The sequence below is a fragment of the Pinus tabuliformis genome, chromosome 8 (genome assembly GCF_031772625.1).
Source record: "Pinus tabuliformis cultivar Carrire ecotype Pingquan chromosome 8, CPIR1, whole genome shotgun sequence".
Lineage (NCBI taxonomy): Eukaryota > Viridiplantae > Streptophyta > Pinopsida > Pinales > Pinaceae > Pinus > Pinus tabuliformis.
Genome location: NC_142294.1, coordinates 1,764,132,760 through 1,764,204,848, shown reverse-complemented (window position 1 = coordinate 1,764,204,848; position 72,089 = coordinate 1,764,132,760). Strand labels below are relative to the sequence as shown.

The following is a 72,089-nucleotide window of genomic DNA, read 5'->3' as shown; positions in this document are numbered from 1 at the left end:
AAGTTGTTTTAGCTATGTCTTCTTCCTTGATTCTGATCTGATGGTATCCCGAACATAGATCAATCTTTGAAAACATTGTCGCACCCTTCACTTGATCAAACAGCTCATCTATGCGGGGTAAAGGGTATTTATTTTTAATAGTCAGCTTATTTAGCTAGCGGTAATCCATACACATACACAGGGTTCCATCCTTCTTTTTAACAAAAAGTATTGGGGCTCCCCAAGGTGATACGCTTGGGCGGATATAATTTTTATCCAACAGTTCTTGTAACTACATTTTTAATTCTGTCAACTCAGGTATACTCATGTGATAAGGGGCTCGAGATACCGAAGTTGCTCCCAGTATCAATTCAATGGTGAATTCTATATCTCTTTTCGGAGGAAGTCCCGAAATCTCTTCAGGAAATACGTCTACAGGTATGCTTTCCAAGGAGGCATATTTTTCTTTTGTGTTGGCATAACCCACCTAAATTGCATAAATGTGGCACCCTTTTCTGATACACTTTGCTAACTGAGAGGTAGTCACTGGTCTTAATTTTAGAGGCCTCAAAATGCCTTGAATTTCCTGCCTCTTTCCCTCCTCATCCATGTAGCAAATAGCTTTTGTTTTACAGTTTATGAGGGACCAATGCTTTTCCAACCAGTCCATGCCTATTAGAACATCATATGACCCTAGGGGTAATATATTTAGGTCTGCCACCAAGGACTGACCTGCTATTTCTAATGGGCAGTTGCTGACCTTGGCCAACACACGTCTTTTTTCCCCTGTGGCTAGCTATACTAACCAGGAATTTTGGAACTTGATAGCTTTTAAACAGCACTGATCAACTATCTTAGGACCAACATAACTTAATGTAGCTCATGAGTCAATTAAAACAGATATAGTTTGGTCAAAAAATTTACCTTCGAATTCCACCATGGTTGGTTAGTATTATGCCTAATGTTCTTCAAGGTCAACATTGATTTTTAGGATGCTCCTGACCACCTCTCCTACAGTGGATGCCTCCTAAATCTCTGAAATATGTTCGATGCCTTTGTGGTTGGGACAGTTCTTGATGTAATGTTGTCCTCCACATCCATAGCATTGTACTGGGGGTCTTGATGTTGTTTCAATTTCAGTTCTGTGTGACTTCTCATTGGTTTTGGATTTATTAGGATGTCTAAATCGATTGATTTCTATTCAGATTTTTGTTTACCTATCCTCTGTGAGGTCCTTTATTGATGATAGTCTTGTTTCCTTTGCTGCCAACAGGGAACTTAATTCCCTTTTTGTCAATCCTTTTTTTTCCCACATCTCCCTTCTATCTGCTTTGCTGATAACATATCCAAGCTTTCTGTATAACCTCATCCATGGTTTTTGGGTTATCGAATTCAAGATGCTCCTTCATGAATAGCAGAAAACTACTGATAAATTGATGCACCTTCGCCTTCTCCTCCCATATGTAGGGAACATACCGAAGTAAGGATGTAAATTTTGTAATGAACTCATCCATTGTCAGTTGTCCCAGCCTTAGATCGTGAAATTTTCTTTTCTTTTCGTCATAAAATCATTCAGTTAAATATCTCTCCTTAAAATACCTTTGAAAATTTTCCCATGTTATGTTTTGTTCATTCACCCCACACACAATGTTCACTTCTTCCCACCATAAGGTGGCTTTCCCTTGCAGCTGGAAAATGGCCAAGCGAGCTTTTAAATTGTGATCATATTCACACAGCTGAAAATACTTATTCATATTAATAAGCCAAGCTTCAGCCTGTTCCTGCTTGCCATCAAAGAGGGACGGTTTTATTTTCCGAAATTCTTCTTGCAGTTCTATCCTCTACCTTTTTTTTGTTTTTGATTTTCTTCCCTTCCTTCCGTCTCCATGTACTCTGTCCGATATTCTTGATCTCCGGTCATGTGCTCGTGTTCTAGGCTAGGAATTGGTTGACGTTGATTTTGTTTATCTGACAAACTCTTTATAATCTTCTCCTATTCCTCCATAAATCTTTCATTATTTGCCCGCAACCGGGCCATCTCGCTCTTCAACTCTTGTACAGTTTTTAGTATTATAGTGTTGGTGTTGCGAGTTCTTCTCCCAGTTGTACCCATACCTCAGGGTTGGTTTCTTGAAGAGTTGTAGGTCCTAAACCTGTCATGGATCTATGAGGTGTGTTATCTTTCCTTCTCATGTTAACTGCTCCAGCTTCTTTACTGTATTAACCACAAACATTGTTAATCATTAGTTTCCAGAGGCTTTATCTTTGTAACCTGAGAGCTCTAATACCACTTGTCATGTCTCCATGTTAATCCAAAAAAAAATGTATTTATCGCAGTAATAAACTATATACAAATAGCTTGCATATATATATTTACACATGTAAAGACAGGGCTTTCGCTTACAAATTCATTAACTTCAAATTTATAAGTTAATCCTTGTATTTAATACATAGCACAGTGTTATGGATTTCTTTTAATGTAAAACCTACGGACTTCATTTAACACCTGTACTCCTCTGTCCTCCCGAGCTATGGCAAAGTGGGCATCGAGACATTCGTCGACTATCCTCCAGCTGTCCTTCCCGCCTCGACATGCTTGCTCCATCGACGGTCTTCAACACTCGATCTCATCCGACGGCAGAAGGGTCCCCTAATAACTCTGGTAGCTCGATGGTGAGTCTTAGAAGGTTTTGTTGTGCATTTTTCAGTTCTTTCCTTGGCTCTCTAGTCATTTTGGCTAGCTCCATGATTTCCTCCATAGATGGTCATATGCATTGTTTTCATGGCTGGGGCATGGCACGATGGCTCTTATTCCGCTACAATCACCAACCCTCGCATGGCCCTAACAGTTTTAAATTGATTTCTTTGATATATCTCCCTCTGTGCATATTTTTGTTTCAGGTTTTCGTTATTCTGTTATCAAGTAATCTTTCTTGCCATGTTGTGTTGCAGGTTTTCCCGGAGATGTCCTAGCGCTCCAGAGACCTTCACTAGGTGCCTATTCTGGGGTTCTGGCGCGGCCTCATTCTCTGGTCACCTATAATTCTTCGGGTATGTTAACGAATTCGGTTTCCTTCTAGTAGCCTTTAAGCAGTCATAGTCTTTAATGGCTTGAATAAGGATGCGATATGATTCCAACTCTTCTAGAATTTCTACAGTTGGGTTTTGTATAGCTTTCCTAGCTCTCAGATTTTAATATAGTTAACACTCTGTGTATCTTTTCTGGTGAGCGGAATGGCTACGCCTTCAGAGGCACGCTATTGTTGATGTATTATATATCTATTTGGACAGGATATAGGTAGTTGGTTTACATTTTGGTGCTTGTTTGTTAAACCCTTGAGGTTATTTAAAGGAGGGTACCAAACCCTATCCGAATGCGTTATTTGTTTGTATGCCATGGAGTTCCAATTTTCTTACTTTTAATGTGAAGTTTCCTATACTCTATTATTAAGAGGTCATTCCATCTTTTGATTTAAAAATATATTGGCTCGGGATAGGGTATTCAACTTTCAGACTGCTAATGTATTTATACGAGCTTTTCACTCATTAATTGTTAGCTCTATTATTGTTTCTGATTTTTCAATCTTCTTCGAATTTCATTTTAATTATATGCCAGAAGTTACTATGGTCTTAGCTTAATCTGGTCCTTAAATTTATAATTTCAGTCGGAAATCGTCTTTTGATTTAATGTATGAGGTCTCTTCGAATTTACATTTGGCAATATAAATTTACATTTCTGGAGTTAAGGTCCAATGGTTCGGTTCTTGCTCTGGCTATATAGAAGCATTGTTTACCCTAATTCAACATTCCATTCTTTAGCGTTCTCTACTTTCAGTTCTACAGGTTCCTTACAGCTATTTGGCATTTCGTTAATTTAAGCGGCGAACTGTCGTAAGTCTATACAGATTCTTAATGTTATGTTTGGTCATTTGGGTTGCATTCAGTGCTTCCATAGTTTTAGGATACTGAACTTGGTCCAAATGTTTACTTTTCTTGATTGACACAATGATTTTCTAGTTTACAACAATTACTTAAATTTATTTCCTATTTAAACTATATACGACCATTTCCGAAATATTATTGTTTTAAGAGTGCTTTCTTCTAAATAACATATAACTGAAAAGACCTTCCTTTCTAGTTTCATATGCTACTTATTAGTCCCTGCCATCTGGCATCCGACAGGGACTATAGTAACCGTTCGGAGCCCAGTTAGCATTAATTTGCAAACTTTTCGTATGTTATTTGCATTTATATTGTAAAGTTTGGAGTTGACTTGAGTTGACTTTACCTTCGCCATCTTATTTGGCCTCTTCCCGAGGCGGAAGAGGCCCGACCATAGCCTAAATTGCTATTTAGGCACAATGAACAGGGCCTGACCGTTAGCGGTTTGCTCTTAATGCTAAGATTAATTGGCTAATGTTTAATGTTATTTCGTATGATATCCGAACGGCATACATATGGTAAGGTTTGGTTGCTGTTGTGCAGGTGTCCGCCATATGGTAAAGGGTTGCATGGCGGGAGGTGTCCGCCTACCGGCTCAGCAGAGGCCCCAATATCAACACCTCTGTGCGCAAAACCCCTCGACAGTTTCATTCTTCTGGTTTTTCTTGGTTCTTTATCATGACCATGCGGCCCTTATGGCATATGAATTTCAGACAGTGCGGTAGATTTTGCAGGACGGAGAGAACGAAAAATTCAAGGACGAAAGGTTTGTCATGAAACTGCGCTCGTGCTTTGCAATTTTTCCTTATCATTTCAAAGGCTTTAAAATTTGCTTATTAGCTTTCGGGGTACATACTTGCCTGGGATATCACCATTGAAACCCCGCTGAAGCTTTTCATTAAACCCTTTTCTTCTCGGTTTCAGGTATCTCAACTATGTCATGAACTCGCAAATTTCAGATATTCGACTGTGCTCATTCTTAAATTTTTTGCCGTTTAGGTTTTTTTGTTTTGTTAATCCTGGGTTGCTAGAGTGGCATCAGCGCCGCGAGTAAAAAAATTAGAATTGTCAAATGTGCAAGGCACCACAATGAGCCTGTTTACACAGCTGAGTTCCTTTTGCAGGACGGAGAGAACGAAAAATTCAAGGACGAAAGGTTTGTCATGAAACTGCGCTCGTGCTTTGCAATTTTTCCTTATCATTTCAAAGGCTTTAAAATTTGCTTATTAGCTTTCGGGGTACATACTTGCCTGGGATATCACCATTGAAACCCCGCTGAAGCTTTTCATTAAACCCTTTTCTTCTCGGTTTCAGGTATCTCAACTATGTCATGAACTCGCAAATTTCAGATATTCGACCGTGCTTATTCTTAAATTTTTTGCCGTTTAGGTTTTTTTGTTTTGTTAATCCTGGGTTGCTAGAGTGGCATCAGCTCCGCGAGTAAAAAAATTAGAATTGTCAAATGTGCAAGGCACCACAAGCAGCCTGTTTACACAGCTGAGTTCCTGCGGCATGTGGGTACTCTTCCGTCAAACAATTTACTTCAATTACTTGAAGCAGAACAAGCCTCTTAACAGATTATAATACCTAAGATGCAGATGGGGTTTTGGTTGGTGGTCATGACAGAATCAACAACACACTTTGTGCTCATATTCACAATCTTTTTTCATCCGTTATTTGGGATGGCAATGGTCGTGCTGCCAAGAAGTTCCCAGTAGCAGTACCCGTACAGAAGTACCTAATTATGACCAGTCCATTTTGTCTGGGCCTTTGGACTAAGACTAGCTATTCCAAGCTTTAGGAGACATGACTAAAATGTGAATCATCTTTGCCTAGGTAGGTTTCCTTCCGAGATCTATTTCTGTATTTGACCCATGAGTGGGGATGATCTTTTTCAAATTTATCACGAGGCTTAGGAATTAGGTTACACAGGGTAGCAAGATAATGCATCCCTTATTAAGTTGATTCCTAGCAAATCTGAAATAATCTGAAATTATTTTTCCGAAATTCAGAATAGTCTTAAAATGATTTTATTTGAGCTTACCTAATTATTCTTCGTAAAATATTCTTCGTAAAATCTTTCTGCCAATACGCAATCTTTGAAATGAGGGAGCGACCTATAGAACAGACCGATTATTGATGTTAATATTTCCTACTGCAACTTATAACTATGAATATCCAAGTGTTTCCGAAAGAAAAACCGAATCTCCTCTCTCAAATAGACATACAAATCCTGTATTTCCCCTGAAGGAGACGGAAGAAGATTCGTTAACCTGCCCATATTTTGGTTAAGCAACAGGTAACTCATGATCTGATAAGCTGATGCAGAAGCATCTTGAGTCACTGGAACCCCATTCAACTCACGAAGGCTATTGATAGCACCCACTCTTCTGTTACACAGAGTCAGCGCCATGAACTGAAATGGGTCACTCGCGGACTTTGCGAAGGCAATAAAATCCTTGTCTGATGATTCAAACAGATCTTTCTTGTTCTCGATATACCAAGAAAGAGATTGCTCTGTAGAGAGAAATTTTTGATACTTGAATGCAGCAGCACTGGCTACTCGCTTTCTGAGTAAATCCTCCATCCCTTCTGGTACTGAAGCATCAGATACAAATACTATGCTGAAACAACCGTTGTTGCTGCGGTTGAGATTTTTATAAGCTGGTGTTTTTACAGTGTTTATTTTCTCTTACCACATGGTCGTATTCTTCAGAAACATGAAGACAGGTTTCATTTTCATGCAACATGTTTCATTTTCGTTTTCTATGAGAATGCCACGTTTCATTTTCAGTGGCTTTCGTGTGATCCTGCTAGGCCGTCGGTTCAACGTATTGCATACGATGTGTAATCACAATAAGGTTCAACATCTTGCATAAGATGTGTAACCCGTTATCGTGGAAGACTCACATTGGCGGGCTAAGCGGGTTGTTTACACCTGTGATGGCACCACCACTTGCAGTGGTCGTAAGCCCACTATAAACATGTGCTCTTATCACTTCCAGAAACTCCTAATAGAAATAGCAATACAAGCTGGGGTTTATATTCTTTTGCATGACAAAGGTCCTTTTCTACAGTGAACAAAACCGTGCGTGAGAGCGCACTATAAATATAACAAATTATTGCCAACGTTCCGATATGATGTAACGGGTTACGTTTGGAAATAATGAACGCGGCGGGCATCTTCCAGTGCAGGCCCCTCATCATCGTGGAGTATCATTCGAGTTTTAAAATTGCCGAAAATTTGGATGACTCTAGGCCTCAACGGTCGGAATTGAGAAGCGTGACGACGAAAGTTTTGGTCTATGAGATTCCTTCAGAGTGGAGACATCATTGGTAACATGAAATTGCCTTTTCTTGACGAGTACGTAAATCGCAGAATTGCATGTGGCAAGAACAGGTATTTTGTACAAATATTCCACGAGCTGAATAGATATCTATACGGGCAGGTCGGATCTTCTTAATGCGGTTCCAGTGGTTGATGGATGATGCATCCTGGTCAGATCTTCTTAATAGATTACATCGGTGAGTTGTAGTCAGCAAAGATACAGTCACAATACCAAGGTTCTTGCCAGGCGCCATCTGAATCTCTGAGCATTTGTCGTTTTGGAGTTTGTATTGTATCGCACATTGGCGATTAATAAAATTTCGCTGACTTGCTTATTATTAGTTTGCTCTAGTAATCTCGTCATCCTTCCAATCCTTTAACTACCGCTACGGGCAGCGACTACCCTATGAACGGTTGGACTACGGGAACTACGGTATTCACTACGATATATTTTTATTGGCTGAAATTGGGATATGTGCTTAATCTACAAACATGAAAAAAATTAATCAAAAAGTTATTCATCGGCTACAGGTTACTTGAATACTAGCATGTGCTATGCAAGCGCAACTTGTTTCTTAAAAACTCAGTTCATTGTTTTATGCCATTGACTATATATTGATATGTGTTTTCCTCTACTTTGTAGTGCGTAATAGACAGGCTCAACTTCACGCAGGGACTCGCTGCCTCGCAGCTCCCCTTGTTCTCGTTTAGTTTCCAGGTTGACTTCTTGCTACAAAACCACAAAGTTTAATCTTTGTTTTCCTTTTTTTTTTCTTTTCTGTAAATACAAATATGTGTGTAAAACTACAGTCCACACTATTGTCTATAAATTACATATTTAACACATTTCAAGAACTACCAATTCTCCCATCCTCTGTCATTTTCTATACAGACTCATAACTAAAATAATTACAGTGATTTATTATACTTACGTGTGTTTAGTCTTTTATGACAATCAACTATTGAAGTCACGATTATTATTCAACAGACTCTATCCTTCTAACCATGAGACTTGCCTTCAGGTCCAAGCCTCCCCCCGAGCTTTTGCTCACAAGACAGAGGTCTTCTAAGCCTCCCCCCAAGCTTTTGCTCACAAGACAGAGGTCTTCTTGCAAGACTCACAGTCACAGCGTCCACAGCTACGCCCATAGCTATCTGGTCATCACCAAACTTAGCTTCCATCTTTCTGACCTTCCAGCACTGCAAACATTCTCCCCTTTCTCCTCTTGGTCCTCTCACGTACTTCAAAAATTACCCTCTTGATTCTTTCTTGGAGAATTCATAATCAAGGAAGTAGTTAGGGTTAGGTAACTACCTATCCCAACTTCTTGATATGAAAGAGTTACAAGATTTGTTAACACTCCATACTTGTTTCATTCATAATTATCAATTTTAAATACATAAACTCAAATATAATAACAATAATATATTGTTTTTGTTTTACTGCACTAAATAAAATAATTACAATTTTCTGGGGACATTACAGATACACACTTTATAATTCATTACAAAATTACAAAAGAAAAAAAAATCATAAAAATTAACTAAATTATGAATAATTATTATTATTATAAAAATAATTAACATATGACTTATGCATAAATCATTTTAAATAAAACATGTAACAAGAAAAACATAATAAAACAAACTCGCTACATAATAGCTAGTCCTGTCACTTAGTTTAAATATGGTTTAGGTTTAGAATTCCATCAATTGTCCAAACAATGTTGTCTCTCCAAGTCAAGAATTATATATTTTATTTCTTAAAATTTGAACTAAAATATTCAATAAAAAAATCTTTTAATATAATTATTAGTTTATAAATATACATATATTTTATTTTTAAAATTTGAATTTATATTTGAAAAAAATAATAATAATATTGATTTATTATTTAGTTTATAAAAATATCTATGTTTTATTTTATTAAAATTTTAATTTTAATTTTAACCCCAAAAAATAATATATATATATATATATAATATTCACTTAATTTTTTTTAATATAATTATAAACTCCCATACATATATATAAATATAAAATTTAAATTCAAATATTTATTTTTTTATATAATTATACTATATATATATATATATATAATTTGAATTAAAATATTCAATTACTTTTTTTAATATATATATAAAATTTGAATTAAAATCTTTAATTAATTTGTTTTAATATAATTATTAATTTATAAAAAATATTGATATGACAAGAATTTACATTGCATTAATAGAAGATAATGATTGTAAAATCGCAATTTACCATATGGGTCTCACGTTTATAGGTTTGACTTGGGGTCAGCCTGCCTACAGGATAATAACAAGAGTAAAGTATATACACCTTAATAAACTTTAATAATTAAATCTTTATACCCATGTGGGTCCCACAAACAAAGGAGTCTTATACACCAATTTGGTGTGTGGCTTCGTTGTGACCTATATATAGAGAGAGAAATTTTGAATGCAATAAATACAAGATACATGGAAACTTGTGGACATGACATTTTTTAATTAAATTGAAAAGCAAAAAAATCATAACTACATATGAAATAAATCTCAACCCTCTATCTTGATTATTATTAAGAATATTCAATAGATATTCGGTGGAGGTTATATCTTTACCATCCACATAAATTAAATTAAAATTCTCTAAATTGTATATCTAAATATATACCTATCAATGTGATGATGATAAAAATAATAATAGATCTGTTTAGACAAATCAATATTTTGATTGATAAATCAATTTAAATAATATTAACAGCCAAGGAATTCAACATATAAATATAAATCCAACTAACAAAATAACTTTTTTTAGAAAGTAGGAAAACCTATCATAACTAAGTTGTCAAACCAACGAGGACAACCATCATTGGCTCCTATTGGCTCCTATCATCCAATGCAAGTTGATTCATCACCTTAATTTAAGGAAAACCAAGCAAGGCTTTTAGTCAAGCAAAAATAATTTAAAGCATCTTTCAAGCCCGTGAACAAAAAACATATTTACTATATCCCTATAATAATTAAATCCCTATCCATGTGGTACCACAAACAAAAGAGTCTTATTCACTAATTTGTTGTGTGGCTTGGCTATGACCTATATATATATATATATATATAAATGGAAACTTGTGTACATGATTATTCTTTGAATTAAATTGAAAAGCAAAAAAGTCAAAACTACATATAAGATAAATCTCAATCCTCTATCTTGATTATTATTAAGAATATCCAATAGATATTCCTTGGAAGTTATCTTGGTACCATCCACCTAAATTAAATTAAAATTATAGAAGCAATATTTTTAAATATACACCTATCAATGTGATAAAATAATAATAATAACTACAAATTAGATCATTTTTCAAGACAAATGATAATATTTTGTTTGATAAATCAATTTAAATAATATTAATAAAGAAGAAATTCAACCTATTAATATAAATCCAACAAATCACAAGAACAAAATAACCTTTTTTTAGATAGCAGGAAAAACTATCATAATGCAGTGGCTAAATTAATACTTGAGACAGCCATCATTGGCTCCTATTAGTAATACTTGAGACAACCATCATTGGCTCCTATTAGTGAATACAAGTTGACTCATCATCATTTTTCAAGGAAAATCAAGCCACTTAAATTAATACTTGAGACAGCCATCATTGGCTTCTATTAGTAATACTTACAACCATCATTGGCTCCTATTAGTAATACTTACAACCATCATTGGCTCCTATTAGTGAATATAAGTTGACTCATCATCATTTTTCAAGGGCAATCAAGCCACTTGAGAATTACCAATGGTCTTTAAGGAAGCAGATTTTCACTCTTCCCATAAAGAAGAACTCTTAACCAAACAAAAATAATTTTAAAGTATACTCCAAACTAACATATTTACAATATTGTATATCTTAATATATATTGAAAACAAAAAGTTTGACTGGATATTTTTTCCATTTAATTTCTTTGAAAAATAACAATATTTTGAAAAATAAATCAATTTCAATAATGAAAATATGCAATATATAAACATAAATCCAACCCATAACAATAATAGAATAACCTATTTACAATATCTTGAAGTATATTGAAAAAATAACAAAAATATTTTATTTTTTTAAAATTATAAAATAAAAATAATTTCATCCTTTCATAATAATAAAATGAACGGACTGCATATCTTTTCATTTTGTCTCCGCAATTTTTTATCCAATTTAATAGACCAGATTCACAAGATTCACAATTTAGGTAGAGGGCAAATTTTTGGGTAGAAATTTTTCAAAAAAAAATTGATTTTCAATATTTTTTTTTATAATAAAAATAGATTCAGCATCGTCAGTAACCAGAAACAATCCAAAATCTTGAAACTTAAACTACTCTAATGCTTGATATTTACCAAAATTAGTGTGCGACCGACTCTGTACAGATCCATATTGCAACGGATTATATAAAGAATTCCCAAAATATCACAAATTTACAGAAACTCAATTTTATTGGATCAAGTGGCCAGCCTAATACAAGAATTGTAGTTATAGCTAGAATTGGGATCTTTCTTCTTGGGGTATTGGGGTATTTGAAGAAGATTACCAGATCAACCGCCATCTAAATCCTACAGATCCTGCCAGAAATATATTGACAGCGAAAGGACAGAAGCAGCTCCATCTCAATCCTATCAATTCTGCCACGATTATAATTACATTCAATATAGAGCAGGTTGCATATTCAACCAATCATTTAAATCAAAAATACTTTTACACTGAACAATCACCATGCAGTATACACAGTGAATATATACTTATTGACTGTTGCCATCCCATGTCCAGACGATGTCTTTGAGGCCGGGCTTTAGATCCTGACTGTAGAACTTACTGTATTCCAGCGAATCCCCTCCGGTCTTCCGAAGCTCCACCACGAAGAGCGAGGGCGTGACTTCGAAAATCTCGGCATCAATAGCCAAATGCCCCTTCCGCCCCTGTTCCGATCCCTGCAACTTCACCTTACAGTCCTTCGACTTCTTGAAGCTGAACCGGAAAAGACTGGCAATCTCCTCCAGCTTCGACATTATGCTCGACGCCGACTGAGTCGAAGTGAACCTCGACTCCTCCTGCTTCACCACATCATCCTTGAACAGGCCAGAGAGATTGAACCCTGGCGAGAGGGAAATTATGTCGAAGGCGTTCAGGCAGGTCGGCTTGGGGTCGGGGAAGGCCGAATCAACATCTTCGAGCTGACCGACATCGACATCGTTATCGGCCTGCGGTCGCTTGAAACCCCGGCGGAACCAAGAAACCTCCATGAGCTGCGCAACGGTGATCCTCGTCCGGGGGTTAGGATCCAGCAGCCGGAAAACCAGACGCCGGACTTCAGGGGAAAACCAGGGCGGGCACTTGAAATCCCCCTTGTAGATCTTCTTATACATCACCATCACATTCGCGTCCTGGAACGGAAGGTAGCCCGCCAGGAGCACGAACAGTATGACCCCGCAGGACCAGATGTCCGCCTTGGCTCCGTCATAGCCCTTCTTGGTAATCACCTCCGGCGAAACGTACGCCGGCGTGCCGCACGCCGTGTGGAGAAGGCCGTCCTGTCTGAACTGCTCCGGCAGCGCGCTGAGGCCGAAGTCGGTGACCTTCATATCGCCATTTTCGTCTAATAACAGATTCTCCGGCTTCAAATCCCGGTGATACACACCCCGGCTGTGGCAGAAATCCACCGCGCTAATCAGCTGCTGAAAATACTTTCTTGCTTCCTCTTCCTTCAGTTTCCCCTTTTCAACAACCCGATTGAAAAGCTCGCCGCCCTTCACATACTCCATGATGAAGTAAATCTTGGACTTGCTCGCCATGACTTCGTAGAGCCGAACGATGTTGGGGTGCCGAACCAGTCTCATAACCGAGATTTCCCGTTTAATCTGCTCGATCATGCCGACCTTGAGGATCTTTTCTTTATCCATGACTTTAATGGCGACGCTCTCGCCGGTCTTCAGGTTCTTGGCGCAGTAGACCTTGGCGAACGTGCCTTGCCCCAGCAGGCGCCCTAATTCGTACCTCCCCATCAAAATATTGGGCTTTATCTCCATGGTCTGTGTTGACGAGCTCAAATCCAAAAAAATACCAAAATCTGGGTGCCTTTTAGCTGCCCTTAAGCCCTCCTCTATTTATTGGGTCTGTGCAATTTCTGAACCCAGACCTTGCTCTCCGACATGCACTCCATTCCACGAGTACAGAGTGCTTCTGCAAATGCTCTGCCTCTGCTCTTTGCACGAGATTTGTGCTACAGCTGGGCGATCCACGGCCTGCACAATCTGCAAGCTCATCTTACAGCATTCTCTGTATATACCCAATATTTCTGTGAATATATACACAGCAGAAAGAATACAAAATTGACTGCAACTAAAATGTAGCGGAGCTTCTACCACTACTTCTACGAAAGACAGAACTATCATGAAAGGGGGGGTTTCCAAACCACAGAACTAAGGAGGAAGAGAAATTTCCTTTCATTAAATAAAGGGAGAGGCTATCATTTTATAGAAGATCAGTGCCTTACCTCTCAATTGGTTGGCCGGAATAGTGGTGCTCATGAAATTTCAGAATAGTGGTAAGCAATGCATTGCATCTTGATTGGTTCGTGGCCGGAATAGTGGTGCTCGTGAAATTTCGAATTAGTGGTGCTCATGAAAATTAGAAAATAAGCAATGTGTTGCACCTGGATTCGTTCGTTAGAGTATGGGTGATTATAATTTTTAGTTATTTAAATAAAAATCCAATGTGTTATTTTTCAATTGGTTAATTAAATCATCAGTGATAAGTAAAATTAATATAAAATTTGCAAACCACACGGCAATTACGTGTCATTATAAAATTTAAATAGAGGAACAAATGTGTTATTTTTCAATTGGTTAATTAAATCATAGGTGATAAGTGAAATTAATATAAAATTTGCAAACCACATAGCAATAGCAATTACGCGTGGCTATTATGTATTTGTGAAAATTTCTGCTAACAATATTGAATAATATTTTCAAGTTGAAATTTTGCTAAAGAGCGGAGGTTCGACCAACGCTTCCACTCCTCGAAAGGTATTTTTAATAACATAAAATGCACAAATTTCAGGTTATTGTTTGAAGAATTTTTTGATTTTTTTTTTTTTTTAATCAAATAAGGATTAATATTTTGTTCCACATTTCGAGTGAACTCTTTACTCATTATTAGAAGAATATTGAATGGTAAAATAGGACTATCATGTTTTTTTCAGGGCAGAAAAAGCATAATATTATTTATATGAGAAATATAAAAAGTCTGAAATGTACATTCAATGTTTCAAAGATAATGAAACTGTAACATCAGTGAAACCATATCCTGATATAGTTAGATCAGGCCTGAGAAACCTTGACGATTGAGCAAAAAAAGAAAAAACGACAAACGTCGAAATTAGGACTATCATGTTTATCATTCAATATTCTATGATTTGTGATGATGAGTTGAGGGTCCACTTGAAATGTTGGATAAGATATTAATGTTATAAACTGTTTTATCCAGAAATTTTCTTCAAATATAAATCACTGTGGAAATCTTTATTTTATCATTTTATTGTTTTTTGTTTTTTATATAGTGTAATTTAAATCATGTTTATTTTTGTTTTTTAGCATTTTGTTAGAGATTTATTTAAAATTTGGTTAAAAATTAATTACTTGAGTTATTTTTTTTAATATCGTAATTTAAATAATATATATTTTTGTTTTTCCTGAACATAATTTTTAGATTTATTTAAGATTTTGTTTTTTTTAATATCGTAATTTAAATAATATATATTTTTGTTTTTCTTGAACATAATTTTTAGATTTATTTAAGATTTTGTTTTTTCTTGAAAAAAAATTAAAATTTATATAAATTAAATGTTTGAAAATGTTTAGAATTTTAAAACTATGTATATATTTAAAAATGTATTTGAAATAAAAAAAATAAACATAATTTCATCAAAAATATTGTATGATTTCAAAAAGACAAAAACATAAAACAGTTATACTGAATTTTTATAAATTAAATATGTTTTTTAATACATTTAAAATTAAAACCATTTACTATTTTATATATTTTAATTAAAAATAATGTTTTTAATGTACATGGATTCAATATTTTTAAATACCATTATTTGAGTTTTTATGATACAATATTAATATTTAATATAATATATGGAAAAAAATTTAAAATTCAATTTTAAATAATAATAAAAATATTATTATTCGTTATATTTTAAATTTATTAAACAATATTTTCTTTAACCTACAATATTAGTATATTTTTTAAAAATAAATTTAATAATTTAAAATAAAAAGTTATGATTTTGTTTTAAGATTTTTAATTATTATTTATTTTAACTTATATTATTATCAATAATGATTTCTAGCATGCATCCTAACATTTTTTTTCGAAGGTGGCAAAACCTATCAAACTCAGGTGTCAAACCAACAGTGAGGACAGCTATCTCTGGCTGCTATCCGCGAATGTCGGTTTGACTCATCACCGTTATCAAGGAAAACCACGCCACCTGTAATAACCCTGGTCCGTAATTATATGTATTATTAATAATAATTTTTTATGGATATTTATATTACTTAATATAAGTTGCTTTACTTTATAAGTTTAGGATTTTTATTTATTTTATAAGTTATATATATATATATATATATGTTTTTTAAGATAGATTTTAATTGGAATGATGAAAAGTTATGAAGTTTTTTTTAAATAATGAAATTTAATATTTGTAAATTTGTAAATGTGTTAATTATTATTGTTCTTTAAAGAATTTTAAGTAATTTGAGATGATTTATTGGTGATTTTTTATAGGGAATAGATTTATATTAATTTGGAAGATTTTTTTTTGTGTGTGTATGTGTGAGAGATATTAACTAACCAAAAACAATTTTATATTAAATTTAAATTTTAATCAAAATAAAAAGTATGATGGAAGTTGTGAAGATAAAACCTTAGTAAATGTATATTTTTTTTGAAAAATTAACAATCATAAATTTTCATAAAAATATCTTTATATATTTTGTTGTCAAAAATATATTAAAATATTAATGACATGTTTTTAAAAATATTTATAAAAAAAAAAAAAAAATTGCTTGATGTTTTCAAATATTTTAATTCTCTTTTAAATAACAACCACTTAATTAGGCCGATAGGCCTTCCCTTTGAAAGAGACTTTCGTCGTCCCTTTCATTCTAAGGTTGACACCTGGCGTCGACATCTGGCGGGCATACAGCAGGCAAATTGTTAATGTTGAGGCAATTTCTGTTTATTCTCAGTGATTGAGAACTTCCGGCAAAACTTCAATGGAAAACTATTACGCCAACGCTATGGCGGTCTCGAATCTTCACCCACTACATGAAGCAGGCAGAAATATCCGCAAATTTGTTACAGCTCCCTGTAATCCGTGAATAAAACGCAAATTTGTTACAGCTCCCTGTAATCCGTGAATAAAACGTTACAAATCACTGAGAAGGCAGTGTAGAGTTAACAGCGATGGGGTTCCTTCTTTTATTTCGCAGGCAGAAATATCTGCAAATTTGTTACAGCTCCCTGTAATCCGTGAATAAAACGTTACAAATTACTGAGAAGGCAGTGTAGAGTTAGCAGCGATGGGGTTCCTTCTTTTAATTCTCACAATATGACAGAGTAGGTGAAATGCCTGGACTGGAGTGATTTTTGTTTAATACTTGGACGAGGAACAGGCACTTGGTATCATGGAAAGGCCAGAGGGGGGTAGCGTTGAGGAACTAACATCCGCTAATTTGTTCGTATTTTGCGCAGCTAGGGCTTTATCCTCCGACTTCCAGCGGTCTTTGACGCGGTTTTATATTTATTACTTAATATTTTTAATTTCTCGTTATGCAGTCAATAGTCGAAGTCAGGGTTTGATTCATCCGCATGATCCTTTTAACGGAGGCCAAGGATCTTCATAAATACCGCGCTTTTGAAAGAGAAAATGAGATTTGGTGCTGTTGTTTTCTTCATCGGTATCCTTGAAGGACAAGGAAGAAGCTTGCGGTGACGGGAGCGACCGTGGATAAGAATTGGGGGAGCAGGTGCTCGGCTTTCCTTGCACATATATGTTGCCTCGAATTGTTATCATTATCAGTATTATTATCTTCTCCCAACAGCGACAGAATGACAGATATATCCTCGGCGCTGTTCTTTCCAGAAATTCGTCGTTGTTTGGTAGGGTTTGACGAAGTCCCTAAGTTGATGTGTGGATTTTCCCTCTGGGGTTACTTCTGTATATTTTGATGATTAAGGGCATTGACCCTTCCACGAACTCCGTATTTTTTTGCTACTGAGTTCGTCTAAACTCTGGCGGTTGCTGGAAATGAATGGAATCCCTCCGGTTTGATTCACTGCCGTCAAACCTTAAATTCTTCTTCTGCTATTGTCTTTTGAAATTATTTTTTCTTTCTTTTAAATAAATCTATGGAAACATAGGTTGCTTAAATTTTTACTCACGCCGGATGTCTCTGCGTCTAAAGATTAACCTATCTTCTAAATTTGAGTTAAATGCCCTCTTCCTTTTGCTTGTAGGGCAACTGCAAGTTTGCTACAGTCAATCCCAATATAAATTTGTGATCATATCCATTGTTGCAAGCAACTACAAGCTTCTGCAATATACTAGTGCACTGCAGAATGATTATTGCATTAAGGGCACTGGTTTTGTTACTGGTAAGCTCAGTATTGTTATCCCAGCATAGGATTAATGGTGTGTATATTCACTACAATACAACAGCTGGGCCTGTGGAAGGCAAGCTTAATGTGTATTTGGTCCCCCATACTCACGACGGCGTGGGGTGGGTTAAGACCGTTGATCAGTACTACGTAGGCTCCAATGACAGTCTTCAGGTCTTATTAATTCCTCTATTCAAATATCAAGCCTTATTCTACATTAATCGGTTTGTTGTAATGCATCTGAATGAAATGTATTTACCATAGACTGTGAATCATATCTGCAACCGGCACAACCTACCTGTGTGAGGAACATATTGGATTCTTTGGTCTACTCATTGCAAGAAGATCCGAACCGTAAATTCGTTTATGTAGAACAAGTATGTTTTCTTACCAAATAAATCATTAACGTCCTCATGAATAATGGAGGGTATATATGTATACTGAAATGATTTATAACTGAGTTTACAGTACCCAGTCTCTTCAAGTTGATATATCTGACCTGTAGTGCTTTGAATTCAAAAGAGGGAAAATTGAACAGCTAAAACTTCTCTCAAGCTGAATGGACCAATTGTTTCTCTTGGTTTTCAGAAGAAAAATATGCCAATCAATCTTATCACGTTTCACCCACTACTATTTGTCAAATCATTCATTTGATCTCCGAAAAAAAATCCTTTTCCTATGTGAAGGAGAGAAAAAGACACCCCTGTACTGAGCGGCAATCCAGACCCAAAATGTTTTGGCAAGTTTGCAAATCCACATAACATGCCTAACCGTTATGCATCCCCCAGCAAACTACACAACGTGCATTTGTAAGGTCAGTGCTATATAGTCTATCTTTTGTTGCTGAACCCATACGAAGATTGAACCACCCAAACATTCTAATCTCAAAATAGTTGGATGGCTAGATACCTTGAGGCTTGAGGCCTCCTCATCCACCTTGTTTTGGTATCCTGAATGTTCCATTCTTGTCAAGGTGATCTGCAATGGGATAAATTGGCCAACACCCCCATGTTCGTCCGGAGATTGAATGTTATCAGAAATATTCTCTATCCAATAATGAAGGGAAATATTTACTGCCAAGAACCCAGTGGGTTAGCTCAATTGGTTTGATTTGTCATGAGGCCTCCAACTAGTCTGGCTGAGTCATGAGGTGTCCAATTCTAGCCTAGCTGAGCCGTGAAGTCTCTGGTTCTGGTCTGGCTCGGCTTCAAGTCCTTTTAAATTCTACCGGGATTGTGCAATATTCAGTCAGACCCGGACACCACATGAGACAGTTTTTATCCCCATAGTTGGCTCACACCCTCAACCACTCCCCATGAAATTTGAACTAGTGACAGACAGGACTAAACCCCACACAAATTAACTACTCTACACCTCGTGAATACCCAACATATGACTTATCTAAAAAAAATTAACATCTGTTATCACATCATCAACAGTCCACTAATGGTGTTCAAAAGGACATACCAGTAACCATAAGGTTTTTTTGAGCCTTTTGTATCATCATTTATCCTTTGGAATAATCCAGATCTCCCCTTACCAATTCATCTTCTACAAAATACGATAATGAGAGTTTTGGGTTTCTTTTTAGAAATATAAAACTAACCCATTCTGTAATACTAATTATAATATCAGTTAAACACAATTTTATCTCTTTTCTAGATATCAACGACAATATTCACAAACCATTACATTCAGCGAAGCTTCTTCTTTAATATGGTAAGTGGAAGAGGTTAATTATAGAATGTTAACAGTATCCATAAACACTGCGTTTCATTTGGTTTTTGTGTTAGTTTCCAAGCATCTGTTAATGCTCCTTGTCATCCATTGCAGCTTGAGATCACTCTACTAACATAGAATTTTGAACCCGCTTAGATTTAATATGACCAAGAAGTACTGAGAAATAATACAGCATAAAACTAGAGTGTATAGGGAATATGTTTCTGCTGCTTGTAGGAATGTATCCCGTATAAAATTGCTAGAATGAGCTCGTGTTATAAGTGTGCAGCAATGAACCCCAACGCTAATTGCCAAGTGCAACTTTTGTTATAAGTGTGCAGCAATGAATCCAACGCTAATTGCCAAGTGAAACTTTTGTTATAAGTGTGCAGCAATGAATGCTAATTGCCAAGTGCAACTTTTGGGCTATGAAAATTCCTCCGAAGATAGAATTTTAATAACAGAAAAACAAGTTTGCAATAAGGTGGTAGGCAAACTGCCTAGGACTCTAGAAGCAGTTACACTAAAAATTAACTCACAGGTGTGTGTGTGTGTATTGCATAAAGCAAGGTAGACTGACAAGTGAACTATAATAATATGAGACTGATAACCAGAGTCTGCTTGCCACCCTTTCCTCTCAGTCCAGATTCCAGAACTCTGCATCAACGAAGGCTTGTTGCAGACAGAATGTATATAATTGGTGGAAGTGCCACCTCTGTAGCACGTTCAGGTTGAGAAGTTGGATGAGACCACCTTCTGGGCTATGAAAGTTGTTTGAACTTTCTCCTTAATGATAAATTGATTTCCCTACAACCACCTTCCATTTCCAACATCAAAACAGTAACCTATCCGTGTTCAGAACACCGATCCTTTGCAAACAATTGGCAGGAAAGACTCAACTGGAAATTATTTCATAACTGAATAAAATACAGTGGTAATCTATCTTTGAAATGGCATTCAACTGCTAGAGCAAAATAAACCTGTTGCAATTCTTTGAATTGAAAGAGAAAATTGATAGACATAAAAGAGTCTCGAGCAAGACATTAATGCCATACTTTCTTTTATCTTTAACCCATGTATTTCAAAGAACAAACAAAGCAAACACATCTGCAATCCTAAGACCATTACAAAGTTGAAAGAAACATGTCTTTGCATAACTTTGCAAACTTTTCTGCTTGTATGTATTCAGACCAACAGACCTTAAAAAATATAGTAACCTCCTATGAACCTTCACCCAAACATCAACCAACTGAATCTACTAGACATACAATGTACTGATCATTTGCAACAACCATCCCTTGTAATTTTTTCTACATTTCTTCCAATAAGAATATTAAACATCTCAAAATACCGTGCCCTACTCGGAGAGGATAACAAGAAACAGACTAAACATAGCACTAGAACTAAAGGTTATCAGCCAGTATTATATATATTATATATGTGTTTGTTTGTGTCATTGGCAGATATACTTAAATTATCAGCTTGGTATGTTTAAGTCTTTGAAGAGAATACAATAGCAGACTATTAAGATGACAGAGGATTCACATTATCAGCTTCTAACAGCAGCCAGCCTGATTTTGGATATGGACTATGACTAGGACTGTTGACAATGAAAGAGATAAAAATAATAAAATCCATTCTTGTCGAGCAAGAGTTACAACAGGCATTTGAGTACTAAAAGCATGCTTGGTTACTAGTAGATGCTTCATATATATATTCAATAATAACAATTCATTTTCTTTAGCATTCAGACGCTTCATATATATTCAACAATAACAACACAAAGCTTGTTCGTCAATAGACCTATTACTCGCGGAAGTTCTCAATGACAACAACATATTTTTTGGACAAACAGAATGCTTGCTTATTGAGGCATTAAAATCAAAATACTGTAAAAAGTTTTCTTCAAAGCCTGTCAATGTTTCCAGCATTGAAGAAGATTGGACTATGTAAATGAAACAAGTTCAGCTCAATTAGGCACCTATGCCAGAGACTGCTTCATATGAATGAATACGACAATGTTAACAAAGAATCATCATCATGTTCAAATTCAGACAGAATAGACAGATTATGGAAGGATCCAGCAATCTACCACTGAAACAGAAACATCTGAAAATGACTTTTTGTGGATACCAAGACTCCAATACATGTAAAATTGATTTTCACCGGCAAACATTTTGGCGAGGTGCCAGATGCAACAAGGCTAACAACATTGGCACAAGGCCTCGTGTTCTGTATTAAACATTAACAAAAATTACAGAAAATTCATATCCTTGCCATTGCATAATCGAAAAATATAACGATTTAAAGCAATCGGCCTAAAAATTGCCGAGTACAATGATATAGCCCAAGGCCTTCCATGGGGCTGGGCTATTTGCCCCTCCTTTCGTTGCGGGATTGAATTCTCTATAACATGAGCTGCTGCTTGAAATTATGAATGAAATTTTCAGCCATTGCATTCAGTTTGTCCATGGATAGGCCATCTGGGTTTGTGCCATCTTTAGTCCTAACACAGTTGGTCATATCTTCATTATGAGGAACTTCCAAGACGTTGGATGCGGCCGTGGCCACTTTAGATTTGTTCATTCCCACATGAGAAAAGCTTTGGGTTGGCTCAACCAGAGAAGAAAAATCATGGGTTTTTCTTGAAAACTGAGGCGGAAATGGAGGATCAATTGGAGGAGAAAATTGATGGGTTTTTCTCAGAAACTCTGGAGGATTTGAAGACTCAAGCTGGGGAGACAAACGATGGGTTTTTGGTGAAAAAACGGGTGGGTTTGGAGCCTTACCCTTAGGAAATTTATGTTTTTTCGGCCTTGAAGGCTCAACCGGTGGAGGCCTAAATTGCAGCTCCTTTTCTTCTTCAAAATTCTGTCCATGTTTATCAAATGTAGTCCTACGCATATTGCCAGCTTTCTTCTTATTATTATTGCCATTGGTGGGACCTCTGCTAGAGGTGACTGCAATAGTCCCAATGACCAGATTTAATTTGTATAATTTTGATTAAGGATTTATTTTATTTTGGTTAATTTATTGACTAGGTTTAGTTTGGATGATTGAATTATTATAATATTTATTATTTTGAACCAAAATACAATTCTTCAATTTAACATTTCTATCGGCCTTTATTTGCACCTTTTGGGGCAATTGCTAGTATAAAGTATAGTGATCACTAGTGTGCTTAATTATCAAGCATTGCTTTATGTTTTAAAATGAGTTAATTTAGATATGTTGGAACTCCATCAACCGTTTGAATTCTCTTTTAATTCACAGCCACTTAATATAAAGTATATCGATCACTAGTGTACTTAATTATCAACCATTGCTTTATGTTTTAAAATGAGTTAATTTAGATATGTTGGAACTCCATCAACCACTAGTGTACTTAATTGTCCACCATTCCTTTATGATTTAAAATGAATTATTTTGGACACTTCTGAAATTTCATAATCACTAATTACTTAATTGTCTACTATTGTTTTAGAGTCTAAAATGACACTTTGAAACTTCATTTTTTATTACACCGTTTTGTATAGGTCATATACAAAACAAAATAGGGCTATAAAGAATAGTTCAATGTATATATTGTAAAAATTTGGAAGTTTAAAATAGTTGTATCTAAATGTGACATATCATTAAAGTTGAGGGTTAAATACTTCTCCACCATTACCATGTTTAAAGAGTGATATTCTTGATAATTAAAGTATTGAATTATGAGAATTTTTAATTATATTTGTTGATACCTATTTTTTGGATTAGGTAAATCCATGTAAATATTGTGAATAGGAAAATAAAGAGAGAATTGGAAGACGAAGAGACATTGGGAGATGATACCCAATAGTCTCCCTCACCATGTATATATTCATGTTCCATCTTAATGCAAAACACAATACAAATCGTGGAGTTACCTCCTAGTTTGACATGGTATCAGAGCTAGCCCCATTTTTTGCATTTCCTTCCCTATAACTCCTGTAGAACTCTGCCAAAATTCCCTATTTCCTCTGCTCTCTGCCATATTCTCTATAAGATTGCTTCATAGATGTTGATTGCTTGCAAATCCAAATATTTGGGCATTGGTTTTAGATGAGTGTTTCTCTGTATTTTCGATGAGAGTTTCTCTGTTTTTTCCAACTCATGTTCGCTGCTCCTTCTCCATGAAAACTAGTCAACGTCTTTGTCAAGCTCACTCCTAATCAAGGCACCATCTTCAATATTTTTTAAGTTGAGCTTATGTCACATTTTTGCGCTCTTATACATTTATCAAACTCTCTGTTGAGCATGGAATCCCCCCGAGGCATGTTTTGGGGCTCAAAGCCCAAGGTTTGACCCAATATTGTTGTAAAGACTCCGCGAATTACGGGCATGGAGCGTGAAATGTATGATAGAGTCACAGGTTTGTCCGCCTGTTGTGGCCAGCAACAACCCCCCCCTTCTTATTTAGTGTTATTCCTAATACTAAATAAGTGGGGACCCTAAATTTAATTAGTGCTTGTATTTCCTTTTTAATAAAACTTACCATCATAAACTTAGGAAAATACCCTTGAAAAATAAAATAAAAACCTAAGTTTTATGATAAAGTAGAATTATGCCTTAGGAAATATCGCATCGCAAAAAGGATAACGAGATACCTCCTTATAAACAAGAGTATAATATTGCGAGATCGCGATGCGAAACTACACAAAAAGAAAACATTTATCGCATCGCATGTCTAAAGAATGACTTACACTGAAAAACTCTAAAGACTGCCGATATGCGATGGCGCATATCGCAAATCGCATTTCGCAGAAAACAGATTAACAAAAATTGTCATATGCCACGCTCCTGCGATATTGCGATATTGCGATAGAGCAGTAAAGCGATAATGCAATAATGCGATAAAGGGACATAGCGATATAGCGAGCAAGCAATAAAGCGATGTTGTGATTATGCGATGTTCGCAAAATCGCTTCGTCGCAGATCTTTCGGGCTCATTGTTCAAAAAAGTGTTTTCCATAAACCGAGACCTAGTTATGCGCTTTAATGCTAATTAATGAGTTAGTTGCCAGTCATTAATGGAATATGGTTTTGTGCTTATCGAAAAGTCATTTCACGTAAGGTGGTGTATTTTATATGTCTTCGGCATTTAAGACTTTCCCGTCACCTTTCCTTATCATTATTCTCACTTCACTTGTAAATTGCAGGAACGGAGAACAGAGAACGATACAAAGCAGTACGCAAGATACTATGGGAAAGAAAGGCAAAGCCCCGAGCTCTGAAGAGAAAGAAATGGCGCCCTTGTATACAGACACCGCCTGTAACATAGACGCTGGTATTGCTACTTGGGAAGGCATGTATAATCTACTTGAGGAAGAGAATCCGAGAGTAATGGAGGTTGAGGCTATTGCAGGCTCACATAGTTCTTCTGAGGCATCCATTACAGAGCTAGCTTGTTTGTTCTTACACAGGATAGCGGCGAGGCCCAAAATTCTTCCATACACGGACATGATTAAATGGATACTGGACAGCGCTGATATCAGAAACAGACAGTTTAAAACTCAGGGTCAAGAGCCTACGAAATCATTATTTTTACAAAATTTGAGCTTTATATTTGCTAAAAGAAAACGCGCAAAAGGCAAAAAATCGCACCAGGGAAGCCCAGATCAAGAAACGGAGGCAATTTCCGATGTGCTGAGCAAAACCTCTTGAAAGGGAAAACCTCTAATTGCTCAGTCACCTGTAAGCCCAAAAATTTGTAAAAAGAACGCTAGGGGTAAAAAGTAAAACTCGAACCCTAAAACCAGTGGTATTTGTCATAAATATCTTCAAAATGGTATGTATTTAAGTACAGCAACTGTAGACAGAAGGCTCAAGAAAAGGCAGAATCAATCCTAAGGTTAACCAAGTTGAATTGGGATTATTACTGGGCATACTTGGTAAAACCACACAGCCAGTGCATGACTTTCAAGTGTATCACCAATTCTGCCGAGAAGATGGCGCCAACTCTTGCCGATTCTCTTTTCTCAGCACAGCTAGAATTGGAAGTCGGCCAGATGACTCTTCTCAAACAAATGCTGAACGCGTGCGATTTCAAGGAACAGATACAGAAATAATTAGTTAGTAGTTTTAATTTTAGTTTCAGTTTTAGTTTTAATTTTGCTTTATTTTTGCCTGAAATGAGGACGGTCATTTAAACCGCATCCTACATTTTTGTAATAAGTTATTTTTAGATTTAGTTAGTAGTATTTAAACCCTTCTCATGCATTTAGAGAAGGGTCCTGAAATTTATCAAAAACTTATCCCCAGAACATGCACTTTTGTACCCTCTGAGGAGGTTTTGATGAATGAATGGAACAGGATTTATTGATATCTGCATTTAATATCTGCTACTGATGTTGCACTTTTGTACTCTTGGTGGATGTTGGATTAAGAAGAGATAAATCATTATTGCTTGAATCACATGAGTAGAACTAGTTATAAATGGTACTTTTATCTCTTAACTATTTCTACCTTTGTGTTAAAAGTGATATTCATGTTCAGTTGTTTATATATTGATGCGTGAATGCTTGAGTTATCATTTGGCACTTTTGTACGGTGATAGCTATTTATTTATGCTTAATGTATGAGTAGCTTATTATGCGATATGCCTTTCACAACTGTTTCATCTAACTTTTTATATGAAGTGGTTCATCTTTATTGAATTCTTTTCTCATAACAGTTGAATGATCTTTATTACCAATTGTTATCTAAAATCATTTTAGATCACATAACAGAAGGATTACACCCTGGGTTAGTGTAGATTTAGATATTTCTGCTTATTAGAATACAATTTGCATGTTATTATATTAGAGTTAGAATTAGAGCATCTCACTTAGGAACTTTTAGAAAGGGAAATATCAATTCTTCACACACACACATATAAATTGGGAAACTAGTCCCATATCCCCAGTCAGACCCACTATACCAAATGGAAAAGGAGCTGCTAACCAAGGTCTGGACCAGGTGGGTATCCCCCTTGTTGTAGACCTGATTTTCAGGGCTTCAACACCGCCCTAGTCTTGTAATGTAATGTCGGCCTACCCATGGTCCGCAGACCATGGGATTGTATAAATAGAGTGAGGCTCTAAGTGTAAAAGAAAAAACGAAGGAAGGAAGTAGAAGCGAAGAGCAAGAGTCTAAGTGTCTAAGTGTGTCTTGGGTCATAGAGTAGGAGAAGGCTCTGCAGCTGAGTGCGCAGAGGCCTAGTAGTCCGCAGCTGAGTGCGCAGAGGCCTAGTAGTCCACAGCTGAGTGCGTGGACCCCTACAGCTGAGTGCATAGGGCGGAGTCGAGTCTGTAACTGAAGAAGAGATTAATAAAGAAAGGTTTTGTTACCAATTCATGTATATGTTCTTGGATTAATGCATGGTTAATGTAAATCACAAATATACTGTTTATTTACTGCACGCACATGTATGAATGGTTTATATTGCTAAGTATAACTTAACGCATACAAATAAGCTAAGTTAATCAACTAACAGTGGGATACTAGTAAAGACTTGGGAATTAACAGCGTTCGAGCCTCGAGTAGGGTTGCGCGAAGGGAGCATCTCAGGCTGCAAGGTGCGGGTAAGTGCACGTAGTGACGTGCGCGCAGGGTTGAACCGTGGACTACTTGAACTCATCAGACATCTCCAGGGTGCGGAAACCTAGTTCTAGCACCCTCCCATACTACTTCGAGTGAGACCTCAGTCCGTGCTCCACGGACTGTTGTCGAAAGGGTCAGTAGTACTGAGATTTGTTTGGCTAAATCACCTCTGAACCTGGGTCAAGCCCCAACAAGCCAACAAATGGTTCTGTTGTTGGGACCAGGATCTGCATAAGAGATGTCTGATGTCATGTCACTGGAATCCGACAAAGAAAGAAATTGAAGGGTGGTTGGACAGAAAAATTCACGAGTTCACGGCGCAGGAAAACAGGAATCCGCGAGTATTAAAGGAACAATGGTTAGAGCGCTACTTATATATGGAAATCCATGAAATTTTCTTTGCATCCTTCCCCTTTGAGTTGTACGAGTGGATCGCGAAGCTAGCAAACAGTCAGGGAAGGTGTAGGCTCGACAAACCTATTGTGTGGAATCCAAAGTTGGTGCGTAGACTAGAAGCATCGGAAGATAAGATCGCACGCGTTGTGGACCATTGGCTCGATCGAATTATAGGAGGGTTTATCACCGAATTTGCGGTGGACACATCAGTGAGCTACAGTGAGGCAAAACGATGCTTCCTCAAAGAACCGCGAGGTAAGTACATTAAATCTTTGAACACTTGGATTAAAATGCTACTATGTGAAAAGCAAGCTATGTGAATAAATTGATGTTTGGGGCTACGCGAAGTGGGAGGATCTATAGAAACAAAGGTAGGGCAGAGATAGAAACTAGCCCCTTGATTTCACCTCGGTGAGAAAGCGAGGAAGAGCTTGTGAAGGTTTCACCAAGGAGTGCGATCAGTCTGATAAGGCGGCGAATTCCGCGCATACCACCTCCACCTACACCACCACCAGTTTCACCATCTTCACCCCCATCTTCGCCCACACCACCTCCGCCATCACCACGGTTCAATATGGCGAGCGCAATAAAGTTGTTGGTATTCAAAGGAGTAAGGAACGAAGATCCTGACCAATTTTGGTTCATGGTAAAGGCTGTATGGGAAGCACAAGGAGTCACGGATGATAATATCAAGAAGGAAACACTGGTTAGCATCTTGCAGGATAGTGCACTGACGTGGTACATCAAGCATTCCAATGAAAATCCAAATGCAGGGATCGCAGATATCCAAGCTGCGCTAAACAGGGAATTTAGCAAACCAAAATCAGAAACACAATCAATTATCAGGTTTAAGGAAATCGATTGCTTCCAAGCGACACCCCCTGGGAGCTGGATCAGAGACTGAAGGGTATGATTCGCAAAGCCAACATGACCTTGACTTATGGGTAGCACCGCGCATGGTTTGTAGCGTCACTAACGCCGCATCTAAGGACCATGCTGCCACAGTAGAAGCTATCCACTCAGGTCGAAGCTTTAGAGATTGCAATGAGACTGCATGAGACCCCAATACAAGATCGTAGCCTGAGAGTCCAATAGATCCATGCACAGTTGAAAAACCTGTGTCTGGAGATGTAGAGTTTGAAACAGGACAGGACAACTCGCCCAGAGGCGCGCGAGGAGGTATGGTGCATAAAGTGAAAAGGCCAGGGACATGACAAGGACCATTGTCCAGTCTTCATGAATTACTTAGCAGGAGGAGGGCCGATGCCATTGAGACCAGAGGCACAAGCAGGACTGAGTGCGGTGCCTGCATTATGGTGCGCGATTTGTTAGATAGGAGGGAAGTGTGCTACAAATAACTGCCACCTATTACAGAAGTATACGCAGACGTCCCAGCAGTTGTTCTGTAATTTCTGTAGATCAGTAGGCCATGATGAGTGCACCTGTAGAAGTTATGAACTGATGATGGATCAGACTCCTACCTACAGAGTTCAGACCAAAACAGGAGCCCTCGATCAAAACACGGGGATGGCGCGCACTAGATTACAGGGGCACGGACAAGGTCGAGGTGGAATGGGACCGGGAAGGGGTTGTGGACAGCTAATCTATTACAATTCCGGAGGGCCAGGGCATTATGCCCGCAATTGTACAAATCCGACAAGAGCCTCATGTTTATATTGTACCCAATTTGATCATGAGATTGAGGACCGCCCCACACTGATAGCGAGGTTGCGTGATAAAGGAACACTGCAACCTCCCCCGAATCAGAACCTACAAATGATGAGGTCTGAGTCATGCAAAGAGGACCTGAATGTAAACATCATGCTCCAAAGCAGTATCACAACAGGAGATGACAAGGGCAAGTAGCCCAAAGAGAGTGCTTGGGTTCGCAAGGCTCCAACAAAGGAACCAGAGTTCGATTTGGAGCGTGCGAAGGAGACATTCATGGAAGCTAAGAAGAGCTTCACGAAGGCCTCCACTTTAGGTAGTAAAGACAAACTAGAACCAGAGATGGACCCGTCAATGCTTACTACCTTTCTGGAGACATGCATGAAGTTGTTGCGTGACAACAAGGCTATGAAGGGACTGCAAGAACTCATCACTAGATGTGTTAGATCAGGGGAATCGCGCATGGTCTTGAAGCTTGGGAAGCACACAACGCGAACAGGAAGGGAGATGAGATTGACTGCGCAAATTGGGGAATATGAAATGGATCAAGTGATTTTGGACCTAGGATCGGAAGCGAACGTTCTGCCCAAGTAGACATGGGAACGCATGGGCAGGCCCGCGTTGCAATGGTCTCCTATTCAATTGAGAATGGCGAACCAGCAAAAGATCCTACCGATGGGAAGATTGAGGGGAATAATGGTAGATATCGAAGGTGTGAGCGCGCTTGCAGATTTTGAAGTGATAGAGATTGTTGATGACAGCAATCCTTATCTCGCGCTACTAGGAATAGATTGGGCCACTGATATGAATGCAGTGATAAATCTAAAGAAGCACAAAATGATTTTTGAGAAAAATTCACTACGCGTAGTGGTACCTTTAGACCCTGCAGAAGGATCGCGCTACACAGAGCCAGTGCGCGACGACGATCTAGACTGTATCTACAAGATAACTGCTCCGGAACATGATTGGGTGAATCCTATAGCCGATGACAGGATTTCATGGGAGAGTGAAATCTCCTGAACATCAGATTCGGAGGAGGAAATAGAACAATGGTAGAACTGGTTACACAAGGTAACCACCCTCAATTGCAACATGATGGTAAGATCACTGCGTTGCGTGACCACAGAAGTAAGGGATCTACCTATGTATGACGGGTTGACAGTGGTGGATGATTTCCTGAATAAATTTGAAAGAGAGGTGCCAGAACAACAGCGGTTCGATGCTCTGAAATGGGTACTGCGTGCTACGCCCACAAGGTGGTGGGGTACGCACCAACGGAATTTTAAGGACTGGTGGGGATGCAAAAGGATGATGCGCCTACGATTTGGGAAATCACAGATATAGATAACAGACAAGTATGATGGATAGGATGATCCACGTACACACCTCGCGAGATGGACCAAGGTCTACGAGGAAGAGCCACAACTTGAATGGGTGCATTTGTTCTGTCATTCCCTAAATGTCATACCCATGAATTGGTATACTGAGACGGAGCTCCGCCATGGCACGAGCGAATGGGATATCTTGTGCGAAGGATTCCTGTTAACCTTCACGTTTGAAGATTGTTGGTGGGATACTATTGATGATGTGCTACAAGCAGTAAAAGCAGCTATCTTCAAAATACCCTAGGAGCCAATGGAAGTGCTTCAGCTAGAATTGGCAACACAGCTGAGCTACACGCTGGAGTGTTACAATGTAAATATTCAGGAGGATGATGAGGATCCATAGAAAATTAACATCCCAGAAACTGAAGGTTGTCGCGAGGTTCAAGGACCATTGATTGAAGACCCTAACATCACCGCGCCGCTAAAAATGAAGCAGGTAAACATTGGTACGAAGGTTGAACCAAAGTATGCAATGCTCGGTGGCTATTAGGATTGTGCCACGGTGGATAAGGTCGCTGAGTTACTCCGCGAGTACCAAGGCTTCTTCCCGACCAAAATTACAGACTTAAAAGGGATTGTTGGCAACTTGGGGATGATGAAGATCACCCTAAAACCTGACGTGAAGCCGGTTAAACAGAGGCCTTACCGCTTGAATCCGAAGTATAAGAAAAAGGTCCGCGTAGAACCAGATAAAATGCTCGCAGCCGGAATTATTGAGCCAGTGGAAGAATCTGACTGGGTGAGCCCTATGGTGGTGTAGGAGAAAAAGTAGAAGGGAAAAATACGAATATGCGTGGACCTCAGGAAGCTGAATGACGCCTGTGTACACGACCCATTCCCGACATCGTTCACAGATGAAGTATTGGAAAATATTGGCGGATAAGAAGCGTACTCATTCACAAATGGGTTCTCAGGGTACCACCAAATCCAAATCGCGCCAGAAGATAGGAGCAAGATGACCTTCGCAACGAAATGGGGCTGCTTTCAATACACCATTATGCTGTTTGGATTGAAGAACACGTCAGCCATACTTTCGTGCATTGTTGTTGCCACATTCAAAGACTACATCCACAAGTTCCTGGAGGTCTATCTAGATGACTGGACTGTCTTCAGATTGGTTAAGCACCACGTAGCAAGCTTATTCTTGATGTTGGATACTTTCCAACAACACCAGGTTGCGCTGAACCTCAAGAAGTGCACATTCCTCCTTCCCTTTGGAAACTTGTTGGGACATGTGGTCTGCAAACAGGGACTGATGGTGGACCCTGCGAAGATTGTAGTGATTCTAAATTTGGAAGCACCACAAAGTGTTAAACAGCTGCGTGCTACCTTGGGACACACAGGGTACTACAGGAAGTTCATAAAAAGCTATGCCCAAATCACCGCGCCGATGGAGAAACTATTGAAAAAAGATGTCACATTCTGCTGGAATGATGATTGCATGAAGAGCCTGGATGTCCTAAAGGGGAAGTTGGCCTCCACTCCAATCCTGGTCTTCCCAAAATGGGATGTGGAGTTTCATGTCCATGTTGATGCGTCGTGTATCACGCTGGGAGCAGTGCTCACACAAGAGGGCGGAGAAGAAGTCGTAGATTGTCCAAAGCCAAGAAGAACTATTCCACAACCGAGTGCGAGGGGTTGGCGATGGTGTACGCACTCCAAAAATACCGGCACTATTTGCTAGGAGGACATTTCAAGATGTATACAGACTATTCCACGCTAAAGTACTTGGTCAATAAGCCTATGTTGGGGGGGCGCATATGTAGGTGGCTCTTATTGTTCCTGTTAGCTTTGCTGTGCAAAAGAATAAAAAATGGATTCAAACACTCTCAAAGGCTGCAATTACACTTATAATGGTGCCAAAGGATCCATGGTTGCTGTTGAAATCCTCAAATTATGGCTAAAAGCTTTCCACCAATAAAAAAATTGCAAGGGGAAAGCCCTTGGGAGGGCGGAAATACACTATCGGGAGGCGGAAATACCCCAAAAACCATGTAAAAATCAAAAGCGCAGGCTTAAGGATCCGCATTAATCTTAGCCGTTGGATCTGGCCGATCAACGGTCCAGATCGCGTCGGCATATCGCAAGTGGGGGGAGGCAGTGGCAGCGACATGATACATCGCCGATGAGCGATCGCCGATATCGCTATCAGCGTATCGCAATGGAGGTTTACCAAAGGGGCTTTATTATTGTGCGATGAGCGATCGCCGATATCGCTATCGGCGTTTCCAATGGAGAATGGCCTTTCGTATATATATGAGCGATCGCCAATGGGCCGGACCCGACGGCAGTATTAATCCCTTTTGATAGATGTTGGGGTCCACAGTATTATCGCATCGGCAATATCAAAGAAATCGGGGCTTTTATGTTTTGCGATTTGTGATCGCCGATATCGCTATCGGCGTATCGCTATCGACAATTACAAAGGGGCGAGGCCTTTACCATGAGTTATGTTGCGATGCGATGGGCCGGACCTGACGGCAATACAGCACTCCATTGCATAATATTTCAAATCCGCGCCCGTCGCTTTTTCGTTGTTTTTTATGTATTTTCTTTGTATAAAGAAAATACAAAGGAGGCCTGGTGGGTGCCGATAGCGACGAGGGTTTGGACCCAATGGCATTATGAATGATTTCTCATAAATTTTCAGGTCCGCACTAAGGCCTTTTCAATGATTTTGGGCGCATTTTCGTTATATAACGAAATATAAGGAAATATAAAGGAAGCCTTGGAGGATGTCAATAGCGATGAAGCCTGGACCCGATGGGGTCCGGGAAGTAAAATATATATGTTTTTAAGTCTGCCAAAGCAAATTTCCCATGTCTTGCAGCAGTTGTATGTGTTTTCAAATATAAAGGAAACCGCCAACCTTATCGGACCGCTTTTGCTCAGCAAGTGGTTTTCGTACAAGCGAGCCCGATGCAATAGAACTATGCCACGCGTCCTCTGTACGTTTCCAAAATAGCCGTTCTATCGGGACTTAAAGGACAGTCAGGAAAGGGCTTCCAATATTCACCTCAACCATTCGATTTCTTGAGCACAGATCAATGATTGACGGACACGTTTTAAAGCCAAAGATGAAACAGTGATGGTGGGAATGAGTAGTGTGGCAGCGTTTCACTGTTTTAAAGCCAAACAGTCATGACTGAGCCGTTCAATGATTCAGCAGCTGCATTTAATCAGCAGTATGGCTGAGGAGGAAGCAGGACACCATTTATCAGATCAATGCATTCAATGGTTATGGTTCCATTGGTCTTTCACGCCACTTGCTCAAAGGAGGACTGCAGAGCAACAGAGGGGTCAAATCCATTTACAGCATAGCCAGATTGGTATCAGAGGCCCATTCCTGAATGTAAATGTGGTTGGTGACCATTTATGGGCTCCTCCACGCATAGCTAACAGAGAGATTGTGTAATGAGACACCATATATACTGAAAAAAGAGATGTAGTGAGGTTGATGAGTGTTAGATGAAAGTTACCTTGCTGTAAGGTTCAACTTCTGGAGATTGTAACTACCTTGTAACCTGCAGCATCTGGTCTTCATTTCCAGCTAATACAAGCTTCTTTTGCTGTTAATTGCTCACTTTCCACTTCTCTTTCTTGTTCCAGGCTGTGCCTGTTTGCATTGATTCATGTTCTGTTAATGTTTAGCATTAGAGGGGCTATCATCCCACCTCTGTGTTAGGATTTAGCTGTATCATTGAATGTGCATGCAAGTTTCTGTTTTTCTAATACCAGAGAGCTGTCATCCTGTCTGGGTATTAGATAATAGATTTACAGACCTCCTAACTGGTTGCAGCCGGCCATCACAGGGTCCTGTGCATCTGCTGGTGTGGTCAGTTTTCTCCATTATCACCTTATCCTCAAACTGTGAGTAATTGGTGGTTAAAAGCCTTGTAGTCTGGGGGTTTTCACCCATGTCTAGGGTCAATCATAGTAGAAGTGGTTATCTGGCTTGAATATGCAACATTTGTTTCATTCATCCACCATTTATCCAACTATTTTGTTGAATTTGTAATGTTCCCGAGCATCACCGATATGCAACCTAGGTGAGTTTCTTGGGGTGATAACAGTTCCAAGAATATAACTTTGAGGTCGTGCTCAAACTTGGATGCCTGAACGCGGGACCGGATCACTTGTCGCATATTGAGATGGGCGAGGAACCTAGTAGTTTAGAGGAAGGATTACCTGACGCACATCTCTTTGTGGTGCGCGCCACGGACGGGCACTTCGAAGATATAATCCACTTTCTAACAATAGGGATTGCGCCGAAGGAATACTCCGTCCAACATAAGAAAGAATTGGTGGTGCGTGCGGTGGATTTTTCTGTCATCGCGGGGCACCTATACAAAATGGGAAATGATGAGATATTGCGAAGATACGTACATGAATTTGAACGAAGTCAGATCCTCGCAGAAGCACATGGGGGCACTGCAGGAGGACACTATGCAGGACGAGTGACTGCACAAAAGATTCTTCGCGCAGGGTTGTGGTGGCCAATCCTTCACCAGGATTCAAAAGCACACTATAAGGCCTGTGATATATGTCAAAGGACCGGAAAACCATGGCGGAGGGACAAGATGCTGTTGAATCCACAAATCACACTACAATTGTTCGAGAAATGGGAAATTGACTTCGTGGGACCTATCAAACCTCAAGGAAAAACGGGCGTGTGCTACATCATCACCACGACGGAGTACCTGACACGATGGGAGGAAGCGCAGCTAGTCAAAGACTGCACGGCTGCTATGGATGCGAAGTTTTTGTTTGAAAACGTGTTGACCCGATTTGGCTATCCGAAAATCTTAATGAGTGATCGCAGAACACATTTCCTGAACGAAACCATCAACGCACTCACAGAAGAGTTCTAGGTGTATCATCAGAAAATTACACCTTATCACCCACAAGCCAATGGGACTGTAGAAGCATTCAACAAAATACTGGAGACTGCACTGACCAAAGTGTGCAATGCGCAATGAAGCGATTGGGACATGTGTGTACCTGCAGTGCTATGGGCTTACAGGACAACGTGTAAGAAACTGATTGGACAAACACCTTTCTGGTTAGTTTATGGCATGGAAGTTGTCATGCCAATGGAATATATCGTAACTAGTCTGCGCATAGTAGTGCTCATAGGGATGATGGACCGCAAAGCTCTAGAGGAAAGGCTCGTGCAATTGGAAGAAATTGAGGAGGAACAGTTCTTGGCTGGATTTCATCAGCAGGTACAAAAGCAGCATGAAAAGGCCTAGCACGACCGCCATATCAAGTTGTGTACCTTCAAGGAAAATGACTTAGTGTTGTTGTACGACAGTAAGTTTGAAAAATTTCTGGGAAAATTCAGAATGCATTGGCTGGGACCATACGTGGTTAAGAAGGTCACAGATGGAGGCATGTTCTAGCTAGTCAACCTAAACAGAGAACCCTTCCCAAGCAAAGTGAATGGAAGCCGCTTGAAGCCCTACACGGGTGGGCCGACTATCTGACTAGCCGACAGAGGCACAGTCTTCGTGCTCTGAGGAGCAAAACAAAGGCACGGGACTATAAACATATGCAGCAGATACTGGTACACATGTATGGAAACAATTTAGGCACGAAGGTCTCAAAATAACGGATGCAGCAGATACAACAAGCAGCAGCTCAGTGCGTTGCGGATCTCAGCACAGTTCGAGAACAGTTGGAGGGACTCCACGCCAAGATCACCGTGCTGACCGAGTGACTTGAGGGCGAGTCACGATGTTTGTGTTGGGGGCCTATTGGGCATGGAATCCCCCCGAGGCATGTTTTGGGGCTCAAAGCCCAAGTTTTGACCCAATATTATTGTAAAGACTCCACAAATTATGGGCGTGGAGCGCGAAATGTATGATAGAGTCACAGGGTTGTCTGCCCTAGTCTTGTAATGTAATGTCGGCCTACCCATGGTCCACAGACCATGGGATTGTATAAATAGAGCGAGGCTCTAAGTGTAAAAGAAAAAAAAATGAAGGAAGTAGAAGCGAAGAGCAAGAGTCTAAGTGTCTAAGTGTGTCTTGGGTCATAGAGTAGGAGAAGGCTCTGCAGCTGAGTGTGCAGAGGCCTAGTAGTCTGCAGCTGAGTGCGCAGACCCCTGCAGCTGAGTGCGTAGAGCGAAGTTGAGTCTGTAACTGAAGAAGAGATTAATAAACAAAGGTTTTGTTACCAATTCGTGTATCTGTTCTTGGATTAATGCATGGTTAATGTAAATCAAAAATATATTGTTTATTTACTGCGTGCACATGTATGAATGGTTTATATCTCTAAGTATAACTTAACGCATACAAATAAGCTAATTTAATCAACTAACAGTGGGATACTAGTAAAGACTTGGGTAATAAAAATGTTCGGCCCCCGAGTAGGGATGCGCGAAGGCAGCATCTCAGGCTGCAAGGTACGGGTAAGTGCGCGGAGGGTCGAACCACGGACTACTTGAACTCATCAGACATCTTTAGGGTGAGGAAACCTAGTTCTAGCGCCCTCCCATACTACTTCGGGTGAGACCTCAGTCCGCGCTTCACGGACTGTTGCCAAAAGGGCCAGTAGTACCGGGATTTGTTTGGCTAAATCACCTCTGAACCTGGGTCAAGCCCCAACAAGCCAACACTCTCTCTGCACATTGGCAACGGTTTCCAAATTCGAGCCCTTTTCAATTTTGGAGTTTCATTGCTCTCTGTCGTGGTTACAGACCCGCAGCTACAGGTAATTTTTCACGAGCTTTGAGGCACTCATTCTTACAACAGTATTTCATTTCTACATAATGAGAAACGTAGATATGGAGTGGAAAATTTTACCGGAGGAATGCAGATAGATTCGACGCACTATATGTAGAGGACTCAACCAATTGTTACTCCTATGTTGAATTGAGTATGGTATACCAGCAACTGAAGGTTAATATAAATTGAAGACCATGAGCGTAACGTGGTGTAGTGGTCATGTTGACTAGTATGTTCATATCACATGTTGGTTGAATGTGTTGGATGAGTTGGATGCACTATTCATATTATATATTAGTATGGTGGGTGTATGGTGTAATTGGAAACTATATTAAAAAAAATTATTTGTGTGTGTTATATGAAACCTTTTATGCCTTGATGAAGACTAAATGGAGTTTTTTATTTAAAGGGGTCATAACATAAAAGTTCATATATATAAAATGTTATGTGAGGGCATATGGAATTTGTTGAACTTTTTAATAGCAATATATGGCATATAAGAAATTTGTTTCTCTCCTTTATATATGAAATTACCATATGGTATATGAACTTTTTATAGTGAAGAGTGAAGTTAGTAGTGAAGTTTTTTAAATTAGTTTTTGTAAGAAGGCAGAAAGTACAATTGCAATTATTTTGGAAATAAAAAGCACATAACCTTTTTTCTTTGATAATGCATTCACTCATATCTACAGTGGGAGTAGTTCTCACTGGCAAAGAGAACTACCGTGAAAGGTTTCGGAAGATAAAACACACCCTCATTTTCAATGAGTTGTGGAAAGGGGTTTGTGAAGGAGACAATGCACCTAAAAAGCCCACTTCAGATAAGGAGCTTTCCATTTAGGAAAACAAGAATAGCAAGGCCTATGCCTTGATTGCAATGTCAGTAAATGAAGAGGTGAGTCGACATATTTCGCCATTTTCAAATGCCTTTGAAGCTTTAAAGAAGTTGAAATAACTATATGACTCACACTCTCAACATGAATTTATTCAATTGATGATTAAGTTGTACAATCTGGAATTGAAAAATGATGACTCTCTTGCCTTAGCATCATAAGTAAGATCATTTATGCATGATATAAAATCCATTGGTGTTGAGAGAGATATTCCTCTCATAGCTTATGTCAAGGCATTGTATCCCACCTATTCACATTATCTTGAGTCATAGCAAGAAAGTGGAAACCTTAAGGAGATTACCTTTTAATTCCTTGAGAAGGTTGTAGAAAATCCTATAAATTCACAAGCTCATGTAATCTACTAAAAAAAGAGACAAGAATATACTTCTACTATTTACAGCGGAAGCACATAAATATAGAGAAAAACAATAATCGAAAAGAGGAAGAACATCAATGACACATAACACAATAAGTATCTGGTGAAAGCCACTGCTCAAAACCCCCACTATCTGTATTGCATTAAATCAGAAATCCAAGATGAAAATACAATGCTTGTTCTCACAAGAACAATCTCAACACTCAGTATGATCAATCTCACTACTCACAAGCAAGCTCAAGCCAAACCTTAGCCTCTTCTGCTGCTCTCCAAGCCCCTATTTCCTTGCACCCTTGGTCAAATAATTTGGATGAATACAATATGCTCTACTCAACCTTGAGCTTAACTTGCACAAGTATTTCCTATCCTCCACTTGATGACTTCCTTTGGCCAATACTTAGCCACATTTCCAAGCCTCCAAGCTTATAATTCTTTGCAATATTCCTGAGAGAATTAGCCTATATTTAAAGGGAAATTCCTCATCCATAACTGCGCAATCTAAAATTAGCTCCTTCTCTGATTGCATGCATGATATTTACAACTCAGTAAATCATTGAACTGATAGTACACTGTCCCTACACTCTAGTCTCAATTGGGTCTTTCTCAGAATCAACATGCATGAGTTTCTGATGAGGGAATCTTCAATTAACTGAAGTAGCACTAGTGAATGAATTAGTGCACCAACTGACTGTTAACTCTCTATTAGTTCCACAAACAATTTGGAACTAATTTAACTAAACTTAACTCAGTAAACTGAGTTATCTAATTACAACTCACTATTAACTCATATTGGACCCCTAAAACATAGGGAGAACATATACATGACTTCCAAAAGACTTCCAACTCGAAATTCCTAAGTTAAAAAAGTCAACTTAATTGACTATTACAAGTTGCTATGAGAAAAGAATTACAATTTTAATTCACAATTTAATTCAGGACAAATTAAATTGGAATTCTTGGATTCTATTTTTAACATTTCTTGTTTCTATTTTCAACACTCCCTCTCAACAAAAAAGGAATTAAACTCGATCATGAACCTGAACCTTTGGAATTTTTTCATGCAACACTTCTCTCTAGTGTTGTTGCTACAAAAAATCCAGAAACAAAAAAAACATCCAACTTGAATCAGTATGATGCATCTGTCATCAAAGTCTCTGACTGTTATTGCCTCTGTCGACTAAAAACTCTGCGCTTTTGTTGACTCTACCTTTATTCACTATTGTCAATGCTTATTTGTGCTCTTTAGTATCTGACTGTTCTAGCTTCTGTCACTCTGATCTATGACCGCATCAATCACCACTGATTCCTCCCGCTACTATGTACTTTGGGCTCATGTAGCAAGGTACAATCCATGAGATAAAACCTCTCAATGGACCCTACCCAATTTCACCCCTCTTGGGACTATCACTTCACATCACCCCACCTCACACCTGGAGATATGGCTGCATGTGATCCCTCTACCCACTTGGCTCAAAATTCCCCCCTACTGGAGGTTTTTGCATGAGTGGATGCCTCCACTCAGTCTCCTCTCAGCTTCTATAGTTGTGGTTGCTCCACAACTTCCTGAAGCTGCTTCTGAGAATGCTTCTTCTAGGGCTGCATGTTGAGAGGTAATTTACTCTCCCTCTCAACCACCAAGTCATTAACCTTTGTTTTGCTCCTCAAGGCTTTGCATGCATCTTGAACCTCAAGAGCATACAAGTTCTTGACACGTGCAACAATCTATTTCACCTATCCCGTGGTGATGTGTCTAAGGAAAACCTTTCACTTACTAAAAACCACATCATAGCCACGGTCTTCCAATACTGCGACTGAAACAATATTCTTCTTTAGTCCTAGAACATACATCACATCTGTGATCTTGAGAGGGGAGCCAAACTCCCTCTGAAAGATAACCGTACCGATCTCGGTAGCTCTAGACCTCTCGTCATCTCCAAACTATATGCTATGCTTGAGGTCTTTCTCCTCAAAATCACTAAAGAGATATATATTCCCCATAATTTGGAATGAGGCACTGTTGTCAAGATACCACACGCCTCCCATGAAAGTGTTGGCCATGCATGCAATTAGAGTGAAATCAAGTTCGAATTGTGAAGCTAGAGCTTCACCTGTTGCTGCCACTGTCGACTCCTTCTTTCTTGCTTTCTTCTGTGGCTAGTTCTTGGCATATTTCCTGTGCTCGTGACAATGAAAACACTTGACTTTTGTCAAGTCCATCTTCTTTCTTTCCTCCTCGCCTTGGGACTTATTTCCCTTGGCCTTCTTTGCCTTACTCACTAAGGAAAAATACTCTTCCACTTCCTTTGAAGAGGTCCCATCTTTAGTGTTCCTCCTGATCTCCTCCTGCACCAAATCTGACCACATTCGTTCCCAATCTGGTAGCTTCTCCCGACCATTGACATAGTCTTGATAACTATGCCAACTCTTTTGGATTCCTAGAGGAGAAAGACTCACCATATCATCCTCGGAAACCATGATTCCAACACTTCCAAGTTCATCACGACATTAAGTGAACTTGGTAAAGTAATTTGGAATTGAGTCGCCTGCCTCCATCTTGATTTTTCGAAGTTTATCTTTCAGTGCCAACTTCCTTTGGTCACTGCTATTCTGGAAAAGGTCCTTCAATGCTTTCCACATAGCATGTGGATTTTCCTTCCCATGGAGACTCGAGACAATGTGGTCTCGAACTCCCTCAAGGATTATCCACCTCGCCTTTGCCACACACTTCTTCCATTCGACCAGATTCTGAGCATCCGATGCTAGTGGCTTAGGAATGTCTTGATCAATGAATTCCTTCAGGCCATTTTCCTCCACCACAGCCTCCATCCTGTCCTTCTAGGTTATATAATTCAAGTTGCCATCTAAGGCATACTCGAGCCACAAACCGTAGAATGCCATTTGTCGATCATGAAGTATGTATTGCAAATTCTAATTTCACCTGTAACGCAAAACTCAAAACATTGAAATCTCCTCTATTATATTGTTCTCAGCTCTAATACCATGTAGAATATCCTGTAGATTCACAAGCTCATGTAATCTACTAAAACAAGAGACAAGAATATACTTCTACTATTTACAATGGAAGCACATAAAGATCGAGCAAAACAATAATCGACAAGAGGAAGAACATCAATGGCACACAACATGATAAGTATCCATGGAAATCCACTGCTCAAAACTCCCACTATATGTATTGCATTAAATCAGAAATCCAAGATGATAATACAATGCTTTTTTTCACAAGAACAATCCAAGCACTCAGTATGATCAATCTCATTGCTCACAAGCAAGCTCAAGCCAAACCTTATCCTCTTCTGCCTCTCCAAGACCCTATTTCCTTGTGCCCTTGGTCAAAGAATTTGGATAAATACATTATGCTCTACTCAACCTTGAGCTCAACCTGCACAAGTATTTCATATCCTCCACCTGATGACTTCCTTTGGCCAATACTTAGCCAAATTTCCAAGCCTCAAAGCTTCTAATTCTTTGCACTATTCCTGAGAGAATTAGACCGCATTTAAAGGGAAATTCTTCATTCATAACTGCGCAATCCAAAATTAGGTCCTTCTCTTATTGCATGCATGATATTTACAAATCAGTAAAGCATACAACTGATAGTACACTGTCCCTACACCCTAGTCTCAACTGGGTCTTTCTCAGAATTGACACGCATGAGTTTATTATGAGGGAATCTTCAGTTAACTGGAGTAGCAATAGTGAATGCATTAGTGCACCAACTGACTATTAACTCTCTATTAGTTCCACAAATAGTTTGGAACTAATTTAACTTAACTTAACGCAGTAAACTGAGTTATCTAATTACAACTCACTATTAACTCATACTGGACCCCTAAAACTTAGGGAGAACATATACATGACTTCCAAAAGGCTTCCAACTCTAAATTCCTAAGTTAACTAAGTCAATTTAACTTAGTTAACTATTACAAGTTGCTATGAGAAAAGAATTAAAATTTTAATTCATAATTTAATTCAAGGACAAATTAAATTGGAATTTTTGGATTTTATTTTTAACATTTCTTCTTGTTATTTTCAACAAAAGTTTGCTGAGAGAGAGAAGGCTTTTGGGAAGAAGACAACTCCTCAGTCTACTAAATAAGTTGTATGTATTGCACAAAAGGAGAAGAATCATGCACAAGATTCTTCTAGAGGAAGAGGTGGCCGAAGATGAAGAGGAAGGAAGAATTTTAGAGGTAGGGGGGCAAACAATTCTAAGGAGAAAAGTTTGATCTTCATTTCATATGATGTAATAGATATGGACATGATTCTTCCACTTGTAAGTTTCCTTGGGACCAAATTGAGTAGGAAAAAAATGAAGGGAAAGGTAAAACACCCGAGTCCGCTCATTATGTTGTGGCACATTGCAACATTGGAGTAACTGAAGACTTATTCAATGCTTCATGGAAAGATGATTGGTTTTTTGATTCAAGAGCAACTTGCCACATGAATTTTAGGAGATATTTCTTCGAACAATTCACTGATAATGTTGATGGAGTAGTATACTTTGCAGACAATTCAAAACTCAAGCCATCAGGGCTTGGTACCATCAAGCTCAAACTGCCTGGTCTTCCAGACTTTCTTCTACATGATGTTCTATACCTCCTAGAGCTGAGGAGAAACTTGTTGTCTTTAGTTCACATTTGCCAGCAAGGACACTCCATTCACATATTTGATGGCAAATTTGAGGTCAGAAAAGCATCAGATCACTCACTTGTCATGACTGGGATAGAAGAAGAAAGTCTTTTGAAGTTGCAAGGAACCTCTGCTCGTGCACAAAACTTCTCATACAATTCTCACTATGATGAAGGTACATTTCCATCAAGTCTTTTATGGCATGCTAGATTTGGACACTTGAACTATGAGAACCTTCTTTTGTTGAAGAAAAATAGTGTTACTGGTTTGCCTACAGTTCCTAGGAAACTTAAGAAATGTGATGCCTGTATCTTAGGAAAGTACAACAAACAGTCTTTTCATGATTCTCATTCTAGATCACATAGAAAACTTGAACACATTTATTCATATTTATGTGGCCCAATGCTTGTTCCTTCTGCAAATGGTAATAAATATATGATGACATTTATTGATGACTACACCATAATGTGTTGGGTTTATTTATTAAAGAACAAATCTGAAGCTTTTGAAACATTCAGGAACTTTAATGCGTGGATTAAAAATGATGCAAATCTCATATTGCCTCTATTCGCACTGATAATGGAAAAGAATACACTTCAAATGAATTTGAAAACTATCTTCACCAGCATGGGATCAAACATCAAACAATTGTGCCTTGTAATCCCCAACAGAACGGAGTAGCCGAAAGAATGAACAAGATGATCTTAAATATGGTATGTTCCATGATGTTTTTCAAAAATGCTAAACTAATGTTTTGGGCTGATGCATTTCTATGTGTTATGTATATATAGAATAGGTGTCCAACTAATTTTATCAAAAACAAGACTCCCTATGAAATGTGGTATGGCCACATTCCTTTGGTGAGGAATCTCAGGGTTTTTGGTTCGACCTGTTATGCCTTGATACCTAAGGAACAAAGAAACAAACTCGGTGCGAAGAGTCATAAGTGTGTACTCAAATGCCTCCAAAGCATATCTTCTCTATGATGAAGTCAATAAGAAGTTTATAATATCTAGAGATGTGATCTTTCTTGAATCTTCCAAGGCTAACAATTTTGTTGAGCGGCAACTTGATCGATTGGATAGATTCAGACTTGCAAAATATTTTCAAGAGTTTGATATTGAGATTCTACATCTTGAAGGGGGGATTCCTATACTAGATCAATATGTGGAATCTTCTTCTGAAACACTCTCTCCCCCACATGAAGCTCCAACCACCGATGACACTTTGAGTGATGTGATTGACAGAATTGGGAGACGAAATCTTGATTCGACCCCAACTCAGTCAACTGAGCAACCTGGGCCATCTCAGAAAGGTACTCCAAAATGGATGACAAAGACACTTGAAAGTGTTCGTCTTGATGAGGTTGGAAAGACATGAACAAGAAGCACAACCAGACAAAATGGAGGTGATGTAGACATTTTTTATTCAGTTGTTGATATGGATGTTTCTTGTGATTGTGAACTGAAATTGTCTACAAATTATGAACCAACTTTCTTCAAAGAAGTCGCTTCTCATGATGAATGGAAAGAAGCAATACAGAAAGAATATGATGCCTTGATAAAGAATGGCACTTGGAAGTTGGTTGATCCACCATTGGGAACCAAACCAATAGGCTGCAAGTGGGTCTTCAAGAAAAAGTATAAAGAAGATGGCTCACTTAACAAGAATAAATCCAGGCTTGTCACAAAATGTTTTGCACAGAAGGAAGGGATCGATTATGAGGAGACTTTTTCCCCCATATCAAAAAGGGCTACCATCCGGACACTCTTTACGTTGCAACACAAAACGGTTGGAAAGTCCATCAAATGTATGTAAAAACAGTTTTCATGAATGGAGATCTGAAAGAGAATGTTTTTATGTCCCAAATAGAAGGATTTGTTGTGAAGGGTTGGGAACATAAAGTATGCAAGCTTGTAAAATCCTTGTATGGCCTCAAGCAAGCACCGCGAGCCTGGTACGAGAAGTTAACTGAGCATCTTCTGAAACTCAACTTCAAACATTATGATCTTGATGATGCAACTTTGTTTGTCAAGAAAGTTGGCAAAACAATTGTATATCTTGTGGTGTATGTAGATGATCTTTTGATGACATGGAACAATGAGAGCTACATTGCATCCATAAAGAAGGAATTGAGGAAAGGTTTTCAAATGACAGATTTAGGCTATGTTCACTACTATCTTGGTATTGAAGTAACTCAACGTCTGAAGTTTATATTCCTCTCTCAGAAGAAGTACATTGGAGATTTGTTGAACAGGTTTTGCATGGCTGAGTGCAATCCTTTGACTACTCCAATGGAACAAAACTTAAAGCTCACATCCACTGAAGGAAAAGAATTTGAGGATGCAACGAAGTATAGACAACTCGTAGGAAGTCTCAACTACCTGACTACTACTAGACCAAACATTTCATTTTCTATTGGAATCCTCTCCAGGTTTATGCAAAAGTCTTGTGAGGGTCATTGGTCTGCTGCAAAAAGAGTTCTAAAGTACTTGAAGGGAACTCAAGACTTTGGACTTAAGTATACACAGGTGGGCGACTTCAGCTTGATTGGATACTCTGATTCAAAGTTCGATGGAGATCAAGAAACAAGGGTATCTAATTTAGGTTATGTTATGAGTCCTAGATCAGGAGTTGTCTCCTGGAGGTCATGCAAACAATCAGTTCCCGCAGATTCCACAACTGAGGAAGAATATGTTACAACAGTTGAAGCAACAAAGGAAATTGTGTGGCTTGGGAAAATTCTGGAAGATTTGCAAGAGAAGCAAGTGCATTCAACTCCTCTCTTGATTGACAACACTTATGCAATAAAGTTGGCCAAGAACCCAAATTTCCATGATCGAACGAAGCACATCAATACAAAATACCATCTAATTCAACTTTATGTTGAGGCTAAGACAATCCATCTATGCCATTGTTCCACAAATAAGCAAATCACAGACATCTTCACCAAAGCACTTGGAAGAGAAAAGTTTGAAAGATTCAGAATGATGATTGGATTCACCAACATCCCTTCAGAGTAAAGGGGAATTGTTGACACCTAATCTTTGGGATTAGGTAAATCCATGTAAATATTGTAAATAGGAAAATAAAGAGAATTGGGAGATGAAATCCAATAGTCTCCCTCTCCATGTATATATTCATGTTCTATTTTTAGTGGAATTACTTCCTAGCCTAACAATATTTACCGAATCATCACGTAACTTTCAGTATTTTTTATTAAAAAATTACATAAAATTTTTGTTTTTTTGTTTTTTTTAATAAACTAGATACAACTTTCTCATGGGATAAAAGACTATTACATCACCATAATAAAAGCAATTCATTTTATAACAATTCAAGTGATTGAACTTTAATAAGTAATTCAACTATTAAAAATAAAAATAAAACACTAACGTAGTTTATTTCTTTTAAATTACATGAACTTTAAAGGAAAAAACCATTGAACTTACAAAACATTATATAGGTAAGAAAACAAAATTCCCTTTTAACCATAAAGCATTGAGGTTAAAAGTTAAGAGTGATGTTATGATGGTTTACTTCAAAAATAAGTGCAATATACCGAATAACAAAGTGATTTCACCGTAATAAATACTTACAATGAAGGAATGGAATAAAACCAATAAAGCAACAAACATTACCATGCAATGATTACAAAATGTAACTGTTAATGTTTACTTTTGTCTATTAACAAGGAATTGAATGAAGAGAAAATTCTATAGACATCAATAATGCCAAGCGAATCAGATTGCGTGTCTACACCCAATATTTTGGGAGATGGGTCGTTATCATCGTCATAAAGGCGTGGTGGAGCCCACGCAAACATGTTGTCATTTTCTCATTGGAAGCCTGTCTACTCACGTTGAGTGGGGCCTACTCATTGGCATACCTAAATTGGAAAATGACGACAGCAACCGTCACTCTCATGTTATATTAGATGTTATGTCATTGTCAGTTTTTCTTTTATATTTTCATTTTGGTATTAAAATAATAGGATCGGTCATGTGATATTGTACCGTCTTACTGTAATGTTTGTCTTTATCACAATGAGGTGTGTTTGTGTATTTGAGAGTACTTCATATTGTTATATTAGTTATTTTATCAATATAATTGATTACTGATTTAATCTTTAATTAAGTCTTAATATCAGGGATATGTATTTGGGAAATTATTTTTTGGATTTTAAATAAGATTTAATATTTTTTTATTTATTAAGGGTTTATTTTATTTGATGTAAGAATATGAGCTAAGGTATTTAGAAAAAGTAAATTTTTGTTCTTTTACTAACTACCAAAATTTTATTTCTATTGATGTAGTTTTTTTTGAATAATAATGATGAGTAAACACACATTATTATACAACAAGTAATAATTATCAATTGATGTAGTTCTTCTTGAATAGTAGTGATGAGTAAATACATATTCATATACAACAAGCAATAATAACTATCCTAATTATTAATGGATAAATAAATTATGACAATTTTACTACCTTTCAAACAAAACTTTGATAACAAATTTAAATTTCACTCTATATTATATTTGTCATCATCATTTCACAAATAACACTTTTCAATCATTTTTTTAGTTATTAGAGCTATCTTAACCCTAAAACCCCTTATTATGCTCTAGAGATTGAGTTATTTCATTGTTAATATTATATTGTTATGCAAGCGAGAATCTTTCATTATATCTTTTGACTCGAATATATACACAACAAAACCTAGTCTTAGCATCATCTCATCTTGTCTTGTATAGTGTTCATTGTAAAAGAATGTTTCATTATATCTTTTGACTCTTATATATACACCACAAAACCTAGTCTTATCATCATGTCATCTTGTCTTGTACAATGTTCATTGTAAAAGAAGGTTTAACCGTCAAAGTGGATTGCATCTTGTATGTTCATTGTAAAAGACGGTTTAACCATCAAAGTCGATTGCATCTTGTATGTTCATTGTAAAAGACGGTTTAACCATCAAAGTCGATTGCATCTTGTCTTGTACAATGTTCATTATAAAAGAAGGTTTAACCGTCAAAGTGGATTGTAGTTATATGAAGATATGGTTTTTCTACTTCAAATGAGTCATCGTAAAATTCAGAAGAGATCATAAAGTACATTTGGTAAAATTTCAAATTTTGATTCACTATTTTATAGGAGATTTACTTTACCGAAGATAGGGTTTATGAATGGTCCTACAATCAATTTCAAACAAATGATCTTGGAATTTTTGTTATTTTTTTTTGTTCTTTCACACTACAAATCATGAAATTTTTAAGAAATTGAGAAGAGATCTTGAGATACATCTACTAAAAATTTTAGATTCAAGTTCACTACAATTTTAGAGGTATACACTATGTAAGTTAGGGATTGAATTTCAAATGAATAGTCTTGAAATTTTTGTTTTAACTTTCTCCCATAGAAGTTTAGCTTGAGTGGGCCTGAAGGTTAAGATCATGAGTTTCCTCCTAAGAGGTCACAAGTTCAAAACCAGAGGGGGGAGAATATGTATACCTTCATAGCCTTAGTCCTCAATCGCGGAGGTGGGTCCCTTATCCCACAAACAAAGGGGTCTCATACACCAATTTGGTGTCTAGCTTGGTAGTGACCTTAAAATTGGATAATAATAATAATATTTTCACCACAGTGGTTCTCATCTGCAATACCATATCAACCATAAGACAATGGTACCACAACATAACAAAAAGAAGCAGTTCTCCTCTACGTGGCTGCCTGCATGGCCACCTCATTGCCACACAGGACAAAACAAAATAGGAAACTTAATGTCTGCAACTCCGACACAGACCTGGAGGATGCCCAAAATCGAGAAGGTAAGATGATGTAATGGCATACACATTTGAGGATGCATGGGGATTGAATACAAGCCCATCATGCAAGTAAATGGAGAGAAAACGAGGCCTCAGGGAGCAGGAAGTGTTTCAAACCATTTATAGCGAGGCAGCCATGGGACGGAGCAAATTTCATGGAGCATCTCATGCTAGAGACTCTCATCATTCTTTTCCATCTCGATAGCTCTAGGCTCCTCTCACCTTTGCACGTAATTCCTCATAGTGGGACCTTCTCTCAGTGGTTCAATTTTTTGGTGCTTTTACGCTGCAGTTCTATCTCGATTCTACATCATTTTCAGCTAGATTCTTTATCTTTTGTGGGCTCCTTCAGCTTTTGGATTTATCTCCCTTTTTTAGGGCCTATGTATGTAGAAAGCTTCATTTATCCTACATCTCCCTGAATCCCCCATGAACCTCTGCTTTCTCCCAGTTGATCATTGGTGCTCTTTCTGGTTTCCATTATTATCCAAACCCCATCCTTCGTTGCTCTGCTCCTCTGTTATGGCTTCCCCCTCGTTGTTCGAGACCTCCTGTTTTTCTCCATGCTTGTTCTTTATTCTACATAATATAAAACATATCCAAAATATCACAAATTTATTGAATCTCAATTTTATCAGGAGCAAGTGGTAAGGCTGATACAAGAATTGTAATTACAATTGGATTTGAGATCCTTCTTCTTAGGGTTTTTGAAGAAGATTACTACATCAACCACCATCTAAATCCTACTAATCCTGCCACAAATATATTGACAACGAAAAGACAATAGAACTCCATCTCAATCCTATCAATTATGTCAATATTATATTTACAATCAACATATAGCAGGTTGTAGATTCAACCAATCATTTAACTCAAAAATACAATTAAACTGAAAAAACATCATGAAGTATATACAGTGAATATATATTTATTGATTGTTGCCATCCCATGTCTAGATGATGTCTTAGAGCCCAGGCTTTAGATCTTGACTATAGAACTTACTGTATTCCCGCGAATCCCCACTGATCTTATGAAGCTCTACTACGAAGAGCGACAGAATGACTTCAAAAATATCGGCATCAATAGGCAAATTCCCTTTCTGCCTGTTGTAGCTTTTTCTGGCACCCATAGCACGAGTGCTTCGGGAGATGTAGAAAGCTTCCTAGAGACAGTTTCTGGGTTGATTGTAGACCAGTGCTTAAGACATATTAAATAGAGGAGTGCATGGAAGATTATCAATGGGGGCTTTCTGCTGCACTCCAATTGTCACGAAATTTTAAAAAGAGAATAAAAAGGGACTTGGTTCAATCAGCCTTCAGGAAGGTAAAATCAAGCCAATACATGGGTCCAAATGTTCACGGGGGAAATCGAGCCAAAATCAAAGAGAAATGCCTGGTTCTGGTGGCCGAAAAACAACAATGAGCAGCTTAATATTGAAGTTGTAGTAAAGGTGGAGAGGAGGAGGGAAAGGAGGGAAATAGATGCGTAGGGTTGTAAACAAACAAAATCCTAAGCAACAATGTTCTAGCAGAAATATGGCAGAGGGAGGAGGTGGAATGGTACAAACAACGAAGCGCTGATTTACGTTTCATGCCAGATATATCATGGGTACCTTTATCGCCAAACAACATGAGTAAATATGGGTTCACACAAGTACTACAGGTTAATCAAATAACATAAGTAAATATGTCTTGTACACAGGTATTGCAGGTTACAGACTAACAGAAGTAACTATGTCTTAAATGCAGGGACTGTTCGCTTATTTAGCAGCATAGATAAATCCATGAATCAGAGAGAACCAATAGCTTGATTGCACTATTTCAAAGGGATAAATACATACATGAAGTGATAAACAAAAGAGGATACATATTGCGCATTGTCGTGATTGGAATCACCAGGGAGTTTCATTAATACTTGAAGGATCCAAATAACAAGTCCATTACATTCAGTCATGCATCCTACGAGTCCCTTATGAAAAATCCATTAGAACCAAATGGAACCAAAGAATTTGGACCACTATGGGTGAAAAATTATGGAACCTGTATTAAGTGTTTCTCCCCCTTATTTATACAGAGAAGGGGGACTTTGAATCAACATTTACAAAATATCTTAGCCAGGGCTAGCTGTCTAATTGACTAGTTGTCTCGGCCTGTGATAACTCTACTACCCCAAAATGATTTCCAAGGATTTGATTCCTTTCTTGAAAACAAACAAAAATTACATAATGATAGAAAAAGGGAAAACATAAATATGATGGAGGAAGTATCCCTCTGCCATTTCTAAGATTTCCTCTGATCCGGCCACGTCTTTGCCTTAGCATGCTTCTCCTGCTACTCAGTCGGTTCCTGTTTCTTTCGTCTTAACTGCTTGAATTCTCCACTCTCTATAATTGGTAGCGATCGACTAGGTTTTCTTGTCACAGGGCAACAATAGAGTTTGTCTGGGAAATCCTTTTCATTTATGATTGAGTGGAGCTCCACGTTGAGGCATTAAGTCTTCCTAAGTCCCCATACCTTCATTTACTCTGCATTTTGTTTGATGAACGTGCTATTGGATATACGCTGAAAAATACCCTCGCCGTCCCACTAAGAGGAAACAAAATAGACGTTTTAATGTTCGTTGATCCGGGCCGATTCAATCTGGGTCGTTGATCTAGGCCTGTTCGTATCACAATTGCAATACAGGAGATGGCCTTTTACCATATTTCATACTGCTTGCCGATTGCCCAGACGCAAAACTTCAATAAAGCATGACACACATAAAATATCGCATCCGGAACCAAGACTCGTATATCGCCATCAGAAAGGAGCTTTAACACTGATTTTATGGTGATTTCCCTATATGCCAGACCTAAAATTTCCCAAAACCATAATACATAACCTTTCGGGTCCATTCCAATAGCATGTCGAAAGGGAGTTCAACGAAGGAGGGAGTTATGTTTTGTGCGATCCCCAATTGCGATATCACAATCAGCAGGGGGAGGATTTATCGTGATCGACGAAGAGGACCTTATCGCAATTGGCAGGCAGAGAAGGGACTTAGATATGACAATCGATGAGGAATTTGCGATATGTGATATTAGTGGAGAATTTGCGATATCGCAATCGACAGGGGAAGAACTTTATTGTGATAGGCAGGAAACTTTGCGATATGCGATATCGCAATCAGAAAAGGAAAAGGGAGATGAGTGGATATGTATTCCAAAGGAAAATGGGGTGATAGCGATAAAGGTTTGCAGGTCCCAGCCTTTTAAAAGGCCTTCAGTATGTTTTATGAATTATTTTAAGATATTTTAAAGGGGAATGGGGAAACATAGCTAGAGTTGGAAATACAAAGGGGTTTCGGCTAGAGTTAAAAATGGGTCACCGTAGCTAGAGTTTAAAAAAAAAGTTTCCACAACTGGAACTCTCTTTTCATAGGGTGACAACTCTGCCCCTACTCCGATCCCTGCAACTTCACCTTACAATCCTTCGACTTCTTGAAATTGAACCGGAAAAGACTAGCAATCTCCTCTAGCTTGGACATTATGCTCGACGACGGTTGAGTCGAAGTGAACCTCGACTCCTCCTCCTGCTTCACCACGTCATCCTTGAATAGACCAGAGAGATTGAACCTTGGCGAGAGGTAAATTATGTCGAAGGCATTTAGGTAGGCCGACTTGGGGGCAGGGAAGGCCGAGTCAATATCTTCCAGTTGGCCGACATCAACATTTTTGTCGGCTTATAGACGCTTGAAGCCCCGACATAACCAAGAAACCTCCATAAGCTATGGAATGGCGATCCTTATTTGAGGGTTAGGGTCGAGCATCCAGAGAACCAGATGCCGAACTTCAGAGGAAAAATAAGGCGGGCACTTGAAATCCCCCTTGTAGATCTTCTTATACGTCACCATCACATTCGCATCTTGGAATGGTAGGTAGCCTCTCGGAGCACGAGCAGAATAACCTTGCGGGACCAGATGTCGGCCTTGGCTCCATCATAGCCCTTCTTGGTAATCACCTCTGGTGAAACGTACGTCAGTGTGCCACACACCATGTGGAGAAGGTCGTATTGTCTAAAGTGCTCAAGCAACGCGCTGAGGTCGAAGTCGGTGACCTTCATATCGCCATTTTTGTCTAATAACTGGTTCTCCGAATTCAAATTCTAGTGATACACACCCAAGCTGTGGCAGAAATCCACCACGCTAATTAGTTGCTGAAAATACTTCCTCGCTTCCTCTTCCTTTAGTTTCCCATTTTCCACAACCCAATTGAAGAGCTCGCCACCCTTCACATACTCCATGACGAAGTAAATCTTGGATTTTCTCACCATGATTTCGTAGAGACGAACAACATTGGGGTGCTGAACTAGTCTCATAACCGAGATTTTCCATTTAATCAACTCGATCATGCCGACCTTGACTATGTTTCTTTTATCCATGACTTTAAAGGCAACACCCTCGCCTGTCTTCAGGTTCTTGGTGTAGTAGGCCTTGGTGAACGTCCCTTGCCCCAGAAGGTGCCCTAATTCATACCTCCCCATCAAAATATTGGGTTTCATATCCATGGTCTCTGTTAACACTGAAAAATCGTACACCTACAAGTACAATCCAGAAGACATTAAAAGTGTCCAATAGAGTGCATAGGTGGACACTTTTCCAGCCAAATACATTATGAAGATTAAAAAATAAAAGGTTCTCCTAAGGTTCAAAGTTTATAAAGGAAATCAATTAAGGTTGTGCATAGATTTCTTCGATAAATGTGCGCAAGCGGCATATCCTCAAAAAAACCGTGAGGTTGTAGAAAAGGTGACTTAGCAATCTGAGACCACTCTACACACTTGAAGCCGATTTCTTGAATCATACGAGATCGGCCTAGTACAACCAAATTCGAGTCACCTTATAGAAGTGCAGCCCTCAATAGAATCCTCTTGTCCTACTCATGTGTCTTTATCATACATATACCAAGAGAGGGAAGAGGGATTCAAAAAACTCTATATAAACAGGTCATGGGAGAGCCAAAAATAAGAGACATTGTTATGATAGCCAAATTTTTGTTTGAGCAAACCACCATTACAGTTTTGAAACCAAGGAAGTGAAGAGCACTAGCATGTTTTCCAAATTTCTTCTAAACAACCCAACATCTTTGTGAGTAAAGAGGAATCCAACCTTTGGAGAGTCTTCACACTTCTTTGAGAGAGAGGAGAAAATTGCAAAGAGATTGAGGAAAGGAAACCCCCTTGCTGAGGATTTTTGAGCTCCCCAGCTCAAAAAATTCTCTGCAAGTGTCTGAAATTCTAATTGTATTCAACCTCTACCACTAGCAATCAATAAAGGGGGATTTTTCCATATATTATTGACGTGTTTGCTCCATTAGAGCATTATTTTGTTCATGCACCTCTTTGTTTAAGTTTATATTTATGCATGCATTGTTTCCACTATTTACAATGTTGTGTTTATTTAAGCTTGTCCACTAACAACACCAATTTTGACTATGATCCTTGCAGGTAACAATCCATTGCCAAGGGGTGTTTTTGGTACACTTGTGCTCCAAAAACACTACAACAGGAATGGCGACCATAATGATCTCTTTTCATTAATCTAGAGATTGTTTGCAGGATCTCCTCTCTGCATAAACATCCTACAAGGTGCTCCTCACCTGTCTGGATTTTTACAGTCTCCCAAGATCTGTTATGAGCCCGTGGAAGTGAAAACTTTTCAAAACTTTCTCGTGTGCACGTTTTTTCTCTGATAGACGTGAAACACACATCTGTTTCTACAAAAACCTCGAAGAGTGCACCTGTTTCTACCAAACACGTGCGATAGAAGAAAAGCAACAAAAAAGCCTTTCATTTTTCAATTTTCTTAGGTGATTGGAAGCCTTTAGTGAATTTCCTTCACCTCTGCATTCTGTGTTTTCTGTTCAGTACCCCTAGTTGTTTGAATGAACCCTTATTCATAAAGCAATTAGATATTTTATTTATTTATTTGCAACAAATACCCACATAGCTTGATTAGGGAGGAAAGTAAGTGGCCATAATCCACATATGTTTTCAAACTATTTCACTTAATTTTATGCAAATCACATTAGCTTAATTAGTGAAGCATGTAAGTAGCCCATTATCCACGAATCTTACTACTAACCAAAGCATTTTTTTGGGACTAGGAGCAAATTTTACTAGAGAAAGTGAGTAGTCATAGCTTCCCTTGCATATCCCAGACGAACCTGGGATTGCATATGAAAACCTTCTAGAAAATATTTGAATTTCCATCTCCCTTATTAAACTCCACATAGTTTAATAAGAAAAAAGTAAGTGGCCCATAATCCACAAACAAATTTCTTTTTTCCATGCAAGGAACAACCAACACTTAGTGTAATTAGAAGGATATTGAAAAGGATCATCACATATCCAAATCTTATCACACTTTGTATGCTCACTTGCATCACACACTAAGCCTCCATACACTTTGTACTCAAAGATCATCCATCTTTTGGATCTTTGGTTACTTAGTCTATTTTGGTTTAAAACGTTACCTATTTAAAAACAACCATAACTTGAACAAATTAAATTTCCCCACAGGGGCCACCAAAAAATTTATAGTTCAAGTTAGGACCATTGGGGGTAGGCATCCCATAAGTCGCCATGGTCATGCTTTACCATTGAAACATAGTTGTTGACTTTCTAGGGAGCTTAGAAATCCTTCAACCATCCCACAGAAAAGAAAACCCAAGCACGATAAAGACTCGATTCAAAGGAGGTTTGGCTTAGGCCCAGTGCATGTGGTACTCTTTGGGGCTACCTGACCCATCTAGTGCTCAGTACTGGTAACCAATTACCAAGAAGCTAAAGACTCAAATGCTCACATGGGATGAAGGTACTTAGTGACCAAATCTAGGGCATCCTTTCCTTATAAGTGACGGTGCAGGTAGCACTTGAGCCTCATTACCATTACCTGGGTTGATTCCTCAGTTGCTGGAAGGTGTCACCAGTTCCTTTGGGACGTTGCCCGAGGACCCATCAGAGGTTATCTCCGCAAGGCCCAATTACTTTGAGAATGGACAGGAAATTAGGTCTTCATAGGACTCTTTATCATACGCAACAAACAAAAACCCTTTTTTTGTTTGCTTGGTCACATAGTTTAATTAAAGGAAAATAAACCATTTATATTTTCACTTTTCTTTATGTATGTGATCCAATTGTATTGATATTTATCTCCTTCCCTCACCAAACACAAAGTATCACACAATCTAAATCGACACCATAGGGGACCCCACGACTCCCTGTCGATCTAGGCATTTTTTAAACCTCCCCCAATTGCTGGGAGGTGTACCATGACTCCCATTGTTTAGGCGAAGAGGACGTCACTCAATCACCATTATTGGATCTTGCTTTATTGGTGAAACTTTGCTTGGAACTCCTCCTCAAAAAAGTATGCCCTTCACCACTCGTAAAGGATCCCCACATGCTACCCCTTTCTGAGTGCACACACCTCTCCTTCGGACAGTCCCCGAGATACCCATTAGGGTAATCCTCTCGTGACATCCCCATGGAGGACTCCATTTCATATAGTTGTCCATAAGCATTTTGTGATGGCAAGTAATGCACAGATCCCGTTCTTAGCTTCGCTAAATATCCTAGTTTTAAGCAATCTCACAAATGACCCGATCAAACATGGCCAAAATTAGCCAGCTATGCCCACAAATCTCCCTTCGGATATTCCAAAATTCGAGGGAAAGCAGGGCAAAGACCCAGGGAACCATGTCATGATGTTTCACCTGTGGTGTTCATCTAATAGTATCACATAAGATACTATTAGATTAAGGCTATTTCAAGAACCCTAACAAGTCCGCTGTGAAGTGGTATATAGACCAACCCTCTGCGTCTCACAGAACCTTTAGCTCATTAGCTACTATGTTCCTTACTTTCTTCCAACTCCCAGTCTGACATGATTCAGGATTGGAACTTCTAACCAACTTCAAACAAACACAAGATACACACATCTTGGACCATATCCATGAATGGTGGAAACGCCACAGCTTGTGCAAAATTCACTTTGAAGATAAATTCCTCTTGGACAATTTCTTGAGACCCCTCACCTCTGAAATCTCTAAAGACGTGGCTAAAATATTCCCAGAAAGAGAGGAAGAAGCCATTAGTAAATCCCAACAAATGGCGCTTATCTATAACCACTCTCAGTACATTTACCACATACTTCCAGATGCCCTGCGCCTGCAGTCTTATCGAGAAATAGCAGGCACATCCAATACTGCTAGCGGACTAATTAGGGCCCTATCCCAAAGACATCATAGAAATAGTTTCCAATACCCTACGTATCCAATTAATGACCCATCTTATGATGCTACACCACCATTGCAAAATACAGTCCATTATAATGGTCAACCCACACCTATGCAGAATATAGTCAATAGGGTTAACCAGCACCATCCCCCGCAAGGAGGCTCATATCACCCCCCTCAGGGAAATCAATACTCCTCCTGGAGTACAAATAAGACATCTGCTCCCCCGAACCAGTACGTTAACCAGGGACAAGAGAACCAATATTCTCCTTTCCCAACACTACAACAGAATATCCCACCAAAGAAAAATAATGCACAGGTGAATCTAGTGCAACCATCTCTCACTTCACCGCATCAATCAGAAGAACAACCGAATTCGGTTAATCCTTCTAATGGTGCTAGGAAAAAACCTAAAAATAAGCCAAAGGGAGAACCTGAGTGGGGAGGCAGCAATCAGTAGCAACCTCTAAGGGCACTGGGAAGGGATAACCCCAACCGGAACCAAAACCAAGGTACGACCTATAATAACTCACAGAAACAGGGAAAGAACACTAGTCTCTAGACTAATCATGCATGCGCTATATATGGGGAGTACGACCATTATACCCATCACTATCCTCAACTTCCTGATTTAAAAAGGATACAAGACAGTAGGGGGGAAAGTGTCCAACTAACTGCAATCATGCAAGAACCCTCCCCCATCAGGGAATTGTTAACACACAATAACAAACTTCCCAAACTCACCCATCTGGAGGGACCTCAACAATAATCCTAACCATGATATCTTCATGATAGGAGATGACATCCTCTTACAAATGAGGAATCAAACTTATGAGACTCTCCCCGATCCCAATCTGTCCACCTCGGCTATGGCCATACCTCCTAGACCATTGACCATTACACAAACTCCCATAGATGTCATGCCTAAAATGGTTAAAGGACCTTTACGCTGCATAGGGCCCAATTCAAAAGCTACCCATAGTTACAACATAGTCGATGACTTAGCTCAATCACCATCAGTTATGTTAGCACTTGAAGTCCTATAGACATGCCCAACCCAACAAAAAGCCTTACTTTCCGCTTTAGGCACAATCGACCCATCTAATTCCTACCTCATGGTCTTTGACATGGACAAAGCTACTCCACGAGTGCCCTCAACCATCACTTTTCAAGTCCCTGTCTCAGTCCAGAAGATCAATATCCATCATTGCATCATCGACGAAGGGGCTTCCACATGCATCATGTCCAAATCCATTTGGAAAAAATTATGATCCCCTGAACTTAAGCCTTCTGACATAACGATCATAGCATACAACAGACGCCCTTATGCTCACGTTAGTCTATACCCTAGTGTGCCAGTTAAGTTGGCTGGAAAAATTGTGTTAATAGACATTGAAGTACTCAATGCCCAGTTGGATTACAATATCCTACTAGGTTGAAGCTATATGTATGAAATACTCACAATCGCCTCATCGGTGTTCAGAATCATGATGTTCCCCCATGATGGGAAGGTCACTACCATTGATCAACTCACGTACTATGACAAGAAAACTTCACCCACACCAGATGGCGTGTTGCCCTTAGTATCCCAAGAGGTGGTCACTACATACACTGAGCTCAGCCCATGCTAGTTTAAGTCATCAAACCTCCTAGGAACATTCCCAGGAGACCCTCCGATAATACAAGAGCTTGTCCAAATATAGGAGCACCAGTGACTTCATCAAACACAACCCAAACATCGGAATCAGTTCTAGACACCTCACCCTTGCAATTGAAGAAGTCATGTCTTTACCTCCTACAATTACGAAACCCCTTTCTTATGCCCCCCACCCGGGTTTGTCTCACACCAAGCCATAGAAACTGCACATTACCAAATATGACTCTCGCAATACCAGTTTGGTACCTAATCCCCATGATTGTGTTAGCTAAGTCAAGACACATGTAGGATGGGAGCTTCCCTGTACCTCCATTTTAGAGGAACACCCCTACTCAAAACCATTTGAAACCTACCATAATTGGAGCCACTAGAAAAGTGAAACAAAATGGTAAAAAAGGAGAAACTTCCAACTCCTCCAAACCTATGCAACCCTACACGTTATGTGAGGAATTCGGGCACCCAACTCATAAATGCCCCGAAATAGACAAGTTAAAAACAATCATGAATGACTTTATAACATTGGAAGCCCCAACTGCACCAAAAGGAGTGAAAGTCGTACCCTTGTGTAACAAGTATGCATCAACCATGTGTGTGCCATATGCGATAAATATGGACACTACATTCATCATTGTCTGAATATCCCTGAATGCAAAAAGACACTAAAAGGTCTCATCCAAGCCAACAACGATGAGCCCATAGTGCCAACCCCACCTCCACAGAACAATAAATGCAAAAACATCTTCTACATACATGAATAGGCATCATTCATCTCTGCATCCGCCTACAACATGCGAAGGCAGAGTAAGCTGTATTTCCACCCATCTACTTTACCATGTGCTATATGCGATCACTCGACGCATCCGGTAGACTGGTGCCAAAAATTATGGACAAGTTACCAAGTCCGACCCACCACCCAGGAGGACCAAAGAAGAAAATATAGGCATCAATACCATATATGCACTATATGTGAGGAGAACCATCACAAAATGAGGTGCCCTTGCCTTCCTCAATTCTACAAAACAATGAATTTCATACGTAACTTCGTAAAGGAAAATACATATCTACTGGACTCAGATATGGGATCCATAGAACCCATTCCCCCACCTGGTGAAGAAGGACCCCTATATGTCCTATGTGTGTTTGTGGAGAAAATACGACTAGGCCCCCGCCATTTCACCTCCCATCACCATCACCATTCTAGACCAGGCCAAAAGAAATAAAAAACCACATGACAAAGAAATTTACCCATTAAATGTGCATTAGACACAAATCAAATCATTTGATCAATAAATGTCGTGAACTGAGTAGGTTCGATGATATCTTCTCCTTAGTAGCCCACATTCCCTATAAGCACCTCTTAAACCAAGAAAAATTACGCGGTGTTATTGTCGCATATGCTATCAATTCCACCACACAAGGAATTGATAGCACGGTTCCATGCAGCAAGAGAAACACTAAAACCAATCCACACAAATAGGCCACGCCATAACAAGACCTCACCCCAGAGATGGATACCTTCACAAGATATCCTATCATGCAATGGCAATGAGATATCAACATCCCATGCCATGAGTAGCACCTCCTCTCATATAATCTATGTGGTTAGATCCGAACTAGTTCAGAGAAACCCTGTACATAGCACAACTGAAGTTCGAAACCCTTTGGAAGGTCCCATACATCATCAAACATTGCCTTCGCAAGGGGGCATACATACTATCAGAGCCCAACGAGACTTACCTAAAAAATATCTTCAATGGTCTCTACCTCAAAAAAATTCATCCATAAAATGTTAGAGTAAGCATGTATGTACAATGACTTATTGTTTATGATGATCACCTCATCATGGATGTATTCTAAAATCAATCTCTCATCTCATGTCAATAGATGGATCTTCCACCAGCTTATCACCATGGGTTCACTGACGGCGCATCTCGATGGTCGCAAAATCTCGCTGCTGCAGTGTGGGCCATATACTCTCTTGACTGAGAACCTCGTCTCTTCAATGGACTTTGTATCGGGTCAGCCACCAAAAATCAAGAAGAATATGATGTCGTCATAGGCCTCTTGGTCGATGCCCACCACCTAGGTATCTGTCACTTGCATGTATTCCTTGATTCCTAGCTCATAGTATCCCAGTTAAATAGGACGTTTCAAGTCCGTGATCCATGCTTTTTTCGCAAGTATCTACATGCACAAAGGTTAGCTAGAAATTTTGATCAAATCACATTTACACATATACCCAAAGATCAAAATCATATAGCTGATCACATCGCTAATCAAATCCTAGACTGGCATGCATCACATATATATAACCATCAAGATATATAAAAACATCAACACAAGATACATCTAGAAACACAAACACAAAAATACACCAAGAAGTATGGATGCATATATCACATCATGAGAGCTGCAAAAATAGCCTCGTATATACATCAAAAAATATATATGAGTACAAAAATCACTAGCCCATGACCAGGAAGGATAAGTCACTAAAAATACAGGGGAGCATCCTCATAATTGGGTGCTTGCCCTGGTTCATACATCATCTCAACAAAAAAAGCAAAGATATATAACCAGTCTCCCTAGGGCCCTGGTGCACCATTTGCGCATCAGGAGCCATGACAGGACCTGTTGTAGCAGCCACCATAGAAATACGGTGCAAAATCGTCCGATGCTCCCTCTCTTGGGACATCATCGTCCCAACCACAACCACTAGAATGTGAGCCCATCCCTCAAAGCGCACACCTCCGATCAAGGTCTTTGCTCATCTCAAGGATTCATGGTACTATTTTAACTCTACCTTTGCAGCATCTTGTCATGCTTCAGCCTCCTCAACTCGCGCAACCAATCTCTCTTTATCCATAGCCCCATCTCTAGAGGGCCCACCAATCTCCAGTCGAGGCTGCTACGTCGATCACTCTAAACCATCTCAAGGAGCAACCGGTGGCCTCAGTACCCGGGGTCTTTGAGGAACAGGCATGTCCCCCGCAACTCCCATATGTCTCAGGTCATGGCCTACCAGAAAGGCCAATGGACATTCCTGCGACCCCGCATCGGCAAGTAAACAAATCAGTGTCAATATCATCATAAATCATAAATACATGAAATAACATATATGCATACAAATGCAGAAGTAATAAGCATATACTTGATTGCCCTTAGGAAACACCTGGAGGAAGCCCCATCTCTAGATCTCCCCGGAAGTCAACCCCATGGTACGGGTAGTCCAATATACGCTGGGGTTGGACTTGAACCAATGTTGTACCACGTCGGTCCAGTACCAACCTACCTCTCCTAAGCACTCCCACAACATTGCCCATCCCCAATGACGCATGTGAGGCTCTCGAGTTGGCCCCATCGGTACTGCAAGAACAAGGCGAAGCATAACCATCCTCTCATAGAGTATGCTACAAAACACACTCCCATAACCAAAAATATTTAGCGACAATCACTTAACCTGGGTAAGCTGCAACATCATACCTTGCCGCACTAGTTTGGCCTAGTAAAAGAATTCCCTCGCCTGAAGTTGCTACAAAACCGAAATATGTAGCCCCGAGCACCGGTTGGGGGACATCGACCCCACAAGTCTGACGATCATAGCCAATGTTGATTTCTCATCTAGATTCTCCACCACTGCGATACTCACGCAACCATCTGAAATAGGGTCAGCGCCACAATGCCCATCGGACCAAACCCTCATGCCAGCTTCCCCTACTGGAAGGGGATAAGGAAGCACCTCCCCTCACGACACCAACCTGGTAACAAAGTAGATGTCAACCTCTCGGGAGGTCTGTATGGGGGATAACCATCACCTAGAAATTCACATCCCAAAAACTAACCAGATATCGTGTGAACTTGTCCTGCGACATCATCATAGGGTTCTAAAGAAACTTCAGCAACCCCCATTGCACTAGTTGCTGCCTCGCACCAGCATCCTACGACACAACATTCTAGAGAGGAGCCCAATATCGCTCTCTCTAGATCATCCTGCCACCAAGGATGCCACAAGTTAGAAAGGAGAACCCCTCAAGTCCTAAAAAAAAAAATCAAAATGGGGGAAAAAGCCAATTTTCCCCCATTGCGCGCTTGTTTTCTAAACAGTCGCATGGTGCATGCACCTGTATTTCATACAGGCGTGCGCTCGACGTGCAAATGATTAGGAAAATCACGACGAACCTCGGCAGGGTTCGTCGTGCAAACCCATAACTCAGATGCACGCAATGCGCATCTGAGTACCCCTTTCACGCAAAGTTTGTTAGGTCCCTATAATACTAGTGATGCCCCCATTAATATTGTAATTTCCATTATTAATATTGTTGTGCCCCTATTGTCCCCATATTGTTATTATTGTGCCCCATAGAATACCTCTATTGTTAGTTTTGTGCCTTTATATTATTATTGTTAGGTCGGCTTGGTTATATTGTGACCCCTTAGACTCCTATATATAGAAAGGAGGTTTTGTCATTTGAATCATCCAAGAATTGTTCTTTTGTGTAATGTAAAGGAGGTTGCCCCCTCGAAGAGGTTGAATTCTAAGGTGTTCAACTATCTTTTCTATCTTTTTGTGAATTGGTTTCATAACATTTGGTATCGAGCTTTGGATTCTAGGGTTTCGCTGATCCAAATAGGTCATTGTGGCATTTTCGCTATAACTTTTTTTCTGGGATGTTTCAGAAGAAAAAAAAAACCCATTTTAGATGAAATTGCACTAAACCTTGGGTCCGAATTTCAGAGCTTTTCACGCTATATTTACGAAGAGATGATCTGAGGAAATTGGTCTTTTTGCAGACTCCTGAATTACCTTCCAAACAGGTGACCTGGGGAAAATCGTCATAACTTTCTCTCTGGGCATCGGATTGAAATTTTGTAAGAATGTACAGAAAGAGGACAGACTTTAGTTTCTTGTATATATTTTTCAGAGCCAAAGGTTGAAACACTGACACATGACACTTCATACAAGTTCGCTCTTTTGGAAAGGTCTATAATTCGGTCATCTTGGGAGATTGTGCATAACTCTTCCTTGGAGAATCCAATTTGGATCAAACTAGTGGCATTGGAAAGAGGACGCAGAGGGCTACTATAGATCGCAATTTCAGAACTGGATGATTCGAAATTACAGAGATACATCAGATTCAATATCAAGCTCCTACAAAGTGAAAAAAGGTGTGTAGTTTTTTTTTTTAATTTTTGCATAAGCTTGGTTTGAAAAATTAGTTTGAAGGAATTCAAAGGGCATAGTAAAGCATTATTATTGATAATTGATGCCCCAAAGAAAGAAAATGTAAACACCTAGTAAGCAACCTGAAAGCTCTAGCATGACTCATGAAAAGGAGGAAAAAATGCAACATGATATATCAAAATTACGAGACCAAGTGCAATAAGTGTCACTTGCACAAAAAGTAACAGAATCTAAGATGGATGGTTTAAAGAAAGATGTAGAAGCTAAGATGGATGGTTTAAAGAAAGGTGTAGAAGATAAGATGGATTGTTTAAAGAAAAGCGTAGAAGCTACGATGGATGGCATGGAAGCTATGATGGATGGCATGGAAGCTAAGATGAATGGCATGGACGCTAAGATGAATGGCATGGACGCTAAAATGGATGGCATGGATGATAAGATGGAAGAATTGAAGATAAATTTGAATACGTTGCTACAATAAATGGTCACTAATGGTGAAAGGGTAGTAAAGGAAACTCATGATGAGAACAAAAGAAATGTTCATCATGATTCCATAGACTCTAATGTTGGATCGAAGACCCACCATATTCCAAAAATCGATATGAGGAAGTTTGATGGCAAGGATCCCGCAACATGGATATTACAGATGGAGCAATTTTTCGATCTCAATAATGTGCAAAACACAAAAAAGGTACGTATTGCAACTTTATATTTGGAACCAAATCAGTTTGTATGGCATCAATGGCTTTTCTCTCGTAAACAAATTATCACTTGGGCAATTTTTACGGAAGAATTGACAACACATTATGAGGATACAAAAAGCAACACTTTTTTTAGCCAATTGATAAGTCTCAAACAAAAGGGTTCAATAATGGAGCACATTGAAGAGGTCCAAAAATTGAACATAAAGGTAAAAAATATTCTAGAGGACCATAGGATTGATGTGTTGATAGGGACTTTAAAGGATAATATCCAACATGATGTTCACCCTTGGGAACTTGATTCATTAGAGAAGGCATTCAGGTTAGCAAGAAAAATGGAAAGCAAAATTATGGCAACCAGGAAGCATGCCACTCAACTATAAAGATGGAAGTGTTGTTGCCCCTAGCCTTCCACAACCTATAATGTTGACACCACAACAATTGGAAGAAAAAAGAGCAAAAGGGCTATGTTACAGTTGTGATAGCAAATACACTAAAGGTCATAAGTGTGTTGAGAAGAAATTATTCTACATAGATTGTGAAGAGGAAGAAGAAAAGGAGCAAGAAAGGTCAAAAGAAGAGGATATACTCCAGGAACAAAGCCTAGATAAAGAAGAAATGAATCCGACCATATCTTGTAATGCATTGGCTGGAATTACCACTCCTCAAACCATCAAGATAGAAGGACAAATCAAGAAGAAAAAGGTAATAGTGTTGATTGATTCAGGAAGTACCCACAATTTTATTCATTGTAAGATAGCAAAAGAATTGAATTGATTCCTATATACAGCACCAGAGTGTCAAGTGATGGTTGCAAATTGAGGAATGATAAATTGCTCTGGAAAGTGCCATAATATCAAGCTATCCATGGGAGAATATGTATTGAAAATCCCAATTCTTTCCATTCCAATGGGAGGTGCTGATGTTGTACTAGGAGTCCAATGGCTACAATCCTTGGGTACAATAGCTTTTAACTTTCAAGAACTTTTCATGAAATTTTATGCAGAAGGAAAGGAAGTTGAATTAAGGGGTATTGCAGGGAAACCGAGAAAGATAATAAGCTCTAACGGTATGGCGAAGCTTCTAAAAAAGGAACAACGAGGTGTAATTGCACAATTATGTTCACTAGATGTTTACACATCGAAATCATCTATTTCTCTAGATCTCCAAAAAGTCTTGGACAATCATTCCAAGGAATTTGAGACTCCCAAAGGTCTCCCACCTATTCGTGATCATGATCATGCTATTCATTTGATTCCAGGAAGTGTTCCTCCAAACATCAGGCTGTACAGATATCCCTATTCCCAAAAGAGTGAAATTGAACGTATGGTTGTAGAAATGCTTGAGGATGGTATAATTCAACCTAGCCAAAGTTCTTTCTCTGCTCCAATAGTATTGGTGCACAAGAAGGATGGATCATGGCGCATGTGTCCGAATTATAAGAAGCTCAACAAGCTCACTATTAAAGATAAGTTTCTGATTCCTATCATTGATGAATTATTGGATGAATTGCATGGATCAATTTACTTCACCAAGTTAGATCTTCATTCAGGATATCATCAAATCATAATGAAGACTCAAGACATTCTGAAAACAACATTTAGAACTCATGAGGATCACTATTAGTTTTTGGTCATGCCTTTTGGCCTTACCAATGCACCTTCTACATTTCAAGGTTTGATGAATTCCATTTTCAAACCCTTCCTTGGAAAATTTGTGTTAGTATTTTTTGATGATATACTAATCTACAACAAGTCTTGGAAGGATCATGTTGAACACATTGACAGGGTGCTACAACTATTGGAGGAGAAACAATTGTATGCAAAAAGATCCAAATGTTTCTTTGGAGTACAAGAGGTGGAATATCTGGGTCATATTGTATCTCATGGAGTTAAGGTAGACCCTAGCAAAATTAAAGCCATTAAGGAATGGGAAATCCCCACATCCATAAAGCATTTGCGAGGATTTCTCGGGTTAACAGGGTATTATCGCAAGTTTGTTAAGAATTATGGGAAAATAGCTGCACCTCTAACAACATTATTGAAGAAAGATGCATTTTCATGGACTCCAGAAGTAACAAAGGCCTTCGAATATCTTAAAGAGGCAATGTGCCAAGCATCGTTCTTAGCTACACCAGACTTCACAAAAACCTTTATTGTGGAATGTGATGCTTCCGAAAATGGAATTGATGTTGTTTTAATGCAAGATGAAAGACCCATTGCTTTCGAAAGTCGTCCAATCAAGGGAAAGTATTTACATAAAGCTATTTACGAGAAGGAAATGTTGGCAATACTACATGCACTTAAGAAATGGCGACCCTACCTAATGGGAAGACACTTCAAGGTAAAAACGGATCATGATAGCCTTAGATACTTTTTAGAACAAAGATTATTCTCTGAAGAACAACAAAAATGGGTCACAAATATGTTGGGTTATGACTTTGAAATCATATACAAAAAAGGGAAGCAAAATGTTGTGGCAGATGCACTCTCAAGAAAGGATGAGGATGTGGAAGCATTGTTGTGCGCCATTCCTATTATCCAACCAGATTGGATAAATGGAGCAAGGGAGGAATGGAAGAATGATGAGGAAGTGTGGGAACTTATTCAAAAGTTACAACAAGATTCCAGTACATCTGATACATTTAGCTGGAAAAATGATTCGTTATGGTACAAATATCGCTTATACCTCTGTAAGAATTCCCAACTCAAACAAAAGATTCTTCTGGAATTGCATGCTTCTCCCTTAAGAGGGCACTCAGGATTTTTAAAAACTTACCACAGGATTAAGAAGGAATTTTTTTTGGATGGCCTTAAATTGGATATTCAAAAGTTTGTGGCGGAATGTTTGGTATGCCAACAAAATAAAGCTGAAACAATTAAGACACCGGGTCTATTACAACCTTTATCCATTCCAAGCCAACGTTGGGAGGAGGTTTCAATGGATTTTATCACACGTTTACCAAAGTCTGAGGGAAAGAGTGTCATCATGGTGGTAATTGACAGACTTACCAAGTATGCACACTTTTGTGCATTATCACATCCATTTAAAGCCGGTACAGTTTCTATGGCATTTATGGAAACAATTCAAAAGCTACATGGAAACCCAAAGATTATTGTAAGTGACAGAGATCCCATTTTTACATGAAATTTTTGGACATAATTATTTTCTTGTCTTGGTACTCAGTTAGCTCATAGCTCATCTTATCATCCTCAATCTAATGGGCAAATGGAGATAGTAAAAAAATGTTTGGAAGGATATCTTCATTGCTTTGTATCTGATAAATAGACACAATGGGTCAAATGGTTGCCTCTGGCTGAATGGTGGTATAACACTTCCTTCCATACTGCAACAAAAATGACCCCATTTATGGAACTTTATGGATATCAGCCACCATCCATCACATCATATTTAAGAGAAAATTCTAAGGTTCAAGCAGTGGAACATCACATTGAGCATCATCAACAAATTCTCAAACTCTTAAAGGATAACCTCGTGTTGGCGCAGAATAGAATGAAACAACAGGCAGATCAATATCGCAGTGAAAGAAGTTTTGATGTAGGTGATTGGGTATTCCTACGGCTACAACCATATAAACAAATGTCCCTCAAGCAAGCTAAGAAGGATAACAAATTGTCACCAAAGTATTATGGTCTGTACAAGGTGTTGCAAAAGATTGGTACCATGGCATACAAATTGGAGCTTCCTGCAGCTTCTCGAGTGCACCCAGTTTTCCATGTTTCATGTTTAAAGAAGGTTATAGGCGACAAGCTCCCAGTTCAAACAATATTGCCAGAACTTGACGAGGAAGGAAAAATTATATTGGAACCGGAAGCAATCATAGAAACAAGAACTCGACAACTACGAAATCGATCTATTCCAGAGTATCTCATCAAGTGGAAGAACTTATCCACTGAGGATTCCACATGGGAGGATGAGAATTTTATACAAAAGCATCCAGAACTACTCAAGCGTTGAGGACAACACTTTTTTTGAAGGAGAGGGGCATGTTAGGTCCCTATAATACTAGTGATGCCCCCATTAATATTGTAGTTGTATCCTTTATTAATATTGTTGTGCCCCTATTGTCCCCATATTGTTATTACTGTGCCCCATAGAATCCCTCTATTATTATTTTTGTGCCTTTATATTATTATTGTTAGGTCGGTTTGGTTATATTGTAACCCCTTCGACTCCTATATAGAAAGGAGGTTTTGTCATTTGAATCATCCAAGAATTGTTCTTTTTTGTAATGTAAAGGAGGTTGCCCCCTCGAAGAGGCTGAATTCTAAGGCGTTCAACTATCTTTTCTATCTTTTTGTGAGCTGGTTTCATAACAGGGTCTTTCCGCATAACTCCTGTTATGCACAAAGACCGTGCGGCTCAAGCAAAGTTGCTCGCACACGCGTCTGAGTACCCCTTTCATGCAGAGTATTTGTGCATAACTCCTGTTATGCGCGAAGACCATGTGACTCAAGTTGAGTTTCTTGTGTGGTCCTTAAGATTGATCCTAAAAATCCATACAGGGGACCCTTGTACGACCTACCTAACCTAACAGATTGAAAATCATAGATGTTAGGGCTCAAGCTCTTACCTGTCTATTATGACGCGAATCCCGGGTGCACACGCTGACCGCAACGACAAGAAACGCTCCAGGAAAACTCTCTGACCTCCACAACTCAACAATGCAAATGATTTATATTTGGGCCCCATGGCCTTATCTATCGCCCTTTTTTCCATCCCTTGGGGTACATTACAGAAGCCTGGGATCTTTGTTGACAAAACCGAAAGAGATGCGAAAATCAGTCCCACAACATCTTCATCATAGAACCCTTCGTTCCTGTAAACACAAAAAGTCATTTTCTATGCCTACCGCACATGTCAGGTACTTATCCAGCTCTCTAAGTCCATAACATTCATTACATATGTATATCTTGAACAATGCTTTCACTTCAGGTTTTGGTTGTATCCATTGTAGGAACATCACACATGATCATCTTCAACCAACACCTTGACAAGCGAAAAGAAAGCAGGTATCATTCTCCATTCAGCATGATAGGTTTCCCCCTAAAAAGCTTTGCATATCCTGACATCATTTCTCCGAAATGTGCCATAAGGTCCAACATCTCGACCATTTTTATCACCATATAACGCTTGTACATGATAAGCATTCAAGTTGGTTGATAGAAAACCCCCTCCAATGGTTCCCTTCATCATTGTAGATTCTTCTTCACACAAAGGAGCCATGACCACTCACTTCGGCCTGGGAACCATCTCCCATGCATATCTAAAAGTTTAGCCTCATTATGCTACATTTGTTACACATTCACCCCATTTTCTTGGTCCCTCTCACAAATACTAACTGATGGACCTCTGCATCCTACATTTGGCTTATCGTTCATCCACATCACATAGCCCATTTGTACCACTTCACCCACCCACCTGACACAGAGACAAACCAATGGGGCCCCCACCCTTAGTAGATACATTACAACTTCACACATGTTACTATCATCATGGGGCACCCATCTCCGTGGTTGTACATCCAAACCAACCCCTATTCTTTTGGCAAGTGTACAAATATTTTTTCAAAAAAAAAAATCTCCCATCCACATTTGATTTTTACAATTCATGGCCCTTGCCCGCCTGCAGTCTCTAATAAGCTTTGGTCACAGCTCATCAGAAAATCACCTCCATTTTTCCCATTCGTAAAAAATCACTTACACGCATCCCAGAAATCCTACTGATTCCAGGATCATCAGAAAGCATGTTTTTGACCGTCGTCGTTTGCATATCAAGCTCTGACCTCATAATAGCTATCTGTGTATTCCAATATCGATAACCCTTGCTATCATGACTATCTGACCCAAGTTATTACAATCTATTCATATCTCACATAGATTTCCTGACTCACCATGTCGGGCTGATGACACCCCTTTCCTGTCGACTTCAACAAATATATTCCAAGAAAGAGATAGTACCTTGGATACTCCCTCCCTTAATAGGTGGTGCCGTACTTAGTTACTGTGCAGCTGATTCACATAGTCGAATACCCCCACATCACTAGGAACCTCATTTAGTAGTGCTTATATTATAATGTGGGGGAGGTACCTACCGCCAAATACATGTGCATACAACAGCACCAATCAAAAAATTGCTTCACCAAGATATGCATAGGAAAACAATATTTCGCCTGTTTGACCAGAAAGCGCCCCTGAGGGCGTCAACATTTTTTTCATTGTCAGCTATCAGTGCGTCAACAACCACCATGTTGACTGGACAAAAAAACAGTTGTTGTCTGATTGTAATCAGTTTCGATTAGCCATAATAACAGGCACGGGACATGCCTTCCTCGTATAGACACACTATTATTGTAGTTTTTTCACTAGAGTATGGGTATCATTCATACTCAGTCAAGGGGTTTTTTCTCTACTCATCTCCGAAACAAGCTATCCTCTCTCTCGAAAAGTTAATCAGACTCTCCAAAGGAAATGAAAACATGATGTATTTCGGCTATATGTTTGCTCCTAAAATCCTACATCAAGGGCCAACTATTAACACTGAAAAATCGTACATCTACTAGTACAATCCAGAAGACATTAAAAGTGTCCACAAGAGTGCACTAGTGGACATTTTTCTAGCCGAATACATTATGAAGATTAAAAAATCAAAGGTTATCCTAAGGTCCAAAGTTTATAAAGGAAATCAATTAAGGTTGCGCGTAGATTTCTTTGATAAATGCGCGTGCAACATATCCTCAAAAAACTATGCGTTCGCAAAAAAGGTGACTCAACAGTCTGGGACAACTCTACACACTTGGAGCCAATTTCTTGATACGAGATCGGCCTAGTACAACCGAATTTGAGTCACCTTGGAGAAGTGCAACCCTCAATGGAATCCTCTTGTCCTACTCATGTGTCTTTATCATACATGTACCAAGAGAGGGAAGAGGGATTCAAAAAACTCTATATAAACAGGCCATGGGAGAGCCAAAAAGAGGAGACATTGTTATGCTGGCCAAATTGTTGTTTGAGCAAACCACCATTAAATTGTTGAA

General features: G+C 38.9%; 1 protein-coding gene and 1 pseudogene across 1 annotated transcript; both read right to left on the bottom strand.

Moving 5' to 3' along the window:
- Window positions 1–11,972: 11,972 nt before the first annotated feature.
- LOC149243191 (CBL-interacting protein kinase 18-like) lies at window positions 11,973–13,764 on the bottom strand. The gene has a single exon (XM_089374450.1). It carries the CDS (start codon window positions 13,328–13,330, stop codon window positions 12,047–12,049), a length of 1,284 nt encoding a protein of 427 aa, XP_089230576.1. The 5' UTR covers window positions 13,331–13,764; the 3' UTR covers window positions 11,973–12,046.
- Window positions 13,765–22,097: 8,333 nt separating this feature from the next.
- Window positions 22,098–53,761, bottom strand: LOC149243190 (CBL-interacting serine/threonine-protein kinase 20-like; annotated as a pseudogene).
- Between the last annotated feature and the right edge of the window lie 18,328 nt (window positions 53,762–72,089).

What these genes read in the sequence shown, in the direction of transcription:
- LOC149243191 (XM_089374450.1), bottom strand. Translation starts at nt 13,330, where the DNA reads ATGGAGATAAAGCCCAATATTTTGATGGGGAGGTACGAATTAGGGCGC.